Below are 72089 nucleotides of genomic sequence, written 5' to 3'. Positions count from 1 at the left end.
GCCAGTCCACATGTAAGTCAAGCACAGTACTGCGCACCAGCTTGACTCTGATCACTGCCAGAGACCCTCCACAGGAAGGGGCATCAAGTGGGCATGCAGGCATCTCAGGGATCCTTCTTGGGTGGGGTCAAATTTGGGATAGCTGGGTTAGGGTTTGGGATGGGTGGGCTTCTTCGTAGGCGAGGTGGCCTTCTTCAGGTGGGAGGGGTATGGCTGCTCACAGTGAGCGCAGGTTAGACAGGGGAGGACTTGGATGTGAAAAGGTTGGGTTGGGATGTGGATGGGGCTCTCTTGGTTTTAGGAGGGGGTGGACATCACAGGGGTAAGGGCAAGGTCAAAAAGGAAACTTTCTTTGGGAATACAGTTAGGGTCCGCAGAAGGGGTTAGGGGTTGAGAGGTTGAGGGAGTGCTTGTCTTGCCTATGGGTGTTGATGCTGCTGGTGTGTGCATGTCTGAGGAATGCTTGGGTTTGGGTGGTGTCTGTTGTGTGGGTGAGTGTGAGTGTTTGCGTTTCTTGGGGTCTGTGAGGTGGAGGTGCTGGGAAGTGTAAGAGGGGTGGCTGTGTGTGTGTGGGTGTTGGAGTGGTGTCTGAGGGTATGGTGGATGTGGTGACTGTGTTTGTGGGTATTGGTTTGGTGTCTGAGGGTATGGTGGATGTGGTGGCTGTGTCTGTGGGTGTTGGTGGTGTCTGGGTGTATGGTGGATGTGGTGTCTGTGGGTGTTGGGTTTGTGTCTGGGTAGGTGGTGGATGCAATGACTGTGTCTATGGGTGTTGAGGTGGTGTCTGGGGGTATGTTGGGTGTGACGGATGTGTTAATGGATGTTGGGGTAGTGGTTGTGATGTGTTGGTCGGTGGGGGTGATGTCTGTGGGAATGGTGGTTGTAGTGGTATGTGTGAGTGATTTTTGAGTGCTTGTGTGCAAGTGTGTCTTGTCTTGTATTGTTTGTGTTGATGTGTGCTGCTTGTATGTGTTGAGATAGGTGCATGCAGATGTGTCTGTGTGCTTGGGACAGGCAGGGGAATAGTGAAATTGGATGGGGAAGAGGTAGATGGTGGGAGGAGCGTTGAGGGGTGGATGACAGCCGTCAGTGAGGAGGTGAGAGCCTGAAAAGATCTCTGTGGGCCAGACATCGCCCTATGAATGCCTTACAGGTATGCAACCATCTGCTGGGGCTGGCTGCCCACCTGAATGGCATTCAGAATGGCTTCCAACCCATTGAGATACTCCTGAGGAGGTCAATAGCTTCCTCACTTAGGGCAGCAGGGGTAATGGGGCAGGGGGTGAGGTGCCTGGGGTGAAGGAGCTGCCCACCCTCTTGGTTGAGCGAGCACGGCCAACTGAGTGGGGAGCAGGCATGGTGGAGATGGGACTAAGGGTGGTGGACAAGGATGGAATAGAAGAAGGTCCTGATGGGTATGCCACTACTAGGGAGTGGCTACTGGACGAAGAATCAGAAGATGATTACATGGATCCTGTGTCCTCTGTGGCACTCCCCTCACCCTCCTGGCCAATGGGTCCCTCCGTGTCAGTTGTCTCATGACTGGAGGTACTGTGGCCAGCTGCTTCCCCAGTTGGTTCCGCCCTGTCTCCTCCTCTTGTGTGGGATGATGCTGAACCTGCAAAGACAAATAGGGTCATTACATGTGCCTGATCACACTTGAACAACAGCTGTGATTCACTAACATTATCATGACATACTGCAGCCACCAGCCACAAGCTCCAGTAAAGTGACTCCAACATTTCCCACATCATATGCATGCATACTACATGAACTGTCAGCAGTTTCCCACAGGTAATTCAGAATCACAGACAACTCATATTGCATGGGTGAAGTAGTGCAATCATAGTTCCCCTTAAACAAATAGGAGGCCTTATCACCTTCAATGGTTTGCCTCTTGTAGCATCCCTCAGTTAACTGTTGTCACACAACAGTAGGGCAATGCCAGGTTCCACTCCACTGATCCTACACAAGGTAATGCATATAACTATTCTCCATTTACCCAATGACACATCATGAAGAAATGATGGCCACATAATCCAACCATATTGCTGAAATAAGTACAGTAGCCAGAAGAAGCTGACATGGAAACACCCATGTCACAGTTAAACAAATCAACAATGGTCACTTCTCTATATGTACAGTGTCTAAATGGAATCCTAGAGGTTGTACTGATGTATCCTAAATCGATAACGCATCTTGCACAGAAATGTACACTGGAGACAAGTTGGTCAAAATGTCAGGGAGACATGTCTGTAATATACACACCACAATGAATCATGTAGCAATAGGGAAATCACCTGTGTTTATTGGTACTCCAAACAATACCATACTCTAATTGCATCAGTAGAAGCCAATAGTACATTGAATGTTGTTCACTGTCTCTTTTTGTCATGCAAACACAGATTTCCTTGCATGAATGGTTGTACACAAACACATATGATTCTGACATTACTCCAAGTCACTCCCTGATGTCGGCTTAGGCAATAAACCTTCATCATTTAACATGTGCTAAGCACGTTGCTATATGATTTTGCATCAATGGCTTTAAAAAGCACATTGAGGGTAAAAACTCTAGCCCTACCTGTCATGTCCTTCATTGCTGCAACAGTTGTATTTGCCAAATTACATGGAATGATGGGTGAGGGTATGTGTGAGCCACCAATTAATGGTGACACACTCTTTTCTGTGGCACTGTAGCCCTATCAAATATGCCCAATTCCAAACACATGTTGGCATGCACACATATGTGAGTGAATCAGACATCATCCCATGAAGATAGTTAGACTATCCATGAAACAGCAATGAAAATGATATGGCAAAAGTGAAAGGTACAATTACTAACTTGTAGCCACAAGGAATGATGGCAATAGTGATGTCACCAAAATCATGTCACTGGACAATCAGTCTTTACCAAGGCAAAGTAGTGAGGTACCAGCACTCATTACACTGAAGACAAATGGACTGTTGGGTACAAATGACACCCACAACCACAAACAAGATTACCTGATTGATCACTGTTCTCAGCCATGTGTTGGCCCTGGAGAGCGAATTGGTTGTGTACTGTACTTGGTTGTGTCCTATGTCACTGGGCTAACAGGGAAGGTACTTCAGCATGCACCAACTTACATACGTATACAAACAATCACTCACTGTGATGTGAGCCACAATGACACACAACACACCACTGAGGCCTTCTGAAGGGTAAAGTCTTTGGGCCAGGCACATGTGCATCCAGCAACATTGACTCAATGCATACCATCCTCTAGGCAAATACCAAAGTACAGACTTCATCCTAACACTTAAGTGACAATGAAAGGGCTGCCATGGGTAGCATGGAAAGTCTCTTCCCTGTGCATGTGTGGACATGTAGGTTACCCAATATTAACTCGTGGTTGCACAGAACACACCTTTTACCATATGTGGCAATCCTGCAGGGATGGCATCCAACATACTCAGGTCAGGTTGGTCTAATTGTTTGCATGTTGCCAAGCTAATGAGTCATATGTCATGCCCTCCCTGGACTAAACCAAATATCTGCACTGTTGGTTTGGCATATGTGAAATATGCATGTACTGGACACATAGAACTTATGTAAAGGTGACAACAGAGCTGTGGGAGTGAGGTACCCGTCGTAAGCCAATGGTACACATTGCCAATGATGCAAAATGCACATATGTATTAGGTCATGTAGTGACCTCAGTACACATCCCTTATGCAGTCAATGGACAATGACTTTCAGGCCAAGTCTTGCCACTGGAGACTCATTGTGGCCACATGCCAAGGACCTGCAGGTCTACAGGGAGTGGGCCTGGTGCCACAGTAGCACAGCCACAGTTAGTCTACCCCAGCCTGGCCTATGTCCCATACCGGGACATATATACAACAGGCCCTAGAATCTGCAGACTGAACATACAGAACCTACATTACATTCACATTTCTGTCACTTCCATGCATGACAGTACATCATGTGCTTATCCTCTATGTGGCTTGTGGCTTGTGTGGCAATCTGAAGGGCACAGTGATTTTCATATGGTTCTCATACAACAGTTTGCCAAGGTCAGATGCGTGCTGAGTGCTCTGTGGCACTATACACGTTGTTAACAAGATGCTCAAATTGTAATTGTAATCGTATTTATTTTTGTAATTGTAATTGTAATCGTATTTATATAGCGCTTACTACCCCGGACGAGGCGTCGAAGCGCTTTTCGATGAGTAGCACGCTACTCCAGAACCCAACAAGAATTAGTGATGGATTAGTATCGTTAAATAATGAGTACAGTTTTAGTATTATTATGAGTTAATTTGAGCCGTGGATATGAGAGTTTGTTAGTTAGACTGGAGTAATGGAGGGGTGGAGGAGGAAATAAATCCAGAGGTATTAATTGGGAGTATATCCTTCATTTACTCAACCCAAAGGTTTGGGATGAGTAAAGGGGGGTGGAGGGGGAAGAGTATGTGGAAGGGTTAGGGAGAGCATCATAGCAGGGTGAGATGAATGCAGGAGAATTTAGTAGGGTTGTGTGGGAGGTCACAGAGGTAGAGTGAGGTTTGGTGAGTTAGATGTGGAGGGAAGAGCTTAGGCAGAGATATTTAGGAGATGAAAGTGGTAGAAGGGATTTGGGATGAGTCAGAGTGAGAATGGAGGATAGTTTGATAGAGACATGACATAAGAGTGATGAGTAGGTAAGTGTGATAAGATGAGAGCAGGAATTCATAGATATCTAGTACAACAACCCCAAAAAAAACAGGAGTCATGCAATGATCCACGAACATGCCAAGCACAGAAACAACATATACACATACACATACATATATATATATACATATATATATATATATATATATATATATACACACACACGCACACACATATGCACATACAATACATAATTAGAATCATGGGTAAAAAAATACTTAGTCAGACAGGTTTAAAGAGTGTGTGTGTATTTTATTGTTATGACATAGTAGCAATACATATTTTCCAAAGAAACTATAAATAAATAGAAATATACATATAATCTGAAAAAAATATTTATCCACATTGGCATATGCAGTTCATAGTTGTTTGAAAAAGGTGGTTATGAAGGAAAGAGCCAACTCTTGAGTAGTTTTCTGAAGACAAGAAAGTTATCTGTGGCTCTTATAGTTGGGGGTAATTAATTCCATAGTTTGGCTGCTTGGACGGAGAAGGATGTACCACCTATAGTCTTTTTCTTGTATGGTGGTGTTCTAAGGCGGGGTGCCAGTCTTGAGTGGAGGGTTCTTTGTTGGATGTATTTGGTCATTTTCTTTCTGATAAAAAAAGCGGTCCTGTTCCACGTATAGCTTTGTGGGTGATACAAAGCAGCTTGAAAGTGCATCTTCTGGCAACGGGTTACCAGTGTAGTGCTCTCAATGCAGGGGAGATGTGGGCTTGCGGCTTTATATGCAGTAGTAGCCTGGCTGTGGAATTCTGGATACGTTGTAGTTTTTTCATAACAGATAGAGATGATCAATGGTAGAGGCTATTGGCATAATCCAGTTTGGATAGTACAAGTGAGATGGTAGCTTGCACCTTGTGTGGAAATCCGAGGTGGGGGAAGATGCGTCGTAAAGTCTTTAAGGTGATGAAGCTTGTGCGTGCTAATTTGTCTAATTGGGCATTCATAGTTAACATGGAATCCATGGTGATTCCTAGGTTTTTAACTTCCTTGGGTAATTGTTGAGGTGGTCCGAGATCGTCAGGCCAGACGCACAGAGGGTCATAACTTTTCCAGTCACCACATATAAGTATTTCTGTTTTGGAGGTATTTTAGTTTGAGATGGCTCCAGGTCATCCACTGATCAACGGCTCTGGGGCAACTGAAGATTTGTGAGTTTTCAATGTTTTTGGGGTCTTCTAATTTAAGTAGTATTTGTGTGTCATCTGCATAGTTGTAGCATGTGAGATGGAAATCATTGATCAGTTCTGGTAAAGATATCATGTAGATGTTGAAAAGCAAAGGTGAGATGATTGACCCTTGGGGGACCCCTGCTTTTGTGAGGTAGGGTTCGGATGAGAAGGGGGGCGAGTGGATGATATTTGCTCTTTTTTAAAGATAGGAAGTAATCCAGTCGAGAGCAATCCCTTGTATGCCGGCTTCATGGAGTCTTTGAGTTAGGGCGTCATGGTCAACCATATCAAAGGCAGCCTGTATTCCTTCTGTTTCTTGTATATGAGACAATTATGTATTAAACTGTGTTGACATGCAGTTAGAAACAAACACATAAGGACCAGTGAGGGTTTAAAAGATTCGCAAGAACAGCAAGATAGCTAGACTTTGGAAGGGGATGTCAAGTGAGACCTTTCACTAGATTTAAGAGCGCTTTTCACTGAGCCGAGTTTAAAAACAACCCTGAATAAAGCAGACTTTATCCAGGGTGTGAAAACATACCAAGGTCTGGCAGAGGCATTGTGCTATAGTTGCATGTATAGAGTGCTTCAGGTCCTGTCGAGATTTTGGACTGGTAGCAGGCTATTTTGTGGGATTGTTATGTTTTTATTTTTCTTTGTTAGTGTTTTATAAAGGGAGAACCTTCTACTCTGTGTCTCCAGTAGCGGAAGATAGAACCCGCTCGTCACAGTCTTATACGGATTACGCTCCAGTACATCATCAATTCACCTCCAGGAAGTATTCTAGATTTTTTTTCTGCTATGGAATCTCTGAGCGCAGAGCCTTCCTTTATCTTTGCCAAGCCCAAGAGTTAGGGTGGCTTGTCCTTTCCAGAAACTGAGCTTCAACTGGGGCACCTGCTACGTTTATATTTGTAAGTGCTTCCTGTTGACGTTTAGTTTCTGTAAAATGAGCATCATGGCCTACCCAACCGGAGTATTTTCTACGAGTAAGTCAGTAAGCGTTTACCTAGCATGTTTTATATGCCCTGTTTATATTGTACACTAAGGCTACGTGATGGTTCATGGGGGAAACGTCTCCAACAACCTTGTGTGCCTTTGGCAATGTGATTGTTACTAGTGCGTCTTTGTGGAGATGTCCTCATGCTTCTGCGCATCAACAACGCACCACCTGAATCGGAGGTAAACGCAGTGGGGTCATTTTGGAAAGCTGTCCATCATCCTGGTAAAAGGCGGGAATTCCTTTGCCTACTATGAGGGTGGACGGGGCGTGGCTCACCGGGCGGAGCTTACAGTTGACTTATAAAGGGAGAACCTTCTACTCTGTTTCTCCAGGAGAGGAAGATAGAACCCGCTATTCAAGTCAGATACAGATTATGCTCCAGTACATCATCAATTCACCTCCAGGAAGGATTCTAGATCTTTTTCTGCTATGGAATCTCTGAGCGCACAGCCTTGCTTTATCTTTGCCAAGCCCAGGAGTTAGGGTGGCTTGTCCTTTCCAGAAGCTGAGCTTCAACTGGGGCACCTGCTACGTTTATATTTGTAAGTGCTACCTGTTGAGGTTTAGTTTCTGTAAAATGAGCATCATGGCATACCCAACCAGAGTATTTTCTACCAGTAAGTCAGTAAGCGTTACCTAGCATGTTTTCTATGCACCGTTTATATTGTACACTAAAGCTACGTGAATGGACCACGGTGAAAACGTCTCCAGCAACCCTGTGTGTCCTTGGCAATGTGATTGTTACTAGTGCGTCTTTGTAGAGATGCCCTCGTGCTTCTGCGCATCAACAACGCACCACCTGAATCGGCGGTAAACGCAGTCGGGTCGTTTCGGAAAGCTGTCCATCTTCCTGGTAAAAGCGGGAATTCCTTTGCCTACTTCGAGGGTGGACGGGGCGTGGCTCCAGGAGAGGACAATAGCAGCCGCGCATCACAGTCAGATACAGATTACTCTCCAGTACATCATCAATTCCCCCCCAGGAAGGATTCTAGATCTTTTTCTGCTATGGAATCTCTGAGCGCACAGCCTTGCTTTATCTTTGCCAATCCCAAGAGTTAGGGTTGCTTGTCCTTTCCAGAAGCTGAGCTTCAACTGGGGCACCTGCTACGTTTATATTTGTAAGTGCTTCCTTTGAGGTTTAGTTTCTGTAAAATGAGCATCATGGCCTACCCAACCGGAGTATTTTCTACGAGTAAGTCAGTAAGCGTTACCTTGCATGTTTTTTTACGCCCTAATGACGCAAACAGTATTCATATACAGCTTACCCTCTGATGCACATATATGTCATTTGACATTTACAACCATCATGTCCACAGATATGTCATTGTATGGCTGTAAAGTCTCCTGCCTATTTATTTATATATATATATATATATTTTTTTTTTTATGAATGCAACACAAGGAGGCTGACATTACAGGGGAAGGACATCCTCAATGAGCCTCTCCATCTCCTCAGGAGCTCCGCGGAAGAGAAGGCAGTGGCCTTTTCACCTGCTTGGCCTGGCATTATTGTACACAGATGCGGCACACAGCAGCTGATGTGGGCGAGGTGTTGATGGGAGAAGTGTCAGGAATAAAGTGAGTGAATTTGCAAAACATGGCATACATGTACGTCACTAATGCGGTCATCACCTCCGACAGCCACAGCAATTGGCCCGTGACCGTCACAGGCAACGTTAGCCTATGTCCACTGCAGTTAGAACCGCCCACCACATGGTCAACATCTGCTGGGGGCAGTGAGCGGTTCCTAATGTCCAGTGAATTAGGTCAGGCATCTGCCATTTTGGCGGTTGGCAATACAGTTTTGGGGCGTGATAGCTGCATCTTAACACATATATATGTATCAGATCATCACAAATATTCCAAAGCAGCCTTGTTGTGTAGGTTATACTACTCAATCATCAGTGTAGCGTGTTGCTGGGCGCAGATGGCAAATGACAGCGGTGTACTGTCCACCGCCGCTGATGGTATTTTTGGTGGTCTGAACAGACGGTTAAATTTTGCTGGGCGTTTGAGGAGCAGATAGTTGGGTGGGCCCAAATCCATGTTATGGACACATGTGTTGACAACAATGGGGGTCATGTTTGACCCTTGTGAGGTGGACAGCTGTGATGTGTACTGGGTGTAAAATATTTCCAATCAGACATGCTTTGTCACATGATTTGTCACATGATTGTGGTGCTATACATCATGTATGTTTGTGTGGACAAAGTGACTAATGCTCCTACTCATTTATTTTTACACATAGGTACGGTGATTGAGGGAGGAAACGACAACTGCCAGTGTACCGTCTATTGCCAAACCGCCAAACCATGGAAGAACATCACATCATAAAACAGGATCACGTGAAAAGGCAAACAATTGTGGATTTATGATGTCAGTTGGAGCCAGGTCTGATGCCTGAAAACAGTAATCCAACCTGCAAACCACCCATTGTTCAACTCATACTGCACTCCAGGTCACAGCATCCTTACAATATACAGTGGCCATATCTGGTGGCATGTCCCAACCTATGTTCAGGCCCTCATTACGTGTTCAGTGGTATTTTGGCAAAACCCCCACACTCAAGGCCACCACAATACCTCCAGTGATGACAGTCTCCTGATCGCCGCATTACGAGTCACACACAGGAGACTGCCCAAATACTGTCGGATTTCAAAGTCCGCGAGGGCAGGAGAGAGGCGGTCTCACCACCAGCACCGCCACCTCGACCACGGCGGTCCTCGGCGTACACTTAATGACAGCCATAGTATTTTGTTAAGAGATCTCCTACCAGCAATGATGAAACAAATTGACAGCTTTACCAGGTTCCCCAAATGTGAGGATTTAGCCAATGTGAAGGATGACATCCATGGCTTTGCTCGCATCCCACATGTGGTGGGAGCCACTTATGGCACACATGTTGCCTTAGTGCCATGGCAGTCCAGTGAACAAGTCTATTGCAACAAGAAAAACTTCTGTTCCATCAACGTGCAAGTTATCTGCTTGTTGGATCACTACATCTCAAACATCTTTGCCTGGTTCCCTAGTTCAGCCCATGATTCCTTTGTAATGAAGAACAGCACTATAGCCCAACTGATGTCATTACTGCAATTGGAGAGGACCTGGCTAGTTGGTGAGTCTCATCTGTCCTGATTTTGTGTAAGCAATGTCAGGTGCTACAACCATGAAGTGAGTGACCCATTGCTCTTATGTCTTAATCCTAAACAGGAGACTCAGCATATCCAAACTGTTCTTAGTTATTGACGCAGCTGAGGAATCCAAATACGTCAGGGGAAGTCCACTTCAATGAGGCCCCTGGAAGAATACGGCAGGCAGTGGAGTGGGCTTTTGGGCTCCTGAAGGCCAGATTTTGCTGTCTGGACAGGACTGTTGGAGCCCTCTACTCATCCGGTAAAGTGTGTCAGATCACAGTGGCATGCTGCATGCTCCACAACATAGTTGTGCAGAAGACTATCCCTTAGATCCCAGAGGAGGGGGAGCATGCGGTACCACTGGGTGAGAATCCTGAAATGCCAAATGAAGATGATAGCGGTGAAGAGGAAGGAGCTGACTTGCTACAAGATCTCATCAACAGCTTCTTCTCATGAGTGTAGGTATGTGATGTGATGTCATGACTTTGACTGTACAAAGAACTGTAGTTGTGATAATGTGTGTAGTAAATTCTTGGAAATAGTTAGCTAATGCTCAGGCAAAATAAGCCAAAGGGTGATTGATGAGGTAGCTTTTGACACAGCTACATCTTGATGATGTTGCTTTGTTTAGGTCATATTTATTGTTATGTACATTGTTCTCCAGATGCTTGCTATGTGACTTGTGTCATATGTATGGGTTCATAACTATGGGCCAGATGTAGCAATTTCCGAATTTGCGATTACGAAATTGCGAGTCGGTGTGACTCGCAATTTCCGAATCGCAAATTGGGATGCAGAACGGTGTCTCAGACACCGTCTGCGAATCGCTATGGGATCGCAAAGACCCACCTCATTAATGTTAATGAGGTGGGTTGCATTTTGCGACCCCATAGCGATTCCCTGCACTCACAGGGATGGTGGCCTGCTGGAGACAGCAGACCTCCATGTCTGTGACTGCTTTTTAAATAAAGCAGTTTTTTTTTTGTATTGCAGCCCGTTTTCTTTAAAGGAAAACGAGTTGCAATACAAAAAAAATTACGAAACCATTTGGTTTCATTTTTTCCATTGGACCACTGCCTGCTCTGAAAAAACATTTTTGGCAACATTCACAAAGGGGAAGGGGTCCCATGGGGACCCCTTCCCTTTTGCGAATGGGTTACCACCAGTGTGACACTGGTGGTAACTGCGAATTGCTTTGCGACCACGTTCACGGTCACAAAACAATTTAGCATTGCGGTGTGAGTCGCAAATAGGAAGGGGATACCCCTTCATATTTGTGAGTTGCATTCACATTTTGCGAGTCGGTACCGACCCGCAAAATGTAATTGAGCATCGCGATGCGCATTTTGCATGGCGCAAACTGCGATTTTCGCAGTTTGCACCATGCAAAATGCTTCCTACATCTGGCCCTATATTCCTTGTTTGTTTTGTTCTTTGTTCAGGTACCCTCACCATAACATATTCATTTGAGCATTTCAGAGTTGTGACATTGACAGATAAGTGATGCTGTTCAGACATACAAAGTGGACATGGATTGTTCCAAGCAATGTAGGGCATAGACATTGGGTGTAGAAGACCTGTGCCAAGACAGTTTGCACAGTGATGAGATGGATGTTTAGAAGACCCATGGGATGTATTCCTTGTTGTGTAGTGACCCTGATAAATTATGTGTGTCATCATGTTATCAGACAATATGTAATCATAGGCCAAAATCAAGTTTGTTTCCCTTCACATTGGCTAAACACTCTTTTTGTATGAATTGTATGTAGCTGTTGATGTGGTTCATCATTGTAGGCCAAAGGGCCTGTGGCACATCGCTGACATTTGTTTGTGTCATACCACCAGATGTCGAAGGACTTTATTGTAATTACCCTGTGATCAGAAAATGTTGTACAGCTATCTGTCTGAGTCTTGCATCATATGATGTTGGATTTCTTTTGTGTGGAAGATGATATGGCTGCAGTTGATGACATCAACCACTTTAATGCTTCCCTATTCTAAAGGACAATGTCGGATAAATTATTTCCTTCGATGGTCTCGAGGTCTGTACCTGTACCTTTGATCACTTACCTAGTATGATTCAATCATGCATGATTCAGACAAATTGACAGCCTATGCACTGAACAATGTCATAACATTTCTTCTTTGACAGGATACTTGTATGTATGTGTTTGTGTGGAATGGTTGTAATCCTGAGCTGGACACTGTGTACAGTTAACAAAATTCTGCTTGCAAAAGTACCTTGGATCATCATCATAAGTTTTACGTGGGCTGACATATCTGTATGGCTAAATGTGAAATTAAAGACAGCAGACTATGAGTTAGGGTTGGGTGAATTTATTGTAATGCTATTACTAACAGGAAATATTTGCGACAGAAATCAGCAAAAATGTAAAGTGAAGGCGCCAGTCGTGGTGAATGAAATCATTGGAGTAGATGCCACACCATTGGAAGTTTAAAGTCCAGAGTACTCCTCCCATTGGAAGTGGTACGTGGTCAGGATCAGTCCACAGAGTGACACATAGGGGAGGACATTAAAGAAGAGTTTTTTTGCTGACAGTGGTGGGTGTCTTGCCATCCGCACCTCCTGGATTCTTTGCTGAATGTCCCGTGTATGAGAGGGGAGTAATCAGCTGCTGCAGAGACAGGGGTGTCTGTGGGTGGTTGTGCCTCTGGCAGGGCCCCCCTCCCTGTGTCTGCCACAGATGTACTTTGCATTGATGTATTTGCCACACAGGAATGGGTAGATGGTGGGCTGAAAGCCCTGTTCAAGGTTGTGTTGATTTCCCTCAGCACCCCTGTTAGGGTGTCCATTTCATTGTTATAGGTATCCATTTTTTAAAGAATCATGAACCTCTGAAGCTGCTTTATTTCCTGGAGTTCAATCAACACCTGGCACATCACACCTTGGGACCCCTGATGGACCCCTCAAGATGTGGCTGATAGTGTCCTGGCCAATAGCAGCCCCAGTGGCCTCACTCAGATGGCCCACAGCATCCCTCCCATGCACCCTACCCCCATACGTCTGTGTCCTTGACACTGGGAGCCCTCTCCAACTGGGTCCTGGACCCTCAGTGTCAGGAGTGTTGAGTTGCACCTCAGGATCCGGGACTGGGGGCACAAGATGGTGAAAACTGTACTAGGTACACAGGTTGGGGGAGCGCATCACTGCCTGGGATATTGATGCAACATGACTGGGAGGTGACATTTTGGCCACAGTGAGACTCATTTTTGCTGTCTGACCAGGTTGCCCCGACAGGCCAGGACCGCCCTCCACGTTCACAAGTCCAGGAGTGTTTTTATCACTGTGGGCTTCTTACAGGGGGTAGCAGGTATCTGTTCGGTGGCCTCGGTGTGCCCAGTGCTAGCTCAAACTTTTGATGAAGGAAGTACATTGTGACGGTTGAAGTTTGACATCTACCGTCAAAGTTGTTGTGTTACAGTAAGCAGAGACATTGGACATTCATAAGTTGTAGGTTTGCCTGTTGTGCTATGTTACCATGGTATTGGAGTATTTGACATGACGTATTTGTATTTGTATTTTGTATTTGTAAAGCGCGATTCCGACCTAAGCATCGAAATGCTAACAAAAGAGGAAAAGGCGCAGAGAACGCAGGAGAAAGAGATCAAGACAGGGAATTAACATGGTTATAACCAAGTTTTAACTAGCTTCCTGAAAGTTAGGAGGTTGTGTTCCTTCCTAATTGTCAGGGGGAGAGAATTCCAGCACTTAGCTGCAGCTACCGTAAAGGTTTTGTCTCCCCATTTTACTTCGTTGGTGCGAGGAACCTGGATTCTATAGGCTCCTGTGACGTGTGAAGCTTACCTAAACTATTTGACTTAGGCAGCTGATGAGATATACAGATCACTTGCAGTTTGGATGATGGAATGAAAATTACATCTTACCACCAGTGAAGTCAACACAGTGGAAAGGCAACACATGCCTTTGACAATTTGGAGGCCTAGTTGAGTGAGATACAAGTAAACACAGAACTCTCTTGTATATGTAACTGCAGTCATCATGTTTGCAGTGCTATGTCAATTTGGTTGCTGCCAATACCAATCTGGTGATGCAGCTTGAGGCCCTAGGTATACTTGGTGTTCATGCATGATAAGGTTTCAGTCCTGTCCTCAATAGTTTAATCTTTGAATAGCAAGTCAAGATGGAACTAGGTAGACAGACTCTGAGTTGAGCATGACCTGTACACTGCTCACTCATAGGTGAGTAAACTTCATTTGAAAGTTGACAAACAGGTAATTTTGGGCAGGTGACCACTGGTCTTGTGGTTGGAACTACAGACACATGGCCTCCTGGGAGTTGTGGACAGGTCACTCCCGCTACTTCCCACACTTGACAAATGGTATCCTCCCAGGCGAGTAGACTTCAATTGAAAGTTAACAAACAGGGGTGTATGGGCAAGTAACCACTGAATTGGTGGTTGGAATTGCAGACACAGGGCCTCCTGGGAGTTGCAGTAAGGTCATTCCCTCTACTTCCCACACTTGGCAAATGGTATCCTTCCAGGTGAGTACACTTCAATTGAGAGTTAAAAAACAGGGGTATATGGGCAAGTGGCCACTGGGCTGTTGGTTGCAATTACAGACAGAGACCCTCCTGGGAGTTGCAATAAGGTCAATCCCTGTACTTCATACACTAGACAGATATTGGGTATTACTTATCTGTAGGCAGACTACATTTAGGTTTGAGCATATATTTACATGTTGAGACATTTCATGATTCCTAGGGTGATTTTTTGATATAGAAAGACTTACATGTACCATTCCGACTTATGGCATGTGTTGGGCCTTGGTAGCTGTGATTTTGGTCCAACAATGCACATTAACAGTGTTACAACTCAGATACTCTGGGTATGGAATGTTGGTGAAGTTAACAAACAACACAGTGACAAAAGTTGAGCTGTGAGCATGCAGGAAATTGCATTTAAGACAGTTTTTGTGTGCTAACCTACCAGAATCCACTCCCCCAGATATTCCTGTCAAGCCTTCAGGATGCAGGATGGCAGAGACTTTCTCCTCCCATAGAAAGAGTTTTAATGGGGCACTGGGAGGGCCACCACCAGTCTTGTTGGCCTCTATCTGTTGCCTGGAGGCCAGGAAACACACCTTGCCACTCAGGCCATTCCACTTCTTCCTGATGTCCTCCTTTGTGTGCAGGGTGGTGCCTACAGCATTCACTCTGTCAACGATGCTTTGCCACAGTTCCATTTTTATACTGAGAGGAGTATGACGGACTTGGGCTCCAAACAATTGTGGCTCTACTCTTATCATTTCATTCACCATGACTCTCAACTCACCTTCAGAGAAACAGGGATTTTTTGCACGTGACATGGTGGACAACTAAGGTGGCTGACAGGGACTTACTTAACCAGGGAAGTGCAATAGTGAGCGAATGGACGAAAATGTGTGCAAGGTCTTAAATGGGATGGTGAAAAAAGGGGTGTCTTATCTATCAGTATCAATAAAACAGTGGTCTCTGTTGGCTTTCTCGCAGGGCAGATGCACAGGATTGTGGTCTGTGAAGGGGTGTGTTTTATAAAGTTATTTGCAAGTGTGTCCACTGGACCAATGTGTGTCAGCTGTGTTGTTTTTTAATTCAACCGATGTGCCTTGGCTGAACGCGTACCGTGATGGTCAATCGCCAATGGCTAAATGCTGCAAGCGGACCACCATGGCAACTGTGTGCTTGTTATAGGCTCGGTGGTTGGCCACGGTGTGGATGGTCTGGGAGGTTGGACCACCTAGATTCAAGACCAACGATCTGCTGCTGATCTGCCTTTTTGCTTGCCGGGCGGTGGCTCTGCCTGTTTCCATTGTAATATGGCTGGCTAGGATTAGCCGATGCAGCGTTTTTGTTTCTAGGACTGTTAACATGGCAGTCTGGCAGTCCAACCGCCAAGCTTGTAATCAGGCCCATAGTTGTAGGTTTGAAGCAATAATATCATTAATTATGTCTGTATAGAATAAAGACATCCAACACATTTTTCTCATTTTATTTATGTTCTCAAAGTTTATTTAAGATATTTTTTTTACAGTTTCATATATATATATTTCAACCTGAAAATACACATTTATATAGTTAAGTATATAACACATTTTGAATGATTTTGTATTATTATATTAAAGATGTAAATTACATTTAAAGACTATTGTATAGTGTACATTTCGATTTTTTTTGAATTAACATTTTTTTTACACATCTTACATTTTTATATAGATATTTTCAACATCATTTTGACATATGTATTTTCAGAACATATTAAATAATTGTATCTACGATACTATTATTTAATTTATACTTTACAATTTTTATTCTTTTTTTACAAAGTGTTTTGGCATGTTTTACATGCTTAAACATTTTTTAAATGTTTTCTTCTACATTTTTACATGATTTCACATTCATTTCTATTCATTTAGTGGCCATTTGTTTAGGGTTACCTTATATTTTGCTATATATACTTATGTCATTTTTGGTATATTTTCATAGAACTACACAGTGGTAAGGTGCTGCTGTTTGTCAGAACAGGTAAGTTCTTTTTCACATATCCTGTAAGGGCTTTGAGGTTAGGGGGTAAAAGGAGGAGATCTAGACGATAGGTATAGTGTTTTTCATGGGTTTGTTGTATATTTATCTGTATTAACCCGTCGGGAGCCTTGGAAGCAATGGTTACGTACTGGGCAGCACCGCTCTGGTGCCCAGGATGTAACCGTTACGTCCAAGTAGGGGCCCTCGGGGAAGTGCTAGTGCTCCCCCGGGGGCATCGCACTCCCTTCCCTGGGCAGGGATGGAAGGGGAATTGCTTCTCCTTCCACCCCCTGAACTCCCCATGGCGTCTGATGATGATCGCATGCTGACCTCATCAGAGGCCTGCTCCTCTGCGCTGGGAGCTCAGCAAAAACATTTCTCCTCTGATCACGTGGAGGGACCGAGAAAGGCATCGTAGGAAAGGAAAGGTGATGTGATTGGGCAGCAGAAATGCCAACTAGACACCAGGGAGTTTTAATTTTTATTTCTATGCATAAGGGGAGCAGCCCCTTGGGCAAGGGCCGCTCCCCAGGGTGGTAATTTATGTTTAGGCCATTTTTGCCCATCGGCCTACTATAATTGCGGCGATCTGCCCCCAGACACCAGGACTAATTTTTTTTTGTTTATTATTTTTCTTTTATATGTGGGGAGAGACCCCTTAGGAAAGTGTCGCTCCCCGGGGGGCAAAATTATTCATAGGCTATTTCTGACCCCCCCTGGGGGCAGATCGGTCTATTTTTATTAGGCCAATCTGCCCATAAGGGGAGCAGAAACCACTAGACACCAAGGATTTTATTTTATATTATTGAATAAGGGGAGCAAAATATTTTTAGGCCTTTTCTGCCCCGGGACCAGATCGGCCTATTATAATTAGACTGATCTATCCCCAGAGGGGGCAGAAACCCCTAGACACCAGGGATAATTGTTTATTTTTTCTTTTATATGTGGGGAGCCACCCCTTAGGTAAGGGTCGCTCCCCGGGGGAACAAAATTACTCTTAGGCAATTTCTGCAGAACAGCCCATTTTTATTAGGCCAATCTGCCCCCAAGGGGGGACAGAAACCAGTAAACACCAGGTATTTTTTATTTTATATATTATATATTATTGAATGAGGGGAGCAGCCCCTTGGGCAAGGGCCGCTCTCCAGGGGGGCAAAATATTTTAAGGCCTTTTCTGCCACCTGAAAGCAGATCAACATAATATAAAAAGCCCGATCTGTCCCCAGGGGGGGCAGAAACCCCTAGACACCAGGGATATATATTTTTTTGTTTACTTTATTTTTTTATATATGGGGAGCGATCCCTTAGGCAAGGGTCATTCCCCTGGGGGAAAAATGTATTTTAGGCCATTTCTGCTCCCCTTGGGGGCAGATCGGCCTATTTCTATTAGGCCGATCTGCCTGGGGTGGAGGGGAGCAGAAACCACTTAGGCATCAGGGATTGGTGTGTGTGTGTGTATGTGTGTGTTTTGTTTGGGCGGCAGCCCCTTGGGCAAGGGGGGTCGCTCCCCATGGGGCACATTTTGCTTATTTTTGGAAGGCTCATCTGCCCCCAAGGGGGTCAGAAAGCCCACCAGAGATCAGGGAAGATTTATTTTTCAAAATAAGAGGGCGGGGGTATGGCCACAATCCCCACCCCAAATAAATGGGGCCAAAGTTGTTCTGCCCACAGTAATTGCTGTCCCTGCAGGGCTTGTTTTGGTGATGGGGCTGTCTCTGTACCAGTTCCAGGGGGAGCACTCTGTTGACATTTCCGGGGAACCCGCTGTGCTTTGGGCCTGGGAGTGTGGGAACTGTCAACCCAGCCATTCCCATGCTCCGTCCAGTCTATCAAAGAAGAGGGTGCGTTGCTCATGGATTACCTTGAGTTTGGCTGGAAGCAGCAATACATTTCTCGGGCCGATTGTACGTAAGTGTTTTTGAACATCCTGGAACGTAGAGCACCTTGACTGTACAGTGATTGTGTAATCCGGGTTTCGTGAGATCATGGCATTTTCCAAAAGAATGGGTGCCTTTTCATGCGTGGCACATAGTAACATATCTCGATCCCTGCAATTGAGGATTTTGGCCACTATAGGACAAGGCACACATACTCCTGGTATTGGTTTTCTCGTGGGCACTCTGTTCGTCCTCTCCATTAAAACAGGTTTGAGAGTTCTGATGGGGCCCCCACCATTCGAAGCCTGTTTTCTATGAATTGGGCGGGCTGGGGTCCCTCCGTGCTCTCTGGGACAGCCCATGGTGCAGACATTATTCCTGATCTCTCTTATACATCGTCCACGCAATCCTGAGCTTCTCCGTCTGCCTCCGCAGTTGCATTAGTTGTATGGAGTGTTCTGCTTGGCCTGGAGCTAAAGTAGAGAGTGCCTGTTTATTTGTTTTGACTTTATCAGCTAATTTGCGTTGGTCATCCTTGAGAAGGCTGATGTCCGCTGTGATGGCTCCCAATCGTTGTTCAATCATATCACTCAGGAGTCTTGGATTTCCTGGAGAATGATATCCAGTTTGTCAGTCTGTGGGACCACATAACTAGGGGGGACATAGTCCTCTGGTGTCTGGATCAGTGAGCTTTGTGACAGAGTGGGTCGGCAGTGGAGGGCTTGCCTGTCAGGCATGTTCTTCATGCAACCCACTGCAGTGGTCAGGCAATCCTAGCACACAGAACAGGGCACTTTGTCTTGGGGGAGGAAAGAAATGTATAGTCCCCCAGGCAATAGCCCAAAGTTGGGTCACTCCTCAGGACCCAGAGCTGGTGATTTGGTGAATTGATTTGGGTCACCCCAGTTTGCCAATGTGGTTCGGGCCCCCTCAGTCTGTCCTAGAGAGATATCAGGGCTCAATTCCCAAGGCTGGTCACCACATCATGGCAGAGCATCCAGTTAATGCACACAAGTCAAGCACCTGGCCCCCAGCTGGCATTGTTCAGAGCCAAAAGTCCCCTCATATACTGCAGTGTTACTGTGTGTCAGGCTCCTGTGTGTCACAGTTGCAGACACCCCCCTGCATCTAATTATTATACGGGCATTAAGAACTCTGGGCAGTAGACACTGTACAGGGGGACCCTGGGAGGCACACTTGTCTCTTATAGGGGCCCCCTCTTAAAGTCAGTATCTCCTGTGAGCAAGTTCAGTTGGAATAGGGGGCCCCCCTCTGGTCACACATTCCTTAGGGGGGCCAAATAGGAGCTCATTGGGGTTCCGCAGTGGCTCAAGTAATCACTGCTGAGATGGGCTCTTAGCCCGCCAGACTCTCAGTCTTCATTGGGGCCTATCTCATCCTGTACACTGCTAAGCTGTCCACACAGGCTGCACATGCCTTCTGTCAGTTTTTTAATGCACCCCTCAGGCCCAGCACCCAGCCTGTCACGACCCACAGCATCCTAGCCCAAGATAGCATGAGATCGCACAGGCAGAGGAACAGCCGAGTGTCAGCTGGCGCTCACTTCTTCACCAGGGCTGTGGCCTCCTCCTGTTGAGCGGTGCCGGCAACAACCATCCTGCTTACTCCTCTCCCGGCCTCAGACATAACCAGAGTCACCAGCAAACAGGTTGCCACACCGTGCCACAAGCCTCCCAAGGATCAGTGGAGTCAAGGGCGTCCTTTTGGTCTCCTGTCCCGGTCCCACAGTCTGTGTGCCAAAGTCCATGTGGGGTTCGCCACCATTATTGATGTGGCATCTGGGGCAATTGTGGCCTCTTAATAAGTCTTCTTTCATCTGCCGCAGTTCTGTCACCAAGTGAAGGTTGGAGGTGCTGCAGGGTCCGCAATGCTGCAGCGATCGTGGCTCACTGACACTGCCAGTAGGCTCAGTTGTGTGGATAACAGGGCCCGGGACTGAAAGGTTCTGAATTATGCTGCCACCGTCTTCTGTGGCTGGCCACGCCCCCTTCTACCATTATGCATTTAGGTGCAAAGCTACACATAAAGCAACACTTGTGAATTCATTTAGTAAAATATTTTTCAAAGTAAAAAGGAGGAAATAATTAGAAGATGCAAGTAAAATAAGGAAAGGAGGCAAGAATTAACAGCAAAAGCAAAAAGGAAACACTGACCACTAACCAATGGTGTATGTGTTAGTAGACAACTTACAATGTAATGAAATGTGACACAGTTAACACTGGTTAGGGATAGCAAAAACAAAAAAACAATTTTCATGGGCATCTATGCCCAGGATAGTTTAACCAGTCCAGTGGGGATATCTCAGAAATCCACAGAGCTGTGGGTCTCCTTTGTGTGATGCCTGGGAAGGAGAAAACAACACTGAATGTTAGATTTTGATTGGTTCTTGACTCTTGGGGACTGTAGGTTGTATTTTAATTTATTGAATTGTGTGGTTTAATTGTGCATTGCTATGCTATACAGCCAGATTGCTCCTACCAATGTGATGGCAGATGCCCCTCTGCCTCTCTTGAGACCCTATGCTTAGTCTATTGTTGCTCATAGAGTTCAACTCTTGAGCAAACATATTCCTCCCTTTGATGGGATTCTTTGTTTGGTTCTGACTCAAATACTTAGTTTGCTGACACCTGTTGCTTAAATGTTCCCACATTTTACTTGAATCTGTATCTTAGCATTAGGCAGTTTCCAGTAAGGGGAACCAAGCTCTTTATGATTTGCCTATAATATTATTTAAATATCTTGTTTTTTTATTTGCTATTCAGACTTGTTTAGGATTTTATTGAATTGTGCTGTAACCAGGTGGTTATTGAGAAATTACTAATTTGACTGATTTGAGTTTGCAATTTTGCTAAGCTGCTAATACACCTTAATGGTTTTCAAATCTACTACTCTGTCATCCTTGTGGGACAGAATGTGCTTCACTCTTATTAATATGGTATTGTTGATGTTAATTCTCAATTTGTGACAAAGATCCATCCACATCAGTACAACTGGGATTCAAAACTTGCACAGTAGAGACCCCTCTCCAGCTCCATCACATTTAACCACTTGGAGTGGTAAGGGAACCACTTTCAAAAACACATAGCAAATGTAGGAAGATGTACAGTGGAAAAGTAGAGAAGGACCCTTGTACAGCTTGACTCTTGAAGGCCCAGAATCTACATGACTAGTATAAGTAGTGCGAATGATCTACTGATGGCGAACGAGGCAATAATTTTCATAATAGCATTAATTCAGGAATATCTAAAGTCTGCATTCACACTAACATACCATAACTGTTGGTCTTAATGACAGTTGCTTGTTTTTCTGGATCTAAATCTTTCAAGCAAAACACTAGCATGAACCAAAGGTTTTCTTAAATCATTTTTCCCCAAGTCATGACAGAGGGGTGTAATTCAACTCTCCATTTAGACCAATAGCGTACATTCACCACCAACAAACAGATAGTTACTATAATAAATGAAACATGTTATGTCATTGCTGGATTTCTTATTGTAGTTGGCTGTATTGAAACCACCTATATCCTATTAGTAACACCAACATTCAAGAAGCAGGACTTTATGAACCACAGGTTTCTGTATGCTGTAAATATTTCATTTGACTTGTGATGCCAAATGCATGCACATTGTGGTGCCTCATTCCCTAGTTATACTTATCCCATGTACTTACAAGGTAACTGACTATTGGATATGTTGGAGACTGCTGATCAATTAATATGACCTTTACATTGATGCAGTATAGTATAGTACAGTGCCATGCTATGAATCTCAACATGCTCCCTGAAGTGATTTACACCTTCTTAACTGAAGATGGATGGCTAGGGTGGCCTGGCAGTATCACATAACTGGAAAAAAGTCTTGGTATCCAAATCTTTTTCTACCAGGTTCTCAAGATCAGTAATGAAGAAATTAAGAAAACTGACATGTTGAATCCCAGATTTCAGTGATTAGCAATATTTAATAAAGTTTGGAAATACAAAATGTGCTTCACTTGTTAAAACAGTACTATCCTTTATTCCCTCTCACATGAATGGGGCAATGCTCTGATTTACACCCCCATGACATCACCACGGAACCCCTGGAAAGGAACTTGCATGGTGCAGCATGCTTCCTCAGAGACCTAATGTTGTTCAATCTCTTCACTATTACAATGAATGAAGTGTACTGGCTTGCACTCCAAACCCACATCACCTTCAAGAGCAGTTGCATCAACTACAAGTACTCAGAAACAACCTCTGTGCATACTTGGCAGAGAAAACCATATCAGGTGGTCAGCATCATACAGGAGCATTAGCATCCCCAAACTGGACATGAACAAATGTGAACCAAAAAAGTTCTGAAAGAATGTCTTATCTATCTATACTCCCAATATCTGGGAGAACACCCCTCTTGAAGTGAAAATAAATCCTACCCTCCTCCAGTTCTGAATAGTACAAAACCACAGCTCTTCAGAGAACTCTAGGGGCCAGATTTTTCCAAAGGATTTTACCCATTCTGTGTCTATGGGAAAATGCTTTAGTACATATGGCCCTAGATCCCCACATAATAGGGAAATGATTTATCCTGCCTCCTTTCAGACAATGATGTGTCTATGTTCAGTGCTAGATTTCTTTCTTCCACACAACATAGATATAGACAAATCACTTCATGCATTATAATCACCTGGGCACTTCGAGGCTTATCTTTAAGCAATTATTGATTGTGAGCAGAATTACACAATAATACAAATGAGAGCTATGCTAGTTGCATGCTCATCGAAGTATTGTCATTCATTATAAGCTTTACTTGTGTCCATGAAACCATGAGCCACCAAAGCATTAAATACATGTGATAGTACATGTCACACCAGGTATGGTCAAAGTCAGATGCAAGTGTGGGGAAAATTGCTTGCTGAAAACAGAAATAGGTGAAATCTGCCTTTTCATCATTCTTTTGCCCATGGAGCAGTTCATGGGCAAACAAATACCTATGTTTGTGGATGAATTAATTAAGGAGGTTGCCTCTTCAAACACATAAAAGCTGTTTATGTTCCAGTGGAGTCTACCTCACCAAGGGCCAGATGTAGGAAGATTCCAATTTGCGACTTGCAAATTGCGAGTCGCAAATTGGAATGTAGGATGGTGTCCCTGACACCATCTGCGACTCGCAAGGGGGTCGCAAAGGCCCACCTCATTAATATTCATGAGGTGGGTCGCAATTTGCGACCCCCTTGTGAGTGGCGGCATTGGCAGGGATGGTGGCCTGCTGCGGACAGCAGACCACCATGTCTGTGACTGCTTTTTGATAAAGCAGTTTATTTTTTTTTTGTAATGCAGCCCATTTTCCTTAAAGGAAAACGAGATGCATTACAAAAACGAAAAATGAAACGTTTTTGTTTCATTTTTTGAGAGCAGGCTGAAAAAATGTTTGCAATTCCATTCACAAAGGGGTAGGGGTTCCATGGGGACCCCTTCCCTTTTGCGAATGGGTTACCACCCATTTCAAAGGGGTGCAAACTGCGATTGGTTTGCGACCGCAAATTGGAATGTAGGATGGTGTCCCTGACACCATCTGCGACTCGCAAGGGGGTCGCAAAGGCCCACCTCAATAATATTCATGAGGTGGGTCACAATTTGCGACCCCCTTGCGAGTGGCGGCATTCACAGGGATGGTGGCCTGCTGCGGACAGCAGATCACCATGTCTGTGACTGCTTTTTGATAAAGCAGTTTATTTTTTTTTGTAATGCAGCCCATTTTCCTTAAAGGAAAACGAGATGCATTACAAAAACGAAAAATTAAACGTTTTTGTTTCATTTGTTCCGAGCATTTTGGACCACTGCCTGCTCTGAAAAAATGTTTGCAGTTCCATTCACAAAGGGGAAGGGGTCCCATTGGGACCCCTTCCCTTTTGCGAATGGGTTACCACCCATTTCAAATGGGTACAAACTGTGATCTGGCATTGCACTTCGACTCGCAATTAGGAAGGGGACTCCCCTTCCTAATTGCGACTCGCAAACCCGTTTTGCGATTCGGTAGCCAGGTTACCAAATCGTAAAACGGGTTTTGCGACGTGCACACTGTTACCTACATCTGGCCCTAAATTTGTTATCTGTGGTGGCTTGGACTGCTGACTGTGATTGCAAATGGGGCTCCAGCAACCGATTTGTGAAGCACCTTCAATTAGCCAATTAGAAGTGCCTAACCTCAGTTCTGATGTTAGCTTATCACAATTGGCTTATGGTTCTCCTACCCTTGGCTCAGAAATTAGCATACCTGCGCTACAAAATTTGTTGGGGTTTGCATCAATTGCAAGATGATTAATAACCAGACAGTAAGGCTTTATGGTGATTAGGGCATTACAGAAATTAGGAGGTTCAATGTACTCATACATCCCCAAGCTACCAACTGCACTTATTTTAGTTAAGATTGTCTTCATTTGTGAATGCAAGAGAAATGAGCAGGTGCACTGCTGTTGCCTGTTGCCTTGGAGGCTGTGGTGCACAAGCTTCTCAGTATCAGGTCTGACAACTGCTAAAATGCATTGCACATAGCAAAAGTAATAAAACATACAACAAAATACATATTACATATTTCAAAACCAATTCTGTATGTAGGAGAATCAATATACCATGTAGCAAAACCAATAAGATACACAGCAGAATGAATACATTCTTCATCATAAGAATAACACATACTCTAAATTGAATAAAACATATACAAGCTCTGACAGCAGTTAATTTGGAAAGTCAATGGAGTCTCATCTCACACGCTAACACTGGACGATTGCAGGAAGAGATTTTAAAACCTCGAACCTTCTACCCAGAACCTACTCTCACAATGCAGACCTGAGAATCTTGCAACTGAGGGAGGAGCTGTAGCAGAGTTAGATTTGACTCCCTTGAAGGAGCAGATTCACAGCTTAATAAATCTGTGTAGCTGGGTGGTCATAAGCAAGAGAGGAGCTATGTGTGTCCCTGACATAATAGCACAATGCCTGCTCTTGTGCCAGCAACAGACTCCTGGTAAATATGGCATGTGCATTAGGGAACACTAATGCCATGGGATACACGCTGACTTATGATAGCTTGGTGTGCATGATTGCCTAGTGCAAGGTACATAGCTGGATTCAGCAGGCATATCACAAATATTATAACTATACGGGAGACAAATTCTATGACTCAATGTAACATTTGGGAGGCACTATATGCAACGGTCCCTGGAGTTATAAGGGATAGGAACATATGCTTGCTTGGGAAGATATCACCCCTGACAAATAGGGAAGGCAGGGCCTCAAGTTGACAGTCCTTTGAAATGTTGGACATTGCATCTTAAGGTGTCCTGGGCTGCTAATGGCATGTAGTTAAATAATCACTACCACTCAACTCTGTATCACCTGCCACTTTACCTTCACATCCTTTCAACAACCACCCAAACCACAGCCAGACTGGCTGCTTCTGTGGATGTAAGCACTGCTCTAACATGCATCCTATTCACAGAGGTTGAAGAATCCAGTGCTATGGCATTGGCCATTACTTCAGTGTCTTAAAATATATGTACTACTATCAGGGCTTCTACTGCACTTACTATTGCTATCACCTTACTGCTCTCATTCCACAACCTGTAGCTAATGCCATTGTGGAGGAAGTGGAGAACTGGGAGGAAGAAGACATGTCAATATCAGATGAATGGGTAGCCATAGAGGTCGGAGGCCCACATGCTGGGATTAACCTGTGCAGTGTGGTTGAATGGTGTTGATGCAGTGCCTTTTTCAATAGGTGCAGAATGGAATGTTTGTGTGAATCATGAATTTAAATGTTGATATGTATGCCATAATTAGATACTTTCACAAATCTTAGGGACATGGCTGTTTCCCATAGTGATTTGCATTGTGTACCACCTGCACTGAACAGGAGGAGTGCTTTGGAAGGATGTGATAAGTTCCTTCTGATTTCATGAACTGCTGTGCTTTCTGGGGCTGGTCAGCCCCCTGCCAAGTTGCCCATTCTCCCCTTAGGGTTTTTGACAACTGGGATTAGAGTGGCAGGTAAAAATGAGGTAGCTGTGGCTATAGATTATATACTTATTAATTTCTTTCCTTGATATGGTTGGGGCATAGGTGGTGGTAGTATGGTGCTGTCTTCAGACAGAATAGTTGGGCCAAGAGTGGGAGTTAGAATGAGTCTGCAAGGAGTCTACATATTGTACTTATTTGTTTTGTTTCTTGGGATGCTAGTGGTGATTTGTTCTTAAATGTAAGACTAAGGCCCTCATTATGACATTGGAGGTAAATCCCACTTACCACCACACTGACGGCTGCCAATTTTCCGCCGCCGTGGCAGATATCCATTCACCATATTATGACACACACACCAATCCGTCAGTATTCAGCCACATACACAAATCTGCCAGACCAAAGGTCAGTGATAAAAAGGCGGTATCAAAATCCACACCGTTACGCCAACAGAACTACGCCAACCACATTATGACCCACGAATCATCACGGTGGACATTCAACTGCGGTAAACCTTTGGCAGTACATACCGCCGTGCTCACAATGGACACCCACAGACAAAACAACTCCACATTGGACAATTCAAATAACACACAGCTGACACCCATACACACACCACACCCACACACCCACACCAGTATAAAACACACACCCCCAGGACCCACAACCCTTTACGACTGTAAACCATTGCCACCAGAGAGACACCAAGATGACACACTACAACTAGAGCCACACACTACTCACACCTATACACCGCTCACGCACTCCACATCAAACACCCCAACACATTACCCAACACACCCTCACCAACACACCTCACTCAACACCCATAGCACCACAAAGACATCCCCGATTCACAGAGGAGGAGCTAAGGGTCATGGTGGAGGAAATTGTCAGGGTAGAGCCACAGCTATTTGGAGCACAGGTACTGCAGATATCTATAACTAGGAAGATGGTGCTATGGCAGGAATTCGTGGACAGGGTCAACGCCGTGGGATAGCACCCAAGAACAAGGGATGACATCAAGAAGAGGTGGAACGACCTACGGGGGAATGTATGTTCCATAGCAGCAAGACACCAGCTCGCGATCCAGAAGACTAGCAGTGGACCCCCACCGCCTCCCCCACAACTCACAGCAAGGAAGGAGCAAGTCTTGGCAATACTGCATCCTGAGGCCCTGACCATAGTCGGAAGAGGACTGGACTCTGGTAAGTCAACTCTCTACAACTATCACCCCCTACCTGCATGCCATCACATACCCTCACCCTCCTCTCACTCCCATCACTCCACTATCTCATCTCACTTATCTCAATGCCAAGCCCTGCATGCTGTACCAATGCATGGACATCACTCACAGCCCTGCATGGGCACTCATTACTAAAGCATGCACACTGTAGAGAATTAACTATCCCACCATACACCAACATACACAAGGGAAAGCTGGCAGGGCAAATCCAACCAAAGGGTGGAAGCCACGGATATACAATATGTCAGCCACAGAAACCATTACACATCATTTATATCACCACAGGTACCCCAGCCAATGTCAGCAGAGAGGAGGTGCCAGCACTATCCAGTCCCCCAAAAGAGGAGGCCCACAATGATGACAGCAACTCTAGTCTTCGGGATCTGGATGACCTACCTGGCCCATCTGGGAGCACTGGACAGCTGGTTACCCAGGCCCAGTCACACACCACCACAGAGCATCCCCCATCAGGAAACACCACCACCACACCCACCCAGCGTACCACTACTTCTGTCCCCAGGACACGTCAATCAGCAGTGTGTCCACCTCTACAGGGATCCCAGGGCACACCTCGCCCACAAGAAAATCAGGGACCTTGGCTCAGTTGGCACACCGTTCAGGGGACAGAGACACAGGCCATCAGGGACAGTGGGAGGACTGCTGTGCGCCAGGGGGAGGACAGGAACAGGGACCGATTCTCCAGGAGGCACTCGCAGAGATCCTGGGAGCCTACCAACATTCCCAGGACACAATGGGCCAGATCTTGGACAACGTGCAGGAATACAGGCGGCTGCAGGAGGGACAGTACCAGGGGATCAGGGAGGACTTGCAGGCCATTAACAACACCCTGATCTCCATTGCAGGGGTGCTGGCAGACATGGCCAACATTATGAGGAAGGCAGTCTCACACCAGCGGGCCCCTGCCACTAGCCAGAAATCTGAACAGCCTTCCACCTATGCTGCCGCTAGTGGCCAGGAGGCCCCGCCACAGGACTCACAGGCCACCAGCACCCCTCCCCCTGCAGAAGGTGAACCACCCAGCAAACGTTCCCGGCGATCCAGACAGAAGCCAGAGACACTTGCCAAGACCCCCACCAGGAAATGAGACTCTCCTGCTTGTCACCCTTGTGTCCCGCTCAGTCACCCTGTCCACCTTGAACTGGCATTGCTCCTCTTCCTATGTCCCCTTGGACAATGCACCTGTGCTACAAATAGACTGGAACAATACCCTGGACTTTCCGCCATCATCACCCATCCCATTGCACTTGCCCCTCCATATATTAGCACTTCAATAAACACCCTTTGAAAAAAAAAACATTTTGGAGTATGTCATGGATATCAAATATGTATTAATTTTAACAGGTACAAACATTGCAAATCAACTGTACAGAGAATAAGCATAGATTAATGACCTGTAGCTGGCTGTAGTGATCACACCAGGAGTATATGTCAGGTCACCAACATCTGCAAAATGAATTGCCATAGGGAACAGTAAGTGAGCCTAGAAGTTGAAAATTTCAACATGCCACTGCCACACAAATTAAAACAAAAGTAATTGAAATGTGAAATAACACTGTCCTATCTGTGTGTCATTGGAAGCATTGTCGGGTCACATATGGTCTGTTGTCCTCATCCTCATTCTCTGCCTCCTCATGCTCACTGTCCACAGGGTCTACTGCTGCCACACGGGCATCTCCAGCCTCCTCCTCCTGCAGGAATGGGACATGGCATCTGAGGGCCAGGGTATGCAACATGCAGCAAGCCACCACTATCTGGCAGATCTTCTTGGGTGAGTACCACAGGGATCCACCTGTTAGATGGAGGCACCAGAACCTGGCCTTCAGGAGGCTAAAGGTCCTTTCTATGATCCTTCTGGTTCGCCCATGTGCCTCATTATAGCGTTCTTCTTCCCTTGTCCTGGCATTCCTCACAGGGGTCAGCAGCCATGATAGGTTTGGGTAACCAGAGTCACCTGCAAATATTGAGGGACAACATTTAGCCACACACTATCCTATTTGGCCCACACCATACCCTTACACCAACATGTACTGGGTGGGAACCAAGGCTCACCTATTAGCCACACCCTGTGCCTCTGTAGTTGGCCCATCACATTTGGGATGCTGCTATTCCTTAGGACAAAGGCATCTTGCACTGACTCTGGATACTTGGCATTGACGTGGGAGATGTTCTGGTACCCCAAGCACACCATTCCAACATTCATGGAGTGGAAACTCTTACAATTCCTGAACACCAGTTCATTCTGCCGGGGGGGGGGCAAATGCAATATGTGTTCCATCAATTGCCCCATGTTATGTTGGGAATATGTCCCATTGCATAAAAATCAGCCTTCACTGTGGTCAAATCTTCAACCTGGGGAAAACAATGTAGCAGCACATGTGTTTCATCAGGGCAGACAACACTCTTGTCAGCACTATTGAGAACATTGGCTGTGACATTCCTGCTGCCAAGCCCACTGTCACTTGGAAAGAATCATTTGCCAGGAAATGGAAAACTCATAGCACTTGCACAAGAGGCGGGGATCCCAGTGGGATGACAGATAGCAGATATCAGGTCAGTCTCCAACTGGGCACACAGCTCTGTGATTGTGTCCCTGTGAAGTCTATAGGTGAAGATAACGTGCCTGTCCTCCTGTGTTACCAAGTCCACCAGTGGTCTGTACATGGGGATATGCCTCCATTGCCTATTCATCCGCAGAGGTAAGAATCTAAGGGACAAAAGTGTGAGGAGCCAGTCACAAACTGAACAATAGAGCTGCAACAGTAGTTTGCATCCTGTAAACATGTAATGGTCAGTGTGATTTGTTCAGTATATGCTAATATCTTCTGTGATGCAGCATTATTCCAGGACCTGCCCCCACCCCTGAAATGGCGTCCACCTGTCCTGTGTGGAGGGACAGGTGGAAGTGAGATAATTCCGCTGACATTGTGCGCTGTTGCAGGAGGCGGTCGGGAACCACAGTGCAAATTCCTCACTGGCTAACATTGGGCCCTATGAGGTACAGTGGCCAATGGTGAGGTACGCCGGCGGTGACGGTATGCACCGCCACGGACGAGACCGCCGTTTTCTATCATATTCCTCACTTGCTACCTGACCTTCGATAGGAGAGGACCTACACTGCATGTGCTGCTGTGACCTGTGTCTGGAACCTACCATGGGCCGTGTGACTGGAGAAAAGGGCCCCAGCCTTCACGTCAGAGGAGTTGGAAAGACTGGTGGATGGGGTCCTACCCCAGTACAGACTGCTGTATGGGCATCCACATCAACAGGTGAGTACACTGTGAGCACAATGCATGTGGCATGAATGTATGGAGTTGTGTGTGTGAAGGCCTCATGTAAGGGGGTGGGTGGATGTCCTCTTGGCAGCGTACAGGTTGTGTGCTGGGCCATGTGTGTAGAAATGGTGATGGGAAGGGGTATGGTGGGCCATATGTGTAACAGGCAGCACTGTTTGTCTAATTCTATTTTCCTGTGTGTATTGCCTCTGCAGGTCAGCGGCCATCAAAAGAAGGGTATATGACATGCCATTGCCAAGGAGGTGCAGACTCTGGGGGTCTATGGCAAGCGGAGCACCCACTGTCGCAAACAGTGGAAGGACCTGAGACGCTGGGCATGGAAAATGGCGGAGGCCCAACTGGGATGACCTCCCAACGAGGAAGGGGGGCCCATCGAACCCTGACCCTCCTGATGGCCTGCATACTGGCAGTGGCCTATCTGGAGCTGGATGGGCACTTGAGGGCATCAGAGCAGCCACAAGGGGGTGAGTACAGTACCCATCATTACAACTTATGCATGGTGGGGGAAGTGTGTCAGTGGGTGCCCCTAGGACAGGCCTGACATTGCAGCGCAGGTTCCCTGGTGACTAGGGTTCTGAATGGATAATCTTTCTACCTAGCTCATAGGCATCCACTACTGGTCAGGGCTTCGTGGGTCCCAGGTGTGCTGCAGTTGGCGGTGTGTGCCCCTCCCCATGCCTTGGTGGCAAGCTATATCTCTGGTAGTGAAATGCATATTGTGTAGGCCTGTTCCCTGTGTGTGAGGGTGCAGCCAGTGACCCAGTGCATCCTTTGTCTCTTCCACACCTTTTTTGTTTTGTCATGCTGTCCTTATGTGCTTTAGCATCATCGGGCGGAGGAGCAGAAGCACCGGCGATGGAGGGATCTGCATCCCACAGGACCCAGGAGGCAGAGTCCACCAATTGTGAGGGTACCAGGTGGATGGAGGGTGAGGGGAGCACCACAGTGGAGACTGGAGGGGACAGTTTTGACACAGATACCTCCTCCGATGGAAGCTTCCTGGTGGTGGCAGACACTTCTGTGACCACCACAGCTGCAGGTACAGCTGCCACCCCATTCCAGCACCACCCTCCCAGCAGCCACTCAGCCAGTTGCCCGTGCCCGCTCACCCAGGAGTGTGGGCATTTCCTTCGCCCAAGGCACCTCAGGCCCTGCCCCAGTTAGCCCTGAGTGAGGAGGCTATTGACCTCCTGAGATCCATCTCTGTAGGGCAGTCAACCATTGTGAATGCCATCCAGGGGCTGGCAGCCCAGATGCAACAAATGTAATGCATTCCTGGAGGGCATTCACACTGGATTGGTGGCCCAACAGTGAGCGATTCAGGCTCTGGCGCCCTCTCTGATGGGAGCCATTGTCCCTGTTTTAACTGTCAGATGTGCATGCACACAAGACAACACCCAAGAGTGTCACAGACAAGCACAAGCACCACACTTCATCCGACTGGCACTCACACAAACACTATCCAGTTGCAGACACAACAACATCCACTATTTCCACTTTCTCCAAATCCACCACCCCCACCACCTCCCTCCCAGCCAAGTCTACACTCACACCTGCATGCACTAAATCATCATCCACTACCAGCATCATCACCACACCAAGCAGAACACACACCTTACTGGCAGACACCTCCACAACATCCATACACACATCCCCTGTGCCCTCGCCCACTGTGTCTGTACCCCCCTCCCAAAGTACACAAACGCAAGCACTCAGACACCCAACAGCCATCCACCTCACAAAAGCATACAGCCCATGCACCTGCACCCAAAAGCAGCAGACACCTCCAACAACCACTCACGCATCCTCCACTCCCAATCCTTCTCCCTCTTCCCACCCCAGTGTCCCTAAAAAACTGTTCCTATCCACCTTGACCTCTTCCCTACCCCTACCCCCACCCAGCTCGTATGGGCAGGGTATCACAAACCCAGCCAAGCCCCTCAGCCACACAGTCCACAGGCCGCGTCCTAACCGTACCCACTTGTGGTGTAAAGGGATCCAGGCTGCATGTACTGAAGGAGAAGGAGCCTGCAACAGCCATCCTAAGGGGGAAGGTGCCTGCCCCGGCAGGCAAGAAGGACAAGGAGCCTGCACCTGCAAGCTGAAAGGCCAAAGAGCCTACACCTGCCAGCCAAAAGGCCAAGGAGCCTGCAGCTGCCAGCCGAAAGGCCAAGGAGCCTGCACCAGCAGGCAGGAAGAGCAAGGAGTCTGCACCAGCAGGCAGGAGGAGCAAGGAGTCTGCAGCAGCAGCCAGGAAGGGCAAGGAGCCAGGACCAGGAACTGTGATGGAGCCCCCACCACCAACCATGGTTGTGCATCCATCCGAGGGTGCAGGGGATATGCAGGAGCCTCCCCCCACCAGCAGCACCACAACTATGCAGCCGTCTGAGGGTGCAGGGGATGTGCAGAAGCCTCCCCCCACCAGCAGCACCATTACTGTGCAGCCGTCACCGCCGGTGGACTCTATGTAATACTGCCTCCATGGGCTACTGTGCAGCCTGCCCCTTCAAGAACCAGTGGGGAAGATACCCACCAGAGAGACTGTGGCCTTGTGCTCCCCAGGATCAAGCACAGGGCATGTTGCCCCATCCAGAACCAGTGGGTAAGATACCCACCTGAGAGACTATGGCCCGCCACTCCCCAGGAGCAAGCACAGGGCATGGTGCCCCATCCAGAACTAGTGGGCAAGACACCCACATGAGAGACTGTGGCCCATCACTCCCCAGAATCAAGCACAGGGCATGTTGCCCCATCCAGAAGCAGTGGGCAGACACCCACCTAAGAGACTGTGGCCTATCACTCCCTAGGATCAAGCACAGGGCATGTTGCCCCATCCAGAACCAGTGGGCTAGATACCCACTTGAGAGACTGTGGCCTTGCACTCCCCAGGACCAAGCACAGGGCATGTTGCCCCATCCAGAACCAGTGGGTAAGATACCCACCTGAGAGACTGTTGCCCGTGACTCCCCAGGATCAAGCACAGGGCATGTTGCCTCATCCAGAACCAGTGGTCTTGTTTCATCTCCTGGCTGAGGTGCCCCCTGTCCCCTGTCCCCCTGAGGTGCCTGCCTATTTACCAGATGATGCACCTGCAGTGTTCTCTCCGTGTTGAAGCAGGTGATAAGTGTGGCCTTGGACTTTGGACTGTGGCCACGTGGCCCACGCAAACTGAGGACTGGGCTGTGTCCCTTTATCTGTAAATGTATATATCTATTATCTTGCCTAACTTATTATTTCTACTGTATTGATCTTATTACATACACTTTGGTGAAATTGTTTTGTCCTTGCATTATTCAGCTGAATTACGGGGTCAAATTGTTTTATGTGTGTATCTGGTTGTGTGTATGGTGTGTGTGTGTGTGAGGTGTGTGTTGTGCGTGTGTGTGCCACTCTCTTTTTCCTTCCCCCATCCCTTGTGTGCTAGGCGGCTGTACTCACCGTTGTCGTCTTCTCCGTTGTTGGTGTTCATGGTGAAGCATAACGTAGAATATCATCAGAAAGACATGCAGTTCTGGTTCCATGGCGGCATGGTTCTTCCCTGTGTCTCCTATGGTGAGTCCTTTCCCTTCTGAGCTCAGTTTCCGCCAGGCTTTTGATGTCGTTGGTGCTGCCCCGGAAAAGGTGGTGGTTTCCTGTGTCTTAATATGATGGGCGGAACATTACTGGCTGTTGACGGCTACCACCTTGGTGGCTGCTATTTCCGCCCTGGCGGTCGGTGTGGTACATTGGCTGTCTTTCAGATATCTTTCCGCCATGGTCATAATTTGGCTGTAGTTACCGCCAGCCTGTTGGCGGTATTACCGCCACTTTATCACCGACTGCCAGGGTAGTAATGAGGGCCTAAATGTTCACACATGTCTTAAGGCAGCTTACATCTAGGCTATATTGCTCAAGGTCTGGGTTTATGATGTTCCCACCCAGGAGTTGTGTTCCTTGGTGTTGTTTTTCATGTCAGGGTAGAAGTGTGTGCAGGAATTTGTATAAAATGTTATTTCTGGGCACATTTTTGTCATTTGGTATGATATGCCCTGAGGAAGTGAACATTACAGTGGTATTCCTACATTTCAGGCAGCTTCATCAGCAACTTTTAATTTGACTTTAAACTTGGACACATTGTTACTTGTAATTGGGCTGAGTAATTTCACCACACAAAACCATGTGGTAATACATTTCCACACACCTTGTAATGATGGCAATAATCAGTTTCTGTGTTGGTGCCCCAAATACGTTATACTGTGTGTCCCTGTGCCTCAAACTCCTCATACTGCATGCCTATGTGCTACATTTTAACATGAATTATTTTATATTCAGTGCAGGTTGTATTTATTTTAGGCCATCTCACATCCAATTTAGTGCATATAATATAAATGTCAACATATCACATTCTCTTCAATGCATGTCATCACCAATTCAATGCATTCTATATTCATTTACAGAGGAGTCATATTTATTTCAAAATGTGGCTTGCTTTCATTGCATATTACATTAATTTCAAAAGGCTTCATACTACCTTAAAGGACTGTCCTATTCATTTCAATGCACATCATATTCATTTTGATATGCGCCATATTAATTTTAACAGGTGTCTATTGATTTTGAATTAGAAATAATGAGTGCACAGTTCCAAAAAGTTGAGGGTATACAAACCTCTCAACACAGGCACACACTCCTTCAGAAGCAATAGCCCTCATGCATCATCATCGGGCTCTGCTCCACGCCAGACTAGTGCTGCAATGTCTGGCGGGATCCTACATGGGACCATTTGGCCATAAAAAAATATTTTTCTTAGTACCAACAATCTTAGGTTACTAAGAACCAACTGGAGAGATGAAAAATGAAAAAATAAAAGTAAAATTGGCTCGGGTACCTCCTCAAAATAAGAACATTTAATCAATGAGCAAGGACCCGGTCAAGATTAAAAATATTAGGAAAAGTGAAGGGGAATTGATGATCCCACACTTTATGTTCTCTAGAAGTCAAGCACAGTAACTTTGACCACTACAAAAAGTCAACATGTTTCGCGCCTAACTCATTGTCCAAAAAGGATCCACTGGCGCTTCATCAGGACTCCAACAATATTTCTCCAGAACAACAAAGGTGCAAATACAATATGTTCGTTCAAAAAGGAGAGTAAAAGTAATAATTTTTTTACTCACTCCAGGTCTGTGTCAACTAGCACAAAACTACTGGTAACTGGCCATTGTAAGAAGAAGAACTACTTCCACATTATAGATTATAGTCAGGTGTTCATACATTGTAGTCAGGTGTTAAAGTGTGTTATATTCATCCCAACACCAGTCATACTATTTATTTACAATATGTATAATTTTCATTTCAAAGTGCATCATATACTTCTCACTTTGTATTGTATTTATTTCAAAATACAATATATTTATTTCAACATGTGTCATACTAAGTTCACTGAAGGTTATGTTCATTTAAGCGCATCATATTTATTTAAATGTGGGTCATATTTCTCAACACGACAGTCACTACAGCAAATATAGTATTATTTTTCACGCTAGTCAGTTTCATTTAAATGCTTGCCATTTTCTTTTCAATAGAGGCCTTATTCATTTCAATGCAGTTGACTTACATTTTAGTGTATGTTTTATTCCATTTGGAATGTTAAATATAATTCACTAAGTAAAGTTGTCATTCTGCTACTTATCAGATTTATCTTGGCTTCATTTAATATTGATTGTATTATATTGATTTTGAAACATGTTATATTCCTTCTGGTTTGTGTTAGACTCTTGTTTTCTATGTGCTGTGTGTTTCAAGGGGTGTCATATTTGTAGAGCTGCAATTTTGGCATGAACATCTTCTCCATACTCACAAGTACATCCTAGGATATGGTGCATAGGAATAGCATTGAGCTCTGCAACAGAATTGAGATACTTTTTCTTATGCTTCAGCTGGTGGCATAGGGCTCTGTAATCAAGGAGAAGATATTTGCCTGGAATAAGTGTGTTATTATTATGTCCTGTGCTAGCATAGAATCCATGCTTAGTGCAGACTACCTTGTATTAAAATCCAAATCATGCACCTGAACTGTAAACTCAATTAATCGTTTCGTGCAGGAACAACAGTGATGAATGTTTCGCAGAAGTATTCACCCTGCGGCTACTAACTTGCAATAGTTACCTGTCTTTCAACAATCCTCTCTTAAGCACACTACTTCAAAACCGAAGGCCATAGCAAAGAAACAACTATAAACATCAACTATATCTGCTGGGCTTACAGTACCCCCTGATGGTAACAATGAAACCAGTTCACATATATTAACTGGGATATAGTCAGCGTTGCTACTGAATGATGGCCCTCATTATGACACTGGCGGTCAGCAGACCGCCAAGCCGACACCGGCGGTAGAACCACCCTTAGACTGGCAGTTTTGACAGCCGTGTAATGACTATTGCTGTGATCCTCCTATAGACAGCTAATGTACCACCTAAACCACCAATGCAGTATGACCACTGAACACAGCGGTAGCCACCTACTGGCAGGTGGAAGAGAAGATTCCATCCATCATATTATGACACACCGCCAGGACTTCCAGGGCGTTAGCAATGCCACCAGAAGCCTGGTGGAAACACATCATATAAAAGGAAACACTCACCTCCAGGGACACAGAGGAGTCCACGTCCGCCATGGAACCAGAACTGTAAGTCTTCCTGATGCTGTACCATGCCACGGCTGTGCTAGCGCACCAACGTCGACGAAGACGATGACGGTGAGTACAGCCACCGCGGACACAAGGGAAGGAGGGTGGGGAGAGTGACACACACGCACAACATGCACCATACACACACACCACACTACCAGAACCATCTGCAGAGTAAATCGACATTAACAGAACCCAGGAGCAAAGAAAGCCAGGACGCACATCTCTGTTCCAACCACTGTAATCCAGTAGGATGAAGAGCCCAAATCCAAACAAATACAGAATTGCATATATACATGCAGGGCCATTGGCCAGTTCAAAGTCTGTAATGCCCACAGGGCAAAGACCAAGCCCCAACTTGACTCCTGACAACATCGGACTCCACTGTGCAGGGGCATCATGTTGGAAATAGGCAGGCCCCTCAGGGGGTGGGGGTGGTGTGGGGCTTCTTTTTGGGAGGGGGGGTCCTTGGGTTTGGGTTCGGCGGGACAGCTCTTTACCCTTCCATTGTGGTGGCGGAGGAGTGGGCTTGGGGCAGGGGGTCGAAGTTCAACTCATGTGCCCCATATTGGCAACTGAGGTCTTAGGGGGTAGAACAGGGCTAGATTTGGTGTTGGAGGTACTGGGGGTTGGGACATTTCTATTAAGGGCAGGATGGGGGAAGGGGAAGAGAGTAGGTCAAGGTGGGAAAGGAAAGCTTCTTAGGACCGGTGGGGAGGGCGGTGGGAGGATGTATGTTAGTGGAGGTAGAGGGAGTGGTTGTACATGTGTGAGTTGGATGGCTGTTGGGGGTCTAAGTGCGAGCATTTGTGTGTCTTTGGAGAGTGACAGACAGAGTGGGTGAGGTTATTCAGGACTTGTGAATGAAAGTTGTGATGTGTCTGCAAGTGAGGTGGGTGTGATGCATGAGATGGTGATGGTGGTGGTGGTGACTGTGAATGTGGTGTGTGGGGTGTATGTCCACGGGTCCCACTGTTGTGGTGACTGTGGGCGAAGCTGTGCAGGTGGCACGATCTGGGACTGTTGATGCTGTGCATACAGGTGTGAGTGCTGATGTGACTGTGAGGGATGGGGAGGAGGGGGAGACAGTGGAGGCAGTGGATGATGTGTGTGCATCAGTGTGTTGGCTGTGTGAGTGCTTGTGGACTGAAGTGTGCTGCCTGTGTTTGTCTGTGTGAGTCTTGTCTGTTGTTTTGGGTGCATGCTTGTCTGAATGTGTGTGTGTGGGATGGGTTTGGGGAGAGGAGACTGGGACTGGGAAGTGGTAGTTGGAGGGAGGACGGAAGAAACAGGGACACTGGCTGCCATCAGAGAAGAGACCAGAGCCTGAAACAATCTCTGTAGGGCCACCAAGTCACAGTGAATGCCCTCCAGGAAGGCATTGCATTGCTGCCACTGGGATGCCAGCCCCTGGATGGCATTCACTATGGTTGACTGCCCTACAAAGATGGATCTCAGAACATCAATAACCTCATTACTGAGGGAAGCAGGGCTGACTGGGGCAGGGCCTAAGGTGCCTGAAGGAGATGCCAACCCTCGTGGGTGAGCGGGCACGGGCAACTCGGTGGGGGGCTACTGGAAGGGCCATGCTGGTACGGGTGTGGCAGTAGAACCAGTAGCTGGTGTGGTCCGCCATCACCAGGGAGCTTCCATCAGGGAAGGAATCAGAGTCAGTTGTATCAGCTCCTGCCCCGTGGTGCTCCCCTTGCCCTCCATCCCACCAGTCCCCTTGGCGTCGGTGGACTCAGCCTCCTGAGTCCTGTGGGCTGCAGCTCCCTCACTCACAGGTGGCCCTGCTCCTTTGCCAGATGATGCTAATGCACACATGGACAGGATGACAAACAGAGAAAGGGGATAGAAAGAAGGGAACACAGGGTCAATCACAGCACCAAAGAAAGGGAGCACAGGGTCAATCACAGCACCCACAGCACAGATGGCATACACATCACTATCACACACTGACTAAGAATGGGCTGTATGAGCCACAGTGGCATACCATTGGCTAGGTACCACAGCAGGTAGGAGCCAAACACTGCCATCTGCACACCAACTGGGACCAACTAAGCCCTGTCTGACATGGAAAGCCAGCTACCTTGCTATCAGAAATATGCATTGCACCCATAATACCTAAGCTGAACTATGCTGCAATGTCTAAGCTGACATATTGGGGCATCCACTGACCAGAACCCTGTACCCAGATCCCATGCCAGGCAACAAAGATGGTTGTCACACACACTGTACTCACTGCCTTGTGGCTGCTGTGATGCCCTCAAGCGCCCATCCAGCTCTGGGTGGGCCACCAACAGTATGCTGGCCATCAGGGGGTCAGGTTCTGACGGGCACCCCTCCCTCGTTGGGAGGCCGTCCACAGCTTGGCATCGCCCGTATGCCGGGCCCAGCGTCTCAGGTCCTCCCACTGCATCCTGCAGTGGGTGCTCTGCCGGCTATGGATCCCAGGGTCCTCACGTCCTTGGCAATGGTACGCCACAACCCTTTCTTCTGATGGGCACTGACATGTAGAGGAAACACAAACAGAGGGAGACCATGAACGAGACACTCCAGCCTGTCACACAAATGGCCTGCATACTGCATTTGCCCCTCATCAGGTACACACATGACCTGTACCTCTGAATGAACACTGCCACCTGCCATACCTCGCCCCAAATGACACACTGCCAGCACACACACACACACATCTACATGCAGCCATGTCGCATGCAACGTACCCATCATGTACTCACCTGTTGGTCTGGAGGCTCATACAATTGGCCATTCAGGGGTAGGACCCCATCCATAAGCTTCTCCAACTCCTCCGACGTGAAGGCTGGGGTCCTTTCCCCTGCAGCACTGATCATGTCAGGTTCCAGACACAGGTCACAGCAGCACACACAGTGGGGTTTTAGTCCTGTGCAAAGTCAGGAATCAAGTGAAGTGATAGACAGAAAATGGCGGTAACGCCAGCAGCAGTGAACACCATCACCGCCGGCGTTAATCATCATTGGTTCCTTTACTCCTTTGAGCCCCATGTTAGCCAATTAGGAATTGCACGGCGTTGTAGACCGCCTCCTGCCATGACAGCTAATGCTGGCAGAGTGAGGTCACTTCCACCTGTCCCTACATACAGGACAGGAGGTTGCTATTTTCTACTGCTAGTACACATGCACAGATTTAATAGTGCATCATTGTGTTGAATGTACACACCTAGACAATTCCAGTGTCCAACATACAAACATGCTCTGTGTACACTGATGTTGTGTTTACATAGACCCTGTTGTCACTCCCTTCTTACTTTTGGTTCACATAGGTATCAAGCACTGTGGGTGAACAGGAGTGGGAGGCATGCACCTGTGTACGGGCATCTTGTGGGCTAGGATACACTGGAGGACAGGCACATCATACTCACCTATTGTCTGGACAGGGCCACAATCAAAGAGCTATCTGCACAATTGGAGCCTGATCTGATACCTGCTATCCGTTGCACCACAGTAATACCCCTTCTTGTGCAAGTAAAATTTGTGCACAATTTCCTGGCAACAGGCTCTTCCCAGGTGACAGTGGGCTTGCTGCAGGAATGTCACAGACAATGTTCTCTATTGTGTTTGCAAGTGTTTGCCTTGCTCAAACACATGTGCAGCTATATCGCATTCCCCCAGGTAGAAGAATTGCCCACTGTGAAAGCTGGATTCTATGCAATGGGACCCATACCACATGTGATTGGGGCCATTGATGGGACCCATATTGCCTTAGTCCCCCTGCCCCCTGGGCCAATGAACAGGTGTACAGGAATAGGAAGAGTTTCCACTCACTATATGTCCAGAGGGTGTGCCTTGCTGACCAGTACATCTCCCACGTCACTGCTATGTATCCAGGGTTGGTTCATTATGCCTTTGCCCTGAGGAATAGCAGCATCCCACAGCTGATGGCACAACTACAGAGGCACAGAATGTGGCTTATAGGTGAGCCTGAGTCCCCACCCAATGTATGTCAGTGTATGCCTTCAGGAGTCATACCCCATGCCATTGTGCAAGGCTAATGTGTGTCCCTCACTCCTTGCAGGTGACTTCGGCTACCCAAACCTATCCTGTCACTTGATCCCTGTTGCAAATCCAGGAACAGGGGCTGAGAATAGGTACAATGATGCTCATGGGCAGTTTCCTGAAGGCCAGGTTCAGGTGCCGCCATCTGACTGGTGGATCCCTATGCTACTCCCCTGATAAGGTCTGCAAGATTATTTCACCTGTGACAGCAGTGGAAACTGAGGACAGTGAGGAGGAGGAAGAGAAGGAGGATGTGGACAACATGACATATCATACAGAAGTACTTCCAATGACACTCGGGTAAGACTATTGAACTATACATTACTCCATTTAAGTGTTGTGCTTTGTGGCTGTAGCATAATACCAGTCACTACCCTTGCATTCCAACTGACTGTCTCCTATGCCTTCTCTTATTGCAGATGTTGGTGTGGTTACAACAGTGTAATACTGTGATGTGTACAGACTGCTGAGACACATATGTAGTATGGATTAACATATTAATGGACATTTGTTCAGGATGATGCAGTTCAAGACAGTACAATACATTGTACATTTCCTTCAGATAAAGCACTATTATTCAAGTTGTGTCTAAGGGTGTTTATTTGAAAAACTGGTATACAATGCAAAGTGCAATTGGGTGGGTCGATGGATGGGAATAGTCCAGTGCAGTGGGCCAGTCTGTTTGCAGTTCAGGTCCAGTGTCCAAGGGGCCATGGGAAGGGGAGCAATGGCAGTTCAAAGGGGACAAGGTGACTCAGTGGAACACAAAGGGGACATTCAGGAGGGGCTAATTTCCTGGTGGTGGTCTTGGTCTTGGCAACTGTCTCTGGTGTCTGTCTGGGTCACAGGGTACATTTGCGGGGTGGTTCACCTTCTGCAGGGGAAGAGGTGGTGGTGGCCTGTGGGTCCTGTGGCAGAGCCTCCTGTCCACTATCTGCAGCACATGTGGAGGGCTGCTGGGTGGAGTGGTTAGTGGAAGTGGTGTGCTCTGTCCTCCCTCATGGTGTTGGCCATGTCAACCAGCACCCCTACAATGGAGGCCATGTTAGCATTTAGGCCCTGCAACTGGTGCATGATCTCCTGGTGGTGTACCCCCTGCAGCCACTGTTTCTCCTGCATGATGGTGATTACCTGACCGATCCTGTCCTGGGATTGCTGGTATGCCCCCAGGACATTTGTAAGTGCCCCCTTGGCAGTCGGTTCCCGGGCCCTGTCCTCCCCCTGGCGCACAGCTGTCATCCGAGTGTCTCTGGCCCCTTGTGCCTGTGTCCCCTGAACAATGTTCCCACTCCCACTGACACCAGTACCCTGATTGTCATGCTTGTGTGGTGTGGACCCGGGTCCCTGTACAGGTGGTCACACTACAGATTGACTTGTCCTGGGGACACAGGTGTAGGGGCATTGGCTGGCTGCTGTGGTGTTAGATTCAGAGGTGGGGGCTCTGTGGTGGACTGGCTGTGGGATGGGGTAGCCAACTGACTAGTGGTCCCAGATGGGCCAGGGAGTAGATCCAGATCCGAGCTCCTGAGCTGGTGTCTTCTCTGGGGGCATCTTCTGGTGAGGGACTGGGTAGCCGTGGCACCTCCTCGCTGCTGACATTGGCTGTGGCACCTGTGGGGATGTCAGTGATGTATTATGCTACCTGTCAGTGACATATTCTGCATTACCAGCTTTACCAATGTTATTGCAGTTGTCCTCCAAACTTTGGTTGTGTATCGTGATTGATTGTAGGGATTATTAGTTCTCCATGCTGTGCATGCATTGGTGGTGGGTGTGCATGCAGAGCTAAAAGGGATGTGCATGCAGTGGGTATGGCATGCAGGGCTTGGCATTTAGGTTTGATAATTGTCGTGGTACACTGTGTGGGATGGAGTGGGGTGATGGGAGACAGGGTGAGGGTTGTGGTAGCATGCAGGTATGGGGGGGTGATAGGTAGTAAATGTTGACTCACCAGTGTCCAGTCCTCCGGCTACTCCAGTGAGTCCCTCAGGATGCAGTATTGCCAAGACTTGTTCCTCCCATGCTGTCAGCTGATGCGGAGGAGGTGGAGGTCCACCGCCAGTCCTCCTGATGGCGAGCAAGTGCCTTGCTGCAATGGAATGCACCTTCCCCCGTAGATCATTCCACCTCTTCCTTATGTCGTCCCTTCTGCGTGGATGTTGTCCCACGTGTTCACCCTGTCTACAATTCTCTGCCATAGCTCCACCTTCCTGGCAATGGAGATCTCCTGCACCTGTGCTTCAAACATCTGTGGCTCTACCCTGACTGTTTCCTCCACCATGACCGGCAACTCCTCATCTATGAACAGGGGGTTCCTTTGTGGGGACATGAGTGTTGCGTGGAGTGTATTGTGCAGAAGGGGATGTGTGAAGTAGTGGGATGTGTGGTGTGTGACGGATGAATGGGTAGTTGTGTTATGTGTGTGCAGTTCTCTCTGGGACTAGTGCTGCAAAGTTTAGCGGTCTTCTTGTGTTTGCAAAGGATTGTGGGTTATGTGGGTGGGTGTTTTATGGTGCTGTTGGTGGGTGTATGGGGTGTGTATATTTGTGTAAGGGCTGGGTTTATGGTTCTGGCCCTGTTGCCTTGTTTTGTTTTTGAGTGGCCATATCTGCTGCGGCCGTGTGCACCGCCAATGGTTTACCACTGTTGAATGTCCGCTGTGGTGATTGGTGGGTCATTATTTGGAGGGCATTGTTTTGGTGGCGTAACAGTATGGGTGTTAATACCAACAGTTTATCCCGTTCAGTGGGTCAGGAGGATTTGTGGTTGTGGCTGTTTTCTGTCGGTTTTGTGTGTGTGTCTCATAATCTGGCGGATGGATGTTCGCCTCCGTGGCGGTATGTTGGCGGCACCCACCGCAGCAGTATTTGGTTGTTAACTCCAATGTCAGAATGAGGGCCTAGATTTTTTGGTATTTCCAACCATAGCCCACAGGCACTTTGCTGTACAATTCTGAAATAAATAGCTAACTAGATACAAAAATGAGGACATATGTTTAGAATCTGGCAATCCAATGTTTATTTTTCTTTCAGCTGCACTTTGGTACATCTCGTAATGTGAAGTTCTAAAATTGTGCCCAGGGCTTTTGGACACAGAAATGCAAGTCTTGTCCGTTCCAAGTATTACGCTCAATTACAATTCGTTTAAAGGGATTCTGTTTCCATTACCTTCAGCCAAAACACTTAACATGCATAAATGAGCAGGCTTCTGTGCCTGTTCCATGATATACCATTTTGCGGGCACATTAGGAGACCTTTCCTTAATGAAAATGACAATTAACATGTATTGAGATTAGTGCTGTAGTACTCTACTTAAAATTGTAGACTCTCAAATAAAAAGTGCTGGCAAAGCCAATCGGTCTCGTATTTAAAAGTAGAGTGCCAGCGTATTGGCTTTGGCAATTTCCAATTTCAATGGCACTTCCATACACTTTATTTTATTTGTTAATGTACAGTTCAACCATGTTGGAACAGTAAATTAATAGCCAAAATAGTGACTGGCGAGTCAGGATGCATGTGTGCATGCACGCAAGGGCCTATGACTTGTAGCCATAGGTGTTTAAACAATAGGCAGCTAAAATGATATTATATATAGAATGTGTTATCATAACACCAGCCAAGCAGGAAGGGTGTTAAAATAATTCAACTGGTAAAGCATGGAGCATAGAAAATATGCAGTATTACAATTAATGGACAGTTTTCTGGCTCTTTCGCATTACATTGCAGTGACTATCAGATGATGTTACAGTAACAGTGAACGTTTCTCAGTAACTGCCACAAAAATCTGTGAAAGTTTTTTGCAGCCAGAGTATGGAGACGGGAATGACAAGTGTTAACAGTTTTACTATTGGTTATTCTCAAATGTTAAATCCACTTTCTAAGTTTGACAGTGATGAAAGCTGGTAATGCTATTGCCACCTCAGCGATTGATACCGTATTTACCAAAAACTTCGTAACGAGGGCCCTAAATAATTAATTAAAAAGGGTGATAGCCCTATGGTATAAATGCAATATTGGTAGAAAATATTTCATGTGTCCACAATTTATGAGGTTATGGAATTTCTCAAGGGTGCTTAAATGAAGTGTAATAGCTGTGTACTACAGGTATTATTGGGGGCGGCATGACCAGTAAGGCAATGGCGAGATCGTGAAGATGAAAGCTCAGTTCTTTCCCCCTCGATATTGGTGGATATCATCACCCACCCTCGTTCCTAAAGGGAATGCACATGAACTGTGTATTTCAGACTTCCGTGACAAACTCATGAGAACAATTTGTGGCCAAGACTGATGCTTTTTTAGAGATTTTAATTTGAAAGAAGGCCAGAAACCTAGGGTGTTCACGTTCTTGGAAGGGGCTAGCAACTCCCACCTGACCTGCTCACATTGAAGAACGGCAGCCCCTTCAGCTGAGCTGTACAAAGTTGCTACACACTTGGGTCTATTCCAGAGGAGGTAGGACACCAAGCAGAGCAGCAAGTGACGTCGCTCATGGACCGGCCACTATGCCAAGCTGAGGGAGCGGGCCTGAGCCACTATGTCGATTCCTGCATCCTAGGCTTAATCGTCTGGAAATGAGGGGGCCAGAAAGTCACATGGAGTCCCAAGGTATACAATGGGTCTCACCTCATCTTCAAAACCCGGGAGATCTGTCCATTTCCTTGAAGTGGCTGCACAATCTGTCCTGGAGCACTCTAATCCCCGGTGGAAGTGAGGCTGAGGATGCAGAGAATGCATAGAGGCCAGTGGAGTCAGCAAAGGATTAGGGGAGCACAATTGAGGCCCCCATGATTCGGTACTTGACCCTGCACCACAGAAATGAGCAAGGAGGGACATATGTTGGGGTCCAGCACAAAGGCCTTAACCTGAGAGCTGATAAGGCTGAAGAGGGTCCATGTAAACTTCCAGGTAGATTGAGGATCTTAGTCTCCTGGTGTGAATGACAGCCCTTATCCACTCAGCCACAGGTCTGTAAATGGCAAAAAAGTTCCTCAATGACTGTTCTTTGAACTTGAGTGTTAGGCAAGCAACACCTTAGCATACCACTTGCAGTTACTTTTTCTGCACAGAAGCTGGGCAACAGCAATTAAGGAAGGTACTCTTGGAAGGAGGACCATTTCTCCTGGCAGTAAGGCTGGAAACTTGACTGCCTCTTAACAGGGAGAGTGATGTCCTTTCCAGCAACCGAGGAATGGTCTGTGGGCCCTCAGATCTTTGAGAGTGCTCAACCTCAGAGAGGGGAATGACACATACACTCATAGTGGCTCACCTCTGCAATTGGGGCCCTTTAGAGAGACATTACATAGCATTGAATGGGCAATAAACCAAGCGGACACTATGGAAGACCAGAGCTTATGAGGAGATAAGCAGTTGGCAGCGTGGATGGCTCTTATGAGGTTGGGTTAAGACTGGGATTCAGCCTGTAAGATGCTTACGGCTCCTAACTTTTTGAGAAACCCCTAACAAATGAGCTCCTTTATTCCCATATCTGTAACAATGCAGAGAGGACTGAGAGAAGTGATTGATAAGGCCTTCCTAAGGGAGGGAGAGTTTTTAAATTACTGATCACAAAATAGCAACTAACAAGAGTGAGGGAGACCCTTCTATTAAGGACATGTTGGTGAATAAAGGAGAGAGCATGGATAATCAACACAAGACTTCAGCGTTTAATAGATTCTTTCCAGCAAGAACTCCTGAGCTTCCAATGGGAGTAAGCATCATCCAGGAAAACACACAAAAAAGTCTGAGACAGATAAAAGAGGGGATGAGAAGCATCACAGGATATCTACAAGAATATCTCAAGGAAATGCAGCAGGACAAAAACAAATTGGGGTCAAAAGTAAATGATCTAGAATGCAAGGATGAAAGATCAGAAGAGATCCATCACATAGGAAGCGGATGTCTCATCCTGAAAGAGCAGTATCATGACCTGTCCACCAAGCATGAAGATATTGCACATAGGTCAACGAGTAACAACATTAACAGTTGGGGGCCACAAGGGGGGAGAGGGCGCTGAAGGTTCCAAAATCCAAGCTTTTGAGTAGAATCTTCTGCACTGCTTCAATAATATCCCAGATGATCCTCTTAAATGTATTGATCATATGCACAGAGTAGTGACTGGTCCTCATCCGAGGAGGCACCACAGATATATTGATTCAGGTGTGCTTCTTTACAATAGAGAAGTGATAATACTACTGTTAGAAATGGGGTCTCTAGTTGGCAGAGTTGTAGACCTTTGTCCAAATAGGGATCACAATCCCAGTCAGGGTAAGTCACACACAACCCAAATTACCCTGTGCCCACCCTCTGGTAGCTTTGCACTGAGCAGTCAGGCTTAATTTAGGAGGCTATGTGTAAAGTATTTGTGCAATAAATCATGCAATAACACAGTGGGAACAATACAAAAAAGACACCACACAGGTTTAGAAAAATATAAGATATTTATCTGATTACATTAAGGTAAAAACAATCAAGATTTGTTAATCACAAGTTGAAATATCACGTTTGTAATGATAAGAAGCACAAAGTACCTGGTTTGCATCAAAATGACATGCACGAAGACCGCAGAGGAGGAGATGGGTGGAAAACGAGGGGTGTGCATCAGATTTCCGTGTGCTCACAGACGATGTGTCAATTCTTTTCCATGCGGCAAGGAAGTTGCGTCGAATTCCGTTGTGCCGGCTTGAATCCTCTTTGCCATGCGGGGTCTTTTGACGTCCAGGGACGATGCCTGGAAATCCTGGGTGTGCGTGACAAAGTCACAGTTGCTGTGTCGATCCGGTGGGATGGTTCGGCGATGCAGTGATTTTCTCATCAGGGACAAAGTTGATATACCCAAAATTGCCTTTGAAGTGGGGGAGACTTGAAAGAGTGGTTTTGAAGTGACCAAGGTACCCTTTCAGTACAGCCCTGTCTGCCAGGGTCCCAGAAGGGGGATTTGGCAGTCCATTGTGTGAGGGCAGCCCACTGTCCTTTGAAATGTAAGTGTCAGGCCCTCCACCCTTCCAGCCCAGGAAGACCCATTCAGTATGCAGATGTGTGCAGGTGTGACTGAGCATCCTGTGTTTGTGGTTGTCTGGGTGAAAAGTAAGCTGTCAACCAGCCCAGCCCAGACATGGATTGGAGACAGGCTGTAAGGCACAGAAGGATTTTAAGTGCAGAGAAAGGATCACTTAATCGAAGTGGCATTTCTAAAATAGTAAAATAAAATCCAACCTCTCCAGTCAGCAGGATTTTGTATTACCGTTCTGGCCATACTAAATATGACCTGTCTACCCCTTTCTGATCAGAACCTACCACTCAAACAGTATATGAGGATAGCCCTAATGTTAGCCTATGAAAGGAGCAGGCCCCACAGCAGTGGAAAAATAATTTAGGAGTTTTCCACTACCAGGACATATAAAACACACAGGTATATGTCCTGCCTTTTACCTATATAGCACCCTGCCCTTGGGGTTATCCTGGGCCATGTTTAGGGGTTAGTTAAATGTAGAAAAAGGGGAGTTTCAGGCTTGGCAAGTACTTTTAAATGCCAAGTCTAAGTGTCAATGAAACTGCACACACAGGCCTTGCAATGGCAGGCCTGAGACATGGTTAAGGGGCTACTTTTGTGGTGCACAATCAGTGCTGCAGGCCCACTATTAGCATTTAATTTACAGGCCCTGGGCACCTACAGTCCACTTTACTAGGGACTTACAAGTAAATTAAATATGCCAATCGGGTATGAGCCAATGTCACCATGTTTTGAGGGAGAGAGTATATGCACTTTAGCACTGGTTAGCAGTGGTAAAGTGCGCAGAGTCCTAAGACCAGCAAAAACGGTGTCAAAAAGTGGATGGAGGCAGGCAAAACGTTGGGGGGGGGGGCACCCTAAGGCTGTCAGGTCTAACAACTACTTTCTAGATTCTCTGCCACTAGCACAAATGTAGGACCTGAACTGACACTGTACAGTGATCTAGCTGCCTCAGATCAGGAGAGAGATGAAGCTAATCAATGACTTTCTTCATAAGCACAACAGTTCATATCTTTGGGGCCACCTTTTAGGCTCATCTTCATGTAAAGTGATCAGAAATATTATATATTAGAAATGTAAAAGAGACACAATGCATTCAGCATAGTTTTTAGCCTGCTGTAATATACTGGAGACAATATATGCTTACTGCAAGAGACCCAACTGGTCAATAAAGATTGATCTAGAAGGAAGTCAAAATCTTCACATCCACTCAGATGAAGAAAGTGAGAGTGGCCAGCCTTTGTAGTTGCGTTTGAGGCACTTGTAAACAAAGAAATCAGAGGAAGAGGCCGTTCCGAAAAAGGTGATATCTATAGTCCTAGAATACCCAGAGATTGAGTTGGTACTGTCGGAAAGGGCCCCTAAACCTCAATATGGACAACTCCAAGGATCATTTCATCATACGTTTGATGGCTGGGGTTCAGCGTCTGCTTGATTTGGGGAATTATTGAGAGGAGTGGGTTTAATTGATGCGTGGAGGGATTTCCTCCATACTGCATAGGCACACTTTCTACTCAACAGTCCACTTGACTTAAGCCAACAATTTTCTTATAAGCCTGAGGTTTGTGACAGATTTTAAAGAGGTAGGAATAGGTTACATATCCCTCCATGACCACACACCACTCCTCATCATCATTAATATACCATATTGATTCCCTAAATCCTATACATGGTAGCTCAATGAAAATCCTATGTGTGGCCTGTGGTTTGAGAAGATGTACAAGAGCAGCTAGCAAGATTTTTAGCTGAAAATGATGTCAGGGTCTCTCAGTTTCCACTCTAGGTTATTCTCTTGAAGCATACTTAAAGGACACATTAATAGCAACAGTGGTACTTAGTAAATGGATGAGAGCTGAAGCAAGAGCTTGACTTGAGTTAAAACTAGAAGAGTTGGTGGGAGAACACAAAAGAAAGGCCTCAAATAAGCTATGAAGCAGGATTATCATGCTCAGAGCCTAGATCAGGGTTTGGGGCTTGGATAAGACAGAGCAAGCGCTGCTGATAACAAAAAAGCAATAGTATTCCTTACACAACTGACTGTGCAACTCCAAGTAAAGGTCATTATAGATTGGTCAAATAGATAAAGAACCAAAGTGGAAAATGTGTACACAAAGACAGTGCTGTATAAGTAGTCTTTTGCACCTTCTATGATAATCTCAGTGCCAAGGAAACAGTGGCACCCAACGTAGTGGAGGCCTACCTTAATAGCAACCTCCATTATGCCATTCCAACAGAGTAAAAACACACCTTGGAAGAACACATAACCAAGGAAGAGGTTATGAGTGTCATTAGCAAACTAAAAGCAGGGAAATGCCCGGCCTGATGTTTTACTGCATATTTAGGCAAAATATATTGCACCAAGCAGACCACAATCCTTTTGACATTTTTTAACAAATCTGGGAAATCAGTGGAATTAATAGACTCCAGGTGAGTAACTGTAATGGTTGTAATATCCAAGCTCAACAAGGGCCCTAAGCTGTGCACCTCCTACAGTCATGTCTCTCTTCTCAATGTTTATGTAAAGTACATGACTAGTATTCTGGTGGCTTAGGCTGCTCCTCCCAGAAATAACACCTGCAGGCTAAATGGTATTTTTTCTGGGACATCAGTGTGGAGATATGATGAAGAAGTTCTCATAGAGAAAAAACAGAATGTCCTTCACTTTTTGTTAAACACCCAGAAGGCATTTGACAGAGTAGACTGGAGTTACATGGCACAGGTGATACAGAAGCTAGGTTTTGGCCAGCACTTTCCTATAGATATACAATGTGGCACTAGACAAGGGGGTCCACTCTCACCACACATATTAGCCCTGACATTAGAACTTCTATCAACACCAGGAGGTAAAGAGTAGATATTAAAGGACTACATATAGGTCCGGCTGAGTTCAAGCTTACTTTGTCTGTAGATGACATGACAATGTCTTAAGTGGACCCCATCACTTAGTGCCACCACTTCTGGAATAGTTGCAGAGATTTCATATGTTTCTAAGTTAAAAATCAACATTACAAAATCAAAAGGTCTCCTACCACATCCATTGCCTAGCCAGCTGGAAGCTGTGCCCATGCTTATATCCATCCAATGGAACTCTGACTTGATAACATAACTGGGTATCATGCTAGGCCATATCACAATACAGTCTGTCTCACTTAACTATCTCCAGGTTCATAAAAGTACCAGACAGGTGTTTCAAAAGTGGTACACAAAACATTTCTCATGGCTGGGCTGGGTTGTCTTTATAAACATGATGGTCCTGCTGCAAATTTTGTATTTATTTCATATTATCCCTCTACCCACGATAACACAGTTGGTGAAGGATCTCCAACAGCTGATAAGCTCCTTTATCGGGCAAGGTATAAGAATTGTGAGCAAGCTTCTCTATAGAGCTATAAAACAGGGAGGGATCAGTAGTTAAACATCTCCAATCATAGTTCCATGCAATGCAGGTTAGATTTGTGACGGAATGGGGGAAACTAGAAACATCAAAACAGTGATGCTTTATTGACAGCCTCATTGCTGCCTCTATCCTGTAAATTCTATGGCCATGGAGGTTGTAGAGGAATTGTGGTCTCTTTTCTCATCTGTCACGATGGTTACATCAAGAACCGAATGGCATATCAAGACCATTACCCTGTGCCAGGACTTAGAAAGTTAGCACTGATTTTTCTCTTACTCCTATGCTTACCATAGCCAACTATTCACTCTCCTGATAGGTTTCTACTTCATTCTTAGCACATATCATCTGTGGATGGTAGGGGAAATGGGACTTGGACAGTTATATGTCTGATAGAGCTCCTACTGTTCCACAATGGATGTTGGGATGTAGACAAAGGTATGTGCAGTTTGAAAATAATTATAAATATACTAAACCTAAAAGTAATATGTCTGAATTTTCATTTTATTAGATTTTATTATAATAATAAAAGCTATAAAATGACACAAATAGAGGTTAATCACTTCTAGTAGACAAGTTGTACAAATAGTGATGTACTTCTTATAACAATCCATAGCTATTGAGGTTCACCTGGAGTTGAGAGCAGGGGTCCTAATGGCATTAAGTTGTTCTTAGGGATGTTTGCAACTTTTTGGGATGGTGGGAACTAGTGTTATAAATGAATGTTCTCCATTTTCATGTGTGTTTTTGTGAATTTTGAACTGATTTGTTCATAATGTTACTGTGTTGTTTTAGTGTCTGGGTCCTGGTCTATACTGCAGAAAGCCTTAAGTGTATATATATATATTTTTTTTTTAACTTTTGCACAGCTGCTGTGCTATATGTTATTTAATCATTGTAAAAGCTTTCGGATGGCCTAGAATTAAATGCAAAATATAAGTTATGTTTTATCTGCATGTGCCTGTTGGTGGGTAGTGTCAGAGTAGCTCTTGGAGTACAGTTCCATGTAACCAGCCATGTTCCTTTTTTATCAGCTGCCTTATTCCTCATGGGCTTGCCCACTATTTTATTGCGTGTTTATATATGTGTGACATGGACAATATTGTGCTTTTATTTTTTTCTGCAACTTTAAAAATGATTTATAGTCATAATTGATGTTGCCTAGGGCTGTTTGTGGTTGGAAAATGTTAAAAGTTTATTTACTTTTCTTTACTCACATTGTAATTTACCGGTGTTGAGTAAAGGAGCCCAATGTCTGAGCCCAAGCACATTTTGTGTAGGTCTGTGGACTACTTTCCCTGCACTGTTAAAAGTTTTTTGTAGAGGAACAGGGAAGGTGTTACAGTAATAATAGGTCAACATATTGGGGGTCATTACAACCCTGGTGGACGGTGTTAAAGCGGCGGTAAGACCGCCAACAGGCTGGCGGTCTTTTTTTTTGTATTATGACCATGGCGGTGTCATCCGCCGCTTCACCGTTCCGCCCGCCAGGGCGGAGACGACCGCTGGGCTGGAGACCTGGGTCTCCAGCCCGGCAGCCGTCACAATACTGGCACCGGTATTTCGACCCGGCTTACCGCCGTGGATTTCCAGCGGTAGGAACCGCCATGAAATCCATGGCGGTAAGCCCTATCAGTGCCAGGGAAGGAATTCCCTGGCACTGATAGGGGTCTCCCCCACACCCCACCCCGACTCCCTCCCCTACGCCCCTGCCACCCCCAAAGGTGGCAGGGCCCCCCTCCCCAACCCGACCCCCAACATCACATAACTCACACACACACGACACGCACGCAGGCACCACCAACATACATGTCTACACGCACACCCATATACAGACATACACACACACATCCATACAGACATACACGCACTCATAAGCAACACACCCGCAAGCATACACGCACTCACACCCCCCCTCTACGTACACAGACGCACACCCCCATGCACCCACACAACACACAACACCCCCACCACCCCCTCCCCTAATGGACGATCGACTTACCTTGTCCGTCGATCCTCCGGGAGGGGACGGGAGCCATGGGGGCTGCTCTGCCGACACCACACCGCCAACAGAACACCGCCGCGCCGAATCACAGGACGTGATTCGGTGGGCGGTGTTCTGTTGGCGTAGCGGTGGAGGTGGAGCAACCTCCACTTCCCCGCCGCCCGCCAGTATGGCTGTTGGCGGCTCTCTGTCGTAAAAAGGACGGAGAGCAGCCAACAGTCATAATACGCCGAGCGGCAAACAGCCACTACTGGCGATCGTCCGCACGGCGGTCCCTCAGCGGTCTTGTTAAAAGACCGCCGAGGTTGTACTGACCACCATTATTTCTTCTCCATGTTTCTGTCTTTGCTGGCCATGTGGCCATTGCCATTCTGTATAGCCAATGTGTGTGCTTGTCATAGGCTGCCATTTTTTCTATGTTTTCCATGCCTCCTTCTGTGCTTGCCATGCGGCAGTGACCATTTTGTGAGCCAGGGAGAGAAAAAGAAAGAGCGAGAGAGAGAGAGAGAGAGTGAAAGTGTGTGTGTGTTTGTGTGTGTGTGTGTGTGTGGGTGTGTTTGGGTGTGTTTGTGTGTGTGTGTTGACCATTTTGTCTTTGGTTTACATGCCTTCTCCTTCCCATGTCATGTGACGGATGAGCTTGCTGCCACCATTTTGTGCAACCAGTTGGTGTTTCAATCCTGTTATTTTAGTATAAAAGCTATTTTCTAGGGACAGCAATAGAAGACGCTGATGACATGTTTGTTCATTTTTTTGTTTTTGTTTTTCCTGATATATTTATTTTTGTATGTAGATGACTGTCGGACAGTGTTTTTGATTACTTTATTCTATTTTTGCCTGACCCCCTTTTCTTTTCCTGCCACCCCTGCCTCCTATAGAGTGCCCATGGGCTCTGGAGGTGGACTAGCAATATTTATTTTTTCAATTTTGCCCCCTCCTCCCATAAGGTTTCCAAGGGCCCTGGAGAAGCACTTATAATAGTTTTATTTATTTATTAAATTTTTGCATGCCCCAATCTTCCAGGCAAGCATGGGCCCAGAAGCCACAAGCAATTATTTAATTCTCTTATTTGATTTTTGCCTGCTCCATACCACCAATGTGGTCCCTGTTGGCCATGGAGAGACAGCAGCAATTATTTTAATAATTATTTTATTGTTTGAGTCATTTTACCTGACCACAGCCTTCCATAGGCCCTGGAGTGGAGCAAGCAATTTTTTCATTCATTTATTAGATTTTTGCCTGCACCCCCATGCACCATGGAGAGGCACCAAGCTAGCTTTTCCTGGGTAATAGCTATCGAAAAATTATTTATGTATGTGTACACTACTGTTACGTATTGATCATGTTGATGATTTGTTTTATATTGGCGAGGTTCAGGGAGGGAGGGCACGTGCTCCCATATTTAAAATATTTATAGGATGGGCCCCCTAGGGTCATGATAGGCTCGAGTAGGGGGGGGCATGCAGCCCACTCCCCTTTTAATATATATATATATATATGTACATATGTACATATATCTATATATATATATATATATATATATTCACTGAAAAAACTAAAGGTTACAGGAACGTTATAGTTACAATCTGAATTTACACGTACAAAACTATAGAAATACAGAAATTATAGTTAGAGTTGTTTCAAGTAACTATAGCTCACGCCCTAAGGTAACTATACCTCACATCCTTGCCAGGCGCAGTTTTCTTATCAATAACTTTATTGCAAATGTTTCAGTAATAATACCAAAGATGCCATAGAAGATCTCATCAATTATATAATATGTGGAGTAATTAGCTGTGCCTGGGGATTGCGCAAGTTATCATTACCTTAGGGCATGAGTTATAGGGCCAGATGTATCAAATGATTTAGCACTCGCAAACTGCGAAATCGGCCGTTTGCGAGTGCAAAATCGTGGTCTGCAATGCATCAAAGGCATTCGCAGACCACAAAATGAAAATCGCAAAAATAGCGATTTTCTGCGTTGCGACCTGGATTTTGCGAATCGCAATTTGCGATTCGCAAAATCCAGGTCACAAGGCAATTCTGCAAAAAATCACAAATTGCGATTTTTCACAGAATGGTATTTTGCACATGCAAAATACCGTCGTCTGCAACCAGGTGGTAACCTGGTGCAAAATTTAAAAATGCAGTAAAACTGCATTTTTAAATTTAACATGTAAAGCACACATGCCCTTTTGGCATGTGTGTACTTTACATGGTAAAAAAAAGAAATTGGGGTGCAGGAGAGGGGGCCTTAGGCCCCGAGCACCCTGGCCTTTTGCATTTCCCAAATTGTGATTTCTGTTTCAGAAATTGCAATTTAGGAAATGCAAAAAATTTGCAGCTATGGGCCAACAGGCCCATAGCTGCGAATAGGGCCAGTATCGCAATTTGCGATTCGGTAATTGCATTTGCGATTCTTAAGAAATCGCAATTACCGAATCGCAAATGTGATACATGGCCCTTTGCGAGTCGGTAATTGCGATTTCTTAAAAATCGCAATTATCGAATCGCAATGGGCCAGATTCATACATCTGGCCCATAGTTACTTGAAATAACACTAACTCTGACTGCTGAATTTCTATGGTTTTGTACGAGTAAATTCAGAACCTAACTATAACATCCTTGTAACCTTTGTTTTTTTCAGTAAACGTCTATGTTTTTTTTAATGTAAAGTAATTTTAATTGCTATATGTTAATCCAACCACCACCGCGCACAGCCTTTAGCCGTGCAAGGAGGAGGTTGGCCCTGATGCCAGCCAAACCCTTATAACCACCCAACCCTGTGCTATGCACAGCCTTTGGCTGAGTGCAGTGGGGGTGGGACACAGGGCATGTTTCTTTCAGTGGATCTGTGAGTGGATGTGTTAGTGTCTGAGTGGGTCTGAAAGTAGGTCTGTGGGTCTGAGAGGGTGCATGAGTGTCTGAGTGGGTGTGTGAGTGGACACATGAGTCTGTGAGTGCATGTATGAGTGAGTGTATTAGTGTATGAATGAGTCTGTGAATATTTTTTTATTTTTTTTGCCTATCTACAAATATCCTCGAATGTTCTTGAATATCTTTGCATATTCAAGGTTATTAAAGGATATCGCCCATAATGAAGAAAAATAATTTAAAACCCCTAATTTGACCCTAAAACACCCCCATATTACACCCCTGGGGTCAGGGTACCTCTACCCTGACCACTTACACCACTTATTATTTCTATTTTCAGCCCCGGGACCCTGTACAATAACATAAAATGGTGGCCTCAACTTTCTAGTCAGATTGTGGCCAGCTAATTACAATGCTTCTATTTGTGTACGCATGTAAGAAAATTCACAAATATTCCCCATGTGTATGCAACCAGAGATATACAAATTCATTTTCCCTTTAAGATTTCAAAAACTACTGGACTGGATGCATGAAATAAGTAAAAGCGCAATCTGCATACCCAAAGCTAGCGTTCTGTCAAATTGGGTGTAATTCTGCCCAACGGCTGGGGATCTAGACATGCCTAAAGGTCCCATGGGAATTAACATTGGAAACACAACATTTTTTTAGACCCATTTTTCTCGGCCCCCACTTGATGGATCACCCCAAAACTTCCTGTGCACAACAATAATCACAGGCCACTTTTTTGGGGGAAAATGTAGTGAAAATTCGTCAAATGGTGCCAAAGATATAAGCAAGTCAAAAAATGCTTTTTCTATGGAAACATTGTCCTAGATAAAACTACCTACTGGCGACTGCCAGTAGATAATATCTCTCTCTCTCTCTCATATATACACACATATGTAGACACTCATATATATATATATATATATATATATATATATATATATATATATATATACATAGACACACATAGATAGATAGATAGATAGATAGATAGATAGATAGATAGATAGATAGATAGATAGATAGATAGACAGATAGATAGATAGATTACCTGATGGCAGTTGGTAGTAATAGTTAGGACCATGTATACATAGGAGAAGTATTTTTTTTTTGCCAATAACTTGCACCGTTTGTCGGATCTTCCTGACATTTTTAAAACTAACATGACAGTGAGTTCAGCTGCTGTTTTGAATGTTTTAAGGTGTTCTGTCAAGCAGAGGCCGAGAAATAAGGCTGAGAAAAAGGGGGGCACAAAACACATATTTCCCATTCATTTTCCTGTTGGGTTTTTAGACATTTCCTACAGCCCGAACTGTGGGACAGAATTACAGCAAATTTGTCAGGAAGCTAGATCTTGGCGCTCAGGTTGTGCTTTTTGTTGTTTGGTGTAAATCCCTTACAAGCACTGCTAGTTACCCACATATGACATCAGTCATTACACCTTCAATGACATTATTGATAATATCACAGCATCATTTACAATAAAATTATTGGTGAGAAAACTGTGCATGGAAGGGGCGCAAGTTATGGTTACCTTAAGGCACAAATTATAGTGATGTTTCTTGTCATGGCAGTACATACAGTCTATAAGATCACACAAAGGGATCGCAACCACAAGCCTGAAGGAGGACCCACAAGCAGCTTCAATGAATCCATTCAGTGTTCAACATTGGTGGAAACTGCTGGCTTATTCATGGAACACCTACACTTAAAACAAAGAAATGCAAATTACTTCAACCTGCATAGGACCCTACCTAGGCAACATCGGCCTCACCCAGTTTATCCCATGTCCCACATTCACACCAGGACCTACACTGAACCACATCATCACCGCTAGTGACAGCATCAAGTAGACAGCTACCATACCGTTCACATTGACTGACCACTCCATCATTCACTTCAAGAGTGAAACACCGCAAGTCAAAGGACCTACCAGCACAAGCCTTCCCATATGCAGCCGGGGGGAAATCTCTGAAACATACTGACTCAGCACCCTCGCTACAGCTCAACTGAATCCCATGAATAACCTCAACAAGGATATCATAAACTTCAACAACTGGTTCAGGAACTGTGCAAACTCCCTCGCACCCATCAAACTCAACAAGGACGATTCAACAAGCCAGCCTGCTGGAACACAGAGGACCTCCGTGATAAAAAGCAACACTGCAAACAGCTAGAAAGGAAATGAATAACAAGCCACAAAACCACCTACAAGGTTGCTCTCAGATGCTACCACCAGTAACTTTGAGACACCGAGAAACATGCACAAGTTGATCGTATCAACGAAAGCTGCAACAGCAGCAAGGAGACTTTCTCCATCAAAAAGGACTCCAGCACACTTTCCACAATCATCAATAACATTTCCCTCTTCAAAAGTACTCTGCAACAACCTATCAAACTTTTGCCACAGCAAAATCACTAATAGCTACAGCAACTTCCCACACTAATCAAACTTATTTCCAAGCTACCGACCACCAAGCAAGACAGCCACCTGACCGAATAGACACACCTCACGTGAGATTACAGGGTGCCAGTCATTTGGACCATTTACTAGGGGCCCACATGGGCCCATTTCCTCAACACATCTAAAATGTATTAACTTCCCCAATCGGCACTGCCCTCTCCCACATCATTCCACATCATCCATGACAATTGCCCCATTCCCGGATGACTGGAAACACAGGGAAGTCAATGCTCTCCTCAAAAAACCATCAGCTGGCCAAAACCAACTGTGCAACTTCTGTTCAATATCCCTGCTATTATACCTAGCCAAAGTGATGGAGAAGGCCATAAACAAGTAACTCTCAACTCACCACAAGATCTACCACCGACTGCACAACACCCAATCTGGCTTCAGAGAGAACCACTGCATAGAAACAATACTCATTGTAGCCACCAACTACATTAGGACCATCCTGGACCACTGACAAACAGGAGCCCTCATCCTACTCGACCTTTCGGCAGCCTTCTACACCATATCCCACTACACTCTGATTAGAAGACTCCATAACATAGATATCCAAGGACCCCCTACTCCACTAGATCTGCTCCTTCATTACAAGAAGAACTTACAGAGTTAATTTGCCACCATTCACATCAGAAACCAATAAACTGATCTGTGAAGTTTCACTGGTGTCTTCCCTCAGCTCCACTCTGTTCAACATCTACATGACCCCGTCAGCCAACATCATCTCATCTCAACGGATCTTCAACATCTCCTATGCCTATGATACCCAATTCATCCTCTCCCTGAAAGACAAGACTACCACCTCCAGAAACAACCTCACCAGCAGCATGACCATAAGATGGAAGTCATGATATTCAGTAAGAAGACCTACCTCTGGGACCCCACCTGGCGGCTGTAAGAGCTAGGAACAACACCGATACCATCCACCAAATTAAAATCTTGGGAATCATCAGACATGACAAACTCTCCTTGACGGCAAAAGTCAACTCAGTGAGCACCTCCTGCTTCCACATCCTGCCGATGCTATGTTAGATCTTCAAGTGTCTGCCACAGAACACTAGATGAACTGAAACCCAAGCACTCATGACGATGAGTGAGCATAACTAGCATAATTCTCTCTAGTGTAATTACCCTAAATACAGCGCAATTACTTGTAATTAAGACTCGTAGTTCAGCATTTAGTGTCATTTTCTTACTGTAAAAGGCACTATTGCGTTCCAAAATGGTCCTGAGTATGCATTTTGAACTAAGAAAATAGCACTAAATGCTACAGAACAGAGACAGCAGTAGACAGCTGCCATTCACTCTCTCTTAGATTGTTGTTTCAGTGCTCCTATGGTAGGATTTTGAACCAAAAACTCTTAATTACTCAAGTGGGTGTAATCGCATAATTTCAGTAATTTCGAATCACAAGAATAATGCATAATTACTGAAATAACTCAAATTACTCCAGTGTAAAAAAGTTTTGCCCAGGCATACTCATCACAGGCAGGCTTGACTACGGCACGCTACGCTGGAATCTCCAAGCCACTTCTACAAAGACTCCAGACCATCCAGAACTCTGCCTGAAGACTCATACTAGACCTTCCATTCAGCACCCACATCATACCATACCTCAAGGAACTCCACTGGCTCCCCATTCACAAACAGAGCCAATTTAAACCACTCACTCACTCTTACAAAACAAAGCCCTACACAATATTGGAGCAACATACTTTAACCTCACACCCACACCAACAAAGAATTGAGGTTATTTTGGGAAATATGCAATGTAATGTAACCTAATGTAAGATGGGTTTGTAGAGCACTACTTGTCACCTGTGGGGGTATCCAGGTGATGAACTGTCCACTAAATGTATGCTTAAGTGAGCGGCAAATACTCCTCCTCCGAATCACATTCGGTACCGACTCGCAAAATGTGATTCCGACTCGCAAATAGGAAGGGGTGTTCCCTTCCTATTTGCGACCGCATTGCGATGTTGAGTTGCTTTGTGACCGCGAAAGCGGTCGCAAACCAATTCGCAGTTACCATCCACTTGAAGTGGATGGTAACTCATTCGCAAAAGGATCAGCACATTCCATTTAAGCATAGCCAGGTTTTACTGAGTATTTATTTTCTATTTATTTAGAGTAATTCATTTAATGTTATTGTATATACTTAACTAACTGTGAGGCTGCAACCTCCAAGGATTCTAGGAAGTTTTGGAAGTTGGTAGCATATAGGGGACATAGGGGGTCATTACGACCTTGGCGTGCGGCCGACAATGCAGCCGCACTCACGCGGCCCCCATTATGACATTCCTGCTGGGCCGGCGGGGATGAGGCCGCAACATAGGAGCCGGCTCCTAATGGAGCCGGCGGTGTTGCGGCCGTGCGACGGGTGCAGTTGCACCCGTCGTGCTTTTCACTGTCTGCTATGCTATGCAGACAGTGAAAAGCTGTCCGGGGCCCTGTTAGGGGGCACCTGCACTGCCCATGCCTGTGGCATGGGCAGTGCAGGGGCCCCCAGGGGCCCCAGGACACCCCTTACCGCCAGCCTCTTCCTGGCGGTGCAAACCGCCAGAAACAGGCTGGCGGTAGGGGTGTCATAATCCCCAGGGCAGCGCTGCTTGCTTCCGCCGCGGTCGTAATAGGGCTGGAAGCACCGCCAGCCTGTTGGCGGTGCTTCCGTCGAGACCGCCAGGGTCAAAATGACCCCCATAGTGCCATAATTCATCTTGCAGACTCTGGAGTCGTGGGACTTTTCTGAACTTATGGTCCTCCCACGGCGAAGATCGTGGATGCTAGGGGCCCTGCAAATTTGGTGTCACAAGCCTTCACTCCTCCACTAATGATTGAGAAAAAAGAGACCGTGCGAGTATATCAAGGCCATCATGCCTGGCAATGCCACCAGGCCTTACAGTGTCCCTGGGAATCTCTTTTTCTCAGATATTGAGAAGTGGGCCCTATATATAAACAAGCTATCCAACCCATTACTGGGGGGACGGACATCCTGTGCAGCTGGAAAGCAGCTGAGTTTGGCCCAGTTTATAAAAAGGGCTCACGGGTCTCCCCTTTTGAATTACAAATCAATAATCATCACCTCATCAAGGTGATCCAGAAGGCTTTTTGTTGGTAGATTCTGAATAGATTGGACCTCTGGATAGAGGAACATTAATCCCTGTCATACCTGCAAGCGGGGCATAGGAGTTTCATAAGCACTATCATTCAGGTCTTTAGGTTCCTAACTATCTACTTGAAGACAGTTGTTCTTAAGAAGTCACACCTATATTTAGTACTTGTGACCCTAAAATCCACTTTTTTCCTGGTTCCCCAATGTGAACTATGGCAGGCCCTCAAATAAAATGAGGTCCCTTCTGATATCCTGGACATTCCTATGCTCCTTCACCACAACACCTATGCTCAAGTCTGATGGGGCACTAGGGGCAAGCTAACACAACGCATAGGAGTACAATAAGGATTCTGGCATGGGTGCCTACTACCCCAAACACTATTTTCCTTGTACCTCAACAATGTGGTTGCCCACTTGGATTTGCACATGACCCCTTATTGGTGTCTAAAACCATGTCTGGTTTACCACTCCTGGTTGATAGATCTGCGGCATTCTGCCCTGATTGAGGACCAGTGATAAACCACTTGAAAACAAAATTAATGACAATCAAACCTCACAGAACATTCAGAGGCATTATTACACTTAAAGAAAAACCCTTAGACAAAAGGTTACTGAGTCAAACACTAAGAAATGGTTTGGTCTCCCCAGGTTGAAAAAGTAACCTGAATTTAACCCATCAAGCTTCAGCAATTTTAAGACTTTACAAGACTTTCCAAGTTAGGTGCATTTCACCAGCCTTAAAGGTATATAGGTACAAGGCAGAGGTCAGTGCAATATATGGGGCAGAGTTGTGGGTCTTCACAATCCTGGCCCAACGAGCCATAGCACAGAACAACTTTCAAAAAGCCTTGGTCAGGCTCTCCCAAAGTACACCTTTATACCTTTGCGATGGGACATGGGTGTTATGCCATTGGTCCACAAGGCTCAGCTGACACCACTTCTATACTGGCACAGACCTAGGTATACAACAGGCCTAGAAGACTATTACAGTGCCTTAAAAAAATAGTGGCACTAGATAAATTCTATAAAATCAAGCAGATAGGCTGTGTTAAGGACACGATGACCCAGCTTGCACTCGGCGAGTTTTGGCTTGATAATGCCCATATGCCCCAACTGTTCAGGAATACACTTAAGAAAGCTCTCTGGAGGCACAAGTGAGATATGGACATGAGAAACATGAACCAAGGCTCCCTTACCAGCAGTTAACTTGATATCAAACCCCATATCGAGTATGAGCCTTTTCTCAACTATTTACTCATTACTTTTACCTGGTGCAGACAATTGTGTCTCAAATTTTGGTATGGTGGTTTACCACTCTTGTCTTTTTGCTCCAAATGGAAAACCGATAAGGATAATGGTAGCCCAGTATGTCTGCAAGCTGAAGAATCTTTACCACACTTTGGGGCAGATTTAAGAAAAGTGGCACTGTACCTAGTGCAGCACCACTTTCCTTGCGCCCCATAGCACCCCCCTACTGCTACCATGTGTGCGCCATATTTAAAATATGGTGCATCATAGCACAGGGTAGGGGGCAATAGCGACTTCTTTTTATGCTATTGATGTACTCTGCAGAAGTAGTGCCAAAATGTTAATACTACTCCTGTAGAGTACATAGGGGCCCATTATAAATAATCGAAGCCCCCTTTTATATCGCCTGCTCGGATTAGGCACTAAAAGTGCTGAAAAAAATGGCACAAGGAAACCTGTTAGATTTTCTTGTACCACTTTTTTATCCCCCCGTAGCCGGGGAATGCCCCCCCTGCATACATTATGCCTGACACAGGCATAATGTGGCGCAAGGGTTTACAAAGTGGCTCAATGCATGCATTGCACCACTTTGTAAATATGGTGCAGGGAAAATGCCATTTTAGCGCTGCCTTAGCGTAAAGAAAATGACACTAAGGTGGCGCTAGAGACTTTAAATCTGCCCCTTTATTTTCTCAGGTTCCGGCTACGTACAGCTGAGGAAAAGCTGGGTTATTCCGCTCTGTTGACAGCTTGAGTGCAGGCAGTATTCTATGCACAGAAACCCTGGCGTCTGTGTCTGGGCAGTTGCCAAATACTTCCATTGGAGCAGGTGTATCAGAGCCAAAGAGATGGGGTAATTGTCTACTAGTGACTGGCAAGTGTGGGGCTGCTTTTTGAACTATTCTCTTTCTAGAAGCTCCACATGACATTCATAGTTCACTGCTTTACGCCACCTTATAAAAGTTTTTGTTCTTTGTTTAAGTTCTTACCATGCACCTAAGAAACCCGCAAGATAATCTTTTATATTTGGGACACGTGCTGTCTGAACATTGATGTGCACTTTTAGCATTGATACGTGTTTGCCATTAGCTTGCTGGCTTGTCTGATGCTCTTCCACTCCAGAAATAAGCTTCTTGCGAGAGTAAGCATAGCTGTATAAATGTAAGTATTCTATGTTGGTAACTATTTCATGTGCTACAACAGCTTCTTCTTATCTATTATATTTGTATATACTATGAGAAATTTACTAGATGTTTTTATTGTTTTTTTAGCTACTGCTTTTATCCCACCTATCCGTGCTTGACCCTCTCACACCACGACTTGTCATACTATCTGTATCTGTGTTGTATTATTTTATGTACTTTTAAGGGTTTTGTATACGTAAATAAAGTAATTTGCATTTTTATTTGTATTTTTCAGAGCGGTGTGAGCGGTGTGAGTTGTAGTTACTTCAGATAACTATAGCTGGTGAATTTGAGTGTTTTTATTAATGTAAAACAGTATGTTTTAACAGACATTTTCACCTAACTGTAATGTTACTGTAACCCTCAGATCCCCCTCAAATTTGCGGTAAATTGTTTTGTAAAAATTATGTTGTTGGATTAAGGAGGTCCCTCTAGGACCGCCACTACCAGTCACTAGGGGGCAAGGGATAGGGATACTCTTTTTATAGAGAAGGGGGCCCATCCCTCAGTCCTAAAATAACTACTGCATCAGCTTTGTTGATTAGACCTTATCCTTTGATCTCTTCAACCCACTGTTCCTCCATGTCATGATATATGCATAAATTGTAAACCTTAAGTTCTCATAAACTATCAACAGAATTACATCTAATCAAAAAAAGCACTCTTTCTAGATAAGGATCCAGCTGTCTGCCAAATTTGATGTAATTTCATTCAGCCATGTTTGACATATTGCTGTTCAGTTTTCTTGTGGAAAATTGCATGGTGATTTTGGGACACCTCTTTTTTCAGCTCCTGCTCAACAGATCACCCCAAAATGTTCCAGGAAGAAGTTGAGATAGATGAACCTTTTTGGGGAAACTTTTATGATGATTTGTCAATTGAAGCAAAGTTATGAGAAAACCAAAAAATCTATTTCCTATGCAGGGACACCCCTAAACAAAGCCTAAACCCATATACATAAAGACGTGGATTTCATAGACATGATTAATCAGATTAATCAGATTGAACATTTACCTTTTGACCCTAACACTAGTATTCTCTGCACCATGGATGCTTAATCCTTGTACACAAACATTCCGCAGGGTGAGGGGGTCAAGATCATTCAGGACATTCTTGAACATAGAACCTGCCCACATCTCATCTCTACATGGTTCTTAATTCAACTTCTTGAAGTGTGCCTCACCCATCAGTTTTTTTATTTTTTGATGGCCACTTCTATCAACAAATCAAGGGGACATCTATGGGAGCAGTTTGTGCCACCAATTTTGTGATTTTGTTTGTGGACAATTTGGGGACACATCAAATTCTCACTCATAATAACCCGGGACAGTATTGCTGTTTGGAAATGATAAATTGTTGACGTCTTTCTGATTTGGCATGGCTCGGAAGAAACCCTTTTGGGGGGGTCATTACAACATTGGCGGTAAAAGGTGCTTTCCGCCGTGCAGAAGACCGCCAATACACCGCGGCAGCGGCGGTAGTCCGCCACAGCTATTATGACACACATCTCGGAATCCGCCGAAATACAGACACCCACACAACTCCGCCACACCAAAGGTCAGAGTTAAAGTGGCGAAAACAAAACCTCCACCTCCACGCCAACAGAAACACGCCCATGCTATTACGACCCACGAATCCACGCGGCGGTCTTTCAACCGCAGTATTCCATTGGCGGTACACACCGCCGCGCTCAAAATACACACACATCTCCAAAACACCGCCACATTGGACAATTCAAAATACACACAGCTGATACACATACAAACAACACTTCCACACACCCAACTCAATATAAAACACACACCCACATCACCCACAAACCCCTCTGACCAAAATTCATGGACGAAGGCCAGAGAGACAGCACAGCCAAGACAACACCACCATACAGAGGCACACAACACCATCACCCACACCACATCCACGCACAAAACACCACACACCACTACACATCACCACACACATCAACACTCACACCGCCCCACACATCACACACACCACCCCATGTCACACCAAAGACACCCGCTTCTCTGAGGAGGAGCTCAGGGTCATGGTGGAGGAAATCCTCCGGGTAGAGCGACAGCTATTTGGCTCACAGGTACAGCACACCTCCATAGCCAGGAAGATGGAGCTATGGCGAAGAATCGTGGACAGGGTCAACGCTGTGGGACAGCATCCAAGAAATAGGGAGGACATCAGGAAGAGGTGGAACGACCTACGGGGGAAGGTGCGTTCAACGGTCTCCAGGCACAACATAGCTGTTCAGCGAACTGGCGGCGGACCCCCACCTCCTCCCCCACAACTAACAACATGGGAGGAGCAAGTCTTGACCATCATGCATCCAGAGGGCCTCGGAGGAGTCGGTGGAGGATGGGACACTGGTAAGTGAAATCTCAACTATCATATCCCCCACCCTACCTGCATGCCATCACACACCCCCACCCTCATCCCCTCCCCTATCACCCAAAATCCTCCCTAATGTACTAATAACACAAACCACCCATCCCAACACCAAGCCCTGCATGACACAACTAAGCATGGACACCCAGCACTAAAGCATGCCCACTGCACATAGCCAGAACAACCCCCTAACCATCATCACACAAGCCCCCACACAGGAATGTCTGCACTGGGGTACACAGAAACCCACCCATTGCACACCATCACACACACAAATGCATTAATCATGCTCTTATGCCCCTGCAGGAACCCGAAGGACCGTCACCACACCAGAGGGTCCAGACAACACCACTCCACCCCCAGAAGAGGCCCACAGTGACGACAGCAGCTCTGCCCTACTGGATCCTGATGACCAGCCCGGACCATCGTGGGCCTCGGGACAGTCGGTTCCCCTTGCACAGGCACAGCCCAACACTGACCTTCCACCCTCTGGTAACACCAGCACAGCACCCACCCAGCGGGCCCAAACCTCCCTACCCAGGACAGGTCAATCAGCGAAGTGTCCACCACTACAGGGAACCCAGGATAACCCACCACCCCAACAACAAAAAGGACCTGGGGGCAGTGGTAGTGGGCACACGGTCCAGGGGACGGAGGCACAGGAACACAGGGGAACTGGGTGGGCTGCTGTGCGACAGGGGGCGGACAGGCCAAGGGAACCCACTCTCCACGAGGCCCTCTCCTCCATCATGGGAGCATACCACCACTCCCAGGAGACGATGGCTACAGTCCTGGCTGAGTTTCAGGAGACCCAGCGCCTGTAAGAGGACCAGTATTTGGGGTTCAGGGAGGAGCTCAGGACCATCAGCTCCGCCCTGGGCACCATCGTAGGGGTGCTGAAGGACATACAGCAAACCCTGAGGGACACCGTGGCACTCCAAGGGGCCCCTGACACTAGCCAGGACGATGAACTGCCCACCACCTCTGCCGGCGCTAGTGGACAGGACACCCCGCCACAGGACCACCACACCAGCACCCCACCCCCTGCAGACGGACAACCACCACGCAAGCGGTCCCTGAGAGCCAGGAACAGGACAGAGCAAGATGGCAAGACCCCACCAGGAAATGAGACCACCCTGATTGTCCTCCCACTGACCCACTTTGTTGCCCTGTCCATACTTGAACTGCCCCAGCTCCACTTCCTATGCCCAGATGGGCAGTGCACCTGTGAGACTAATAGACTGGACTCTGCCATGGACATTCCTCCGCCATCACCCATCCTCATTTTACAACCCCCTCCCATTTCTGAGCACTTCAATAAACACCCTTGAAACACAAAACAATCTGGAGTCAGTCTGTGATATTGTAAATATGCATTATCAATGACAGAGTCATAATGCGTTTCCCATTGTAAAGCCAACATACCTATGTCACACATCACAAGTCCTTGAAGGATGCAAGCAGATGACACACGTTTGTAACCACACCTGTGAAACCGTAATAGAAAGGTACAACTCAGTAACCAAATACTGGTTGAAATTGACAGACAGGATAGAGGTAGACGTGTGAAAGTTAATGTAATGGTAAAAATGAAAATGTTCTCACCTGTGTCTCACTGGAAATATTGCTGTATGACTGACTCCCTGTTGTCGTTGTCTTCTTCCTTAGCTTCCTCCTCATCCTGTCCACAGGCTCCACAGGCTCCACAGCTGCCACAACACCGTCATCTGGACCATCCTCCTGCAGAAAAGGCACCTGGCGTCACAAAGCCAAATTATGAAGCATCGAGCAGGCGATGATGATCTCGCACACCTTCTTCGGTGAGTAGAATAGGGAACCACCTGTCATATGGAGGCACCTGAACCTGGCCTTCAGGAGGCCGAAGGTGTGTTCGATCGCCCTCCTAGACCGCCCATGGGCCTCATTGTACCGTTCCTCTGCCCTGGTCCTGGGATTCCTCACTGGGGTCAATAGCCATGACAGGTTGGGGTAACCAGAGTCCCCCATTAGCCATACACGGTGCCTCTGGAGTTGAGCCATCATATCAGGCATGCTGCTATTCCGCAGGATGTAGGCGTCATGCACTGAGCCAGGGAACATAGCATTTACCTGGGAGATGTACTGGTCTGCCAAACAGACCATCTGAACATTCATGGAATGATAACTCTTCCTGTTTCTCTACACCTATTCACTCCTGTGGGGAGGGGGGGCAGAGCTACATGGGTCCCATCAATGGCACCTATGACGTTGGGGATATGTCCAAGGGCATAGAAGTCACCTTTCACTGTAGGCAAATCTTCTACCTCAGGGAAAATGATGTATCTCCTTACGTGTTTCAGCAGGGCAGACAACACTCTGGACAAAACGTTGGAAAACATTGGCTGGGACATCCCTGATGCCATGGCCACTGTTGTCTGGAATGACCCACTTGCAAGGAAATGGAGCACTGACAGCACCTGCACGTCAGGGGGGATTCCAGTGGGATGGCGGATTGGTGACATCAGGTCTGGCTCCAACTGGGTACACAGTTCCTGGATTGTGGCACGGTCAAACTGGTAGGTGACGATGACATGTCGCTCTTCCATTGTCAACAGGTCCACCAGCGGTCTGTACACCGGAGGATTCCGCCATCTTTACACATGTCCCAGCTGACGGTGCCTACGAAGGACAACAGCGACAAATCAGTCATTTTTCCTCCAGGTATGTACCCACAGTTACACACAAGACTACACCAATCACAAAACCCTTCCTGTATGTGTGTTGAGTGTAGGCCTAGCTATGTGTGACGCAGAGGTAAATGAAGCCATGTGGGCCCCTGAAATGGCGGCTGCCTGACCTCTAAACTGGGACAATGGGATTGTGGGGTAACAGCGCTGGCGTTGCACACTGTTGCGGTAGGCGGTCGTAGACCGCAGCGCACTGCTGCATTGGTTAACATTGGACCCTATGGGTCCCAGGAGCCAATGAACAGGTGCGCCGGTGGTGATGATGCGCACCGCCGCGGACGTCACCGCCGCGGACATCACCGCCATTTTCTATCTGTTCAATCACTAGATACCTGACCTTCGACAGGAGAGGACCTACACTGCAAGTGCTGCTGTGACCTTGGTCTGGAAGGGACGATGGCTGCTGCGTCTGGGGAAAGGGCCCCTGCCTTCACTGCTCAGGAGTTGGAGAAACTGGTAGACGGGGTCCTCCCCCAGTACACGCTACTCTACGGTCCTCCAGACCAACAGGTTAGTACACAGGGAGCACGTTGTATGGGCTAGGCCTGGGTGGAGAGGGCTGGTTGTAAGAGGGAAGGGGGCAGAGTTCATAGAACATTAATGCATGTGAATGAATGGGCCACATGGCCAGAGTAGGGAGGGGGCCACTCAAATCGACGGTGCAGTTGGTAATGACTGTTCCTCTTCCCTTGTGCATGTCATGTAGGTCAGCGCCCACCAGAAGAGGGACATTTGGCGTGCCATCGCCAAGGAGGTCCGGACCCTGGGGGCCCACCAGAGATGGGGGACCCACTGCCGGAAAAGATGGGAGGACATTCGTCGCTGCAGCAAGAAGACGGCGGAGGCTCAGCTGGGGATGGCCTCCCAACGTGGGAGGGGTGCCCGTTGCACCATGACCCCCCTGATGTTCCGGATCCTGGCGGTGGCCTACCCGGAGTTGGATGGGCGCTTGAGGGCATCACAGCAGACACAAGGGGGTGAGTACAACCTCATTCTGCGGACTTTGCGCGCAGTAGAGGGGTCTGGGTGGGGGAGGAGGCCTGTGGGTGTTCCTAGGCCAGCCAGAAACACGAAGACTAGGCCCCTCTGTAATGCAGCCCATGTGGCACTCTACCACACCTCAGTATAGTGCCAAGTCGAGGTATAGTTGCCCCTGTGGCATCCATGTGTGCAGATGTCCACCATTGCCATGTAGGCCATATCCCAGAAATTGCATATGCAGAGGGCAGGAGCACGGCGTAATGCAGGGGGCTGCTGTGTCTGTCTTGTCCACCAACGGTAGCGGTATGCCATGCACTCAACCTGTCTTTCTTCTGTCGCCCCCCCTTTTTCTGCTCTCCCTGTTCTTTTGTACATCAGCATCATCAGGCGGAGGTACAGTGGCACCGGAGCACGAGTGAGCTGCATCCCACATGGCAATGGAGGGCCACACCACGGACTCTGAATGCACCAGTGGGACGGAGGGTGAGGGGAGCTTCACGTCGGCCACCGGATCACCAACCAGCGACACGGACTCGTCCACCGTTGGGGGCTCCCTTGTGGTGGCGGCACCATCTGTGCACCCCACTTCTACAGGTACAGCCGCCACCTCCCCTACCAGCTCCACCCTCCCAGCAGCCCCTCAGCGTTCGCCCCGTGCCCGCTCACCCATGAGGGTGGGCATCACCTTCGCCCCAGGCACCTCAGGCCCTGCCCCAGTCACCCCTGCTGCCCTCAGTGAGGAGGCCATTGACCTCCTCAGGTCACTCACTGTTGGGCAGTCTACCATTGTGAATGCCATCCAGGGTGTAGAACGAGAGTTGCAACACAGTAATGCATTCCTGGAGGGCATTCATTCTGGTCAGGCTGTCCTTCAGCGAACCCTGCAATCTCTGGCCTCAGCACTGATGGCAGCCATTGTCCCTGTGTCTAGCCTCCCTCCTCCAACCTTCCCCACCCAGACCCAATCCCTGTACCCCAGC

The sequence above is a fragment of the Pleurodeles waltl genome, chromosome 5, assembly GCF_031143425.1.
Source record: "Pleurodeles waltl isolate 20211129_DDA chromosome 5, aPleWal1.hap1.20221129, whole genome shotgun sequence".
In the NCBI taxonomy this organism is placed as follows: domain Eukaryota; kingdom Metazoa; phylum Chordata; class Amphibia; order Caudata; family Salamandridae; genus Pleurodeles; species Pleurodeles waltl.
This window is presented reverse-complemented; position numbering follows the sequence as displayed.